A 68,513-nucleotide genomic window follows, 5' to 3' on the forward strand; every position below is an offset into this window, starting at 1 on the left:
GCACTCATTTGTACACAAAAAGTAACCACACACCTGGCCAATCATTGTGTAAAGTAGCCATAAATATTGGTTTTGGGAAGTAGCGAGAAATGTTTGACACAGCCCAACCAATTTTGATGTTGGACAAGTGTGATGAGTGATGCTTTTTCATTACCTGCCCTGCACTTCCTTTGAAGCACGTATGGTTCAAATGTCCATACCATCATCATCAAGTCATATCCTCAACTCTATGTTTGGCTGGTCCAACTATAAACATTTTGTTTATTTTGACATTTCAGTGGTTCTGCTGAGGGTGAGGGAATTTATTTTCAATGTGAGAATAACTACAACACACAGTTAACAGAAGACACTTACATATTGAATGTTACACCACAACAGCAGTATATTACCAGGAGTCACATTGCTAACTAGACATTTCCTCAGCATCTGAGTGAAAAAACCCTGCACTAGGTAGTTATTATCTATTTGCACCATTTTATCACTAGAAGGCTAAAGCTGAGTTGATGAACATAAGTAAAGTAACTTGCAAACTTGTGTAATGAGTAATTGATTGGTGTTTTCAAGTCACTTACTCAACACCGCTTATCAGATGATCTAAAAGTGTCTGAATCTCCCGGCCCCAACATTTATCTGATCACAACAATGTCTGGCAGATGTGCAAGGGTGTAACGTTTTTCATTGTTTGAACATCTCTCAAGCTCTATTTTTTCTTCCTTCACACAACTACTTGCATCACTTGCTGTGTATAAGGGAGTGGAAAACCATGAATGCCTTCATGGAGACTGTCTAAAAGTGTGGGCAATATTCCCATTTGAATGATTATTGCATCCTGTCCCGCTATGACCACAGGCTTTTCAAGTGCAGCTATTCAGAGTAGGCAGAAACACTTCTGCCTTTATTCGTGGTTGGATGACATGTCATACAAACAACTTCATTCCAAACATAAAAGCTTAAGGAATCAGTGATCCAACACATTATAAATATACATCCCCTGAAACAAAATAACAGATTATCACCATCATGGGGTCTTACATTTGCATTCATCTTACATTTACTCACAAGGTAACTGTCAATTATTACCTGTAGCAGAGCTGCAAAATCAGAAACGAAAGACATATTAGGATTCTTGATTGGGTCTTCTTTAATTATTGCTTTTCCTTCCATGCTATATATTATATTATACTTCATTTTCAGTAAAAAGCATCCTACAGTGCATCTAAAATTCATCCTCTCATTTCCAAATGAAAACATTCATTCAGCTATACAGTATATCTGACTTTTGCCCTGTTCATGCATGACAGACTGTTGTGAAATGTTTTATTCTCCTCATTGTTAATTCCATCTTCCCTCCCTCCCTCCCTCCCCTACACCCTCTTCTTTTCCCATCACCCTCAGTGGCAATAGAAGCCCACCATGTTGTTGTGTGGTGGTGTTTACTGCCTGGCAGCAGTGAGTTCCTCCTTTGTCTTTAGTCAGGAAGTAAAGGAGGGCATTGAGCCATGCGTTAAATGATGCTAAAGGCCTTGTAATCTTATAGCACATGGAGACCATGGTCATGGTGTGACAGGGGACTCCCTTGGTCACTTTCAGTAGGAGGAAAATGGTTCTAGTTACATGAAAGGGGAAGAAGCACAGAGCAAACAGAAGGGTGATGGTGATGATGGTCTTGATAGATTTACGTCTGCGGTTGGCATAGGGGGAGTGGCTGCCAAGGAAAATGGAAATCCCTTCATCTCTTCTCCGTGACATTCCGTTGCTTCCTCTTCTTCCTCTTCCAGCTATTGCAGGGCTACTTTCCTGTCTTCCTTCATGTTCCTTTTGCCTCTGCGGGACTCTGCGGGATGAGGGCTGAGAATGCAGACTTCTAAATATGGTCAGAACAACATGAGAGTAACACCAAGCAATGATGGAAAAAGGTACAAAAAAGCCCAGCAAATGGAGTATGATGCCATAGGGTATGTAATCTGGAAACTCTTTATCTATGGCATCATCCCAACAGTTCTGGTACTCCTCACTGACTGCTCCCAAGCTACCATAGCTGGCATTATCATTTATCAATGATGCCTCATGGCTTGGGTTGTCAGTACTTCTTGCAGTGCCACTAAGCCCTGCCAATCTTGTCATGTGACCAGTCTGAGCAAACCGGAAGATTGGGCAGGTTAAAGTAAACACTACAATCCAAACTACAACACAAGTGCACTTGACAGCCTTCTTGGTTTCCAGTGTGATGACTTTCATCGGGTGGCAGATACCGAGGTATCTGTGAACAGAGATACAAGTGAGGAAGAAAATGGAGCAGTAGAGGTTAAAGTAGAAGAGAAAACGGACCAGACGGCACATGAAGTCCCCAAAAATCCAGCGGTCACGCATGATGTAACTAGCCACAAGGAATGGCAGTGACAGGCCGTACATGAAGTCTGTAGAGGCTAGGTTCACCATATAGATCAGCGAAGCATTCCAGCGCTTGGTCCGGCAGAAGGAGCGGTAGAGGATGACAGAGTTAAGGGAAATGCTGAAGATAAATGTGAAAGAGTAACAGATTGGGAGGAAGATGTACTTATAGGACTCATCTATGCTGCAAGATGGAGATGGAGGGGTGGCGGAGGGAGAAGGCAAGTAGGAGTTGGGGAAGTCCTGGAGTACTGAGACACTGATGTTGGAAGATACTCCACCTCTAGATGACATTGTGAGGGATTAAGTGATTTTCATGAGAAAGAGAAATTGGACGAGGCTATGGCTTGTATGTTTGGGATTCTGTCATTCTTCTTCTCTGTCATCCTTGTATTCTGTACCTTTTCATGGTAATTTTGTATGATCCTGTACAGTCGATTCAGATGAGTAGGTCTTTACCTAGAGATAAAAAGACAAATTAGTCATCCGTCAATAAGTCATTTAGGATCTCATCTGACTATATCTCAGTTTAACAGTGTAATTGGTAGTATTTTACTGCCTTTTGTGCCTTTACGCACAAAATTACCATATCCTCCTGACTACCAGGAGTTCAAATTTGTCCTCTGTGGAGGACATTTGTGAACCTGATTATCAATAGAGAACATTTAAGGCTTTTCAATGATACCAAATGTGACGGTTTCTCTTTCTCATTAAGGAAAATGGCGTCCATCAGTGCAAGCACATTTTAATCTGCTTCTACATCAACAGTGGTTGGTGCAGCAACGTGACAGTGATCCAGCAGCACTGTTCTCCTGACCTGGAATCTTTTATCATTAACTAGCCTTTTTATTCACCCCGTGAGTTTGCTTCATTCATTCTGGTCAGCGTTTACATCCTGCCGCAGGCCAATGTGCAGGACGCACAGCACATGTTCGCCAACCAGATACTGTGTGTGGAGTGGACCAACCCGGACTCTTTAGTTATTGTCCTTGGTGACTTTAACAAAGGTAACCTCACTCACAAACTCCCTAAATACAGACAGTTTATTACATGCCCGACCAGAGAGGAGAATATTCTGGATCACTGTTACACCACAGTCAGGGATGCTTATCACGCCGTCCCCCACACTGCACTCGGCCACTCTGACCACCTCATGGTCCACCTGATTCCTACGTACAGGCAGAGACTAATGCTCTGCAAACCCGTAGTGAGGACATCAAGGAAGTGGACCAGTGAGGCTGTGGAGGATCTCCAGGCATGTTTGGACTCTACTGACTGGGATGTGTTCAGGACTGCTACCAACACTCTGGATGAGTACACGGAGGCTGTGACGTCCTACATCAGCTTCTGCAAGGACTGCTGTGTTCTATCACACATCGGGGGGAGTAACAACAATGACAAACCCTGGTTCACAGCCAAACTCAGACAGCTAAGGTTGGCAAAGGAAGAGGCCTTCAGGAGTGGGGACAAAGACAGATTCAAAGAGGCGAAGTACAAGATTAGCAAGGCGGTGAAAGAGGCTAAACGACTGCAGTCTGAGAAGCTCCAACACCAGTTCTCAGCTAACAACTGTCTGGAAGGGGCTCAGGCAGATCACCAACTATAAGCCTAAAGCCCCCCACTCCATCAACGATCGACGCCCAACCAACGACCTGAATGAATTCTACTGCCACTTTGAAAGACAAAGGGACAGTCTAGCAACCATCCCCCACAACACCTCCCAACAGCTGCAGCTCCAGTCACCTCCACCAACGCCCACCTTAAAGGACCTCAAAGACCTCCCTAGGGGTGTATTCTTTCTCCTCTGCTCTTCTCCCTGTATACGAACAGCTGCACCTCCCGTCACCAGTCCATCAAGCTCCTGAAGTTTGCAGATTACACCACCTTCATTGGACTCATCTCTGAAGGCGACGAGTCCGCCTACAGGTGGGAGGTTGACCATCTGGTGACCTGGTGCAACCACAACAACCTAGAGCTCAATGCTCTAAAGACAGTGGAGATGGTTGTGGACTACAGGAAGAACTCAGCCTCACCTGCCCCCATCACCCTCTGTGACTCCACTATTGACACTGTGGAGTCTTTCCACTTCCTGGGAACTATCAAGTGGGAGCCGAACATCAGCTCCCTCATCAAGAAAGCACAGTAGAGGATGTACTTCCTACGGCAACTGAAGAAATTCAATCTGCCAACGACAATGATGGTGCACTTCTACACAGCCATCATTGAGTCCATCCTCACCTCCTCCATCACCATCTGCTACCACCAAGGACAAAGGCAGATTGCAGCGTGTCATTCGGTCTGCAGAGAAGGTGATTGACCACACTCTCCTGTCTCTTCAGGACCTGTACACCTCCAGGACTCTGAGGCACGCAGGAAAGATTGTGGCTGATCCCTCCCACCCTGGACACAAACTCTTTGAGACACTCCCTGTCAGCCTTATCAACAAGGCCCGTAACCCCCCCGACACTCTTCACACTCCACCTCTGCCTCTACATTGCCATAACTCTATGCATTACATTAACGCTCAGCTTAGATTTCTTTCTGAAAAAACTGACTGTGGGTAGTGAGAGGTAGTGTTTCACCTCACCTCTCCCTCCTCTTTAGCTGTTGATTATCCTCCCACTCTTTGACTGTTGACTAGGGCCTTTGCACAATCTGTTTGACCTCCTGTTATATGCTGCTGATTCTTAGTGCTTGTTTGCCTTCCTGTGTACAAGGGTATGCTGCTGATTCAGTTCTTCTTCTCACCCCATTAATTCAGCAATAAGTAACTACATTTCCCTTAGGTGTCTCCATGCACCCCTCTGTACATTGGTCTTGCTCCTACTTGACTGACTATATACTGTAACTTGCTATCATCACAATTCTAAAATGTGGTCTATTTTTATGTCACATATAAGTGGACTACAGCACCATTAAAATCAAGACTTTTCAACCAAACAGGATTCACTCAGGCAATATTCTAGCTCTCAGTTGAAAGCCTCATCATCAGCTGTACCCCTGGATATTAAGGGTACACATCTGCACTGGCAGGTGCAACTGTGTGCTTGTGTAAGTGATTAGTGAGCTATCTGCAGGTTATAACACCATTTCACTGTAGTTCAACTAAATAATGTTTCAGCCAGTAACATTATTAACAGTACACCACAAATGTAAAAGGTCTACACCTTAAACACGATAGTACAACAGTCTCACCAGTGTGCTTTTTAACAATTAGGTCTCAGAGCTAAAACCAAGAATGACATTTTAGAACAGCTTTCTGGTGTCTAAATGATTCAGCTGTTAATGGCTAATGAAAGAGCCCCTGTAATTGAGGTAAACCATTCAGACAATCATTTGCATCAGGTAGTGTAATAACCCTTTAAATGACCAGTATCTTTGCAAGTTTCAACTCTGTAACTAAAAATGTTGACAACCTTTGAATCCATGATACACATTTAAGATTTTTGGATGAAAATCAGCTAGCAGACTCAAGCAGTTGCTTGAGTTCTGTAATCTGTTGCAATAAACAAATCTGCGACAGTTGTTGTAAGTTTTACATTATATGTAGTCAGAATAAAGATTGATTCGAAAAGTCTGCACTGCATTAACTCAGTTAACTGAGTTACTCAGTTAACTTAACAAAAATGAATGTGCAATGACTTAGTGTTCACTGTGATGTATTATACACCTCAAGCAAGTTTCAAGAGTCTCCTTATAGAGTTTAACATTGTAGAGAAATGAATGGAACCCAACAGATGTTTTGCATGTGTGAGCATATAAACTAATAACAACTGAACAATGAACAAAAATTAACGAATGACATATTCATTACATTACAGCTAATAACATATTTAGTGATGGTGCTGTGTTTTAGAAATGTGAACATTTTTTCTTCCATTCCAAGCCTCCAGCTTTCTTTTTATACAATATGACAATATGTTAGGATAGCACAGTGACAGGACAGGTTCTGAAGTGAAAGCACAGTTTTATGATTACAGCATGAATATGTCTGAATTTCACAATTAAATACTCTGCTGTAGAAAACACCTGATTTAGACTGATAGAGACAACTTTAAATTTGACTTTGAATTAAATTATTAATTAACTATTATTATTATTAACACAAATATGCATCACTCTGTGCAACAATTTTGTTTTCACCTTGGAGAAACTACTAATCTACTTTCACAGCGCTATTTTCTGAGTATGAAGTTTAGAAGATGAGAAACATGGTTTCATTTATTCATGTAAAGATTTATCCAGGAGAGATCTTGCTGGGAACTGGATTTCATGTAAACATGATGCTTAAGAAAACATGCTAATGTTCAAATCCAATTCTAACCAAGTTAAGTGTATGTACATGCACTGATTGACGCAAATAACAACAGACTTATTAACACTGTGATAGAACATACACCTCAAGCATGTTTCAAGAGTCTGCTAATAGATATTTATACCATACAGAAATAAATGGAAATCAAAAGCTGCCTCAAATGTTAGGAACACATTTACTACAAATCACATAGTTACATCACAAGTTGTCAGCATGTAAAGTATATTAGTATGTAGTTGTTCTTAAGCATTTAGCTCAATGCTTGACTTCCTCTCTGCAGTTCAGTGTGATAGGTTGGTCAATTGAAGCAAAATGCCCTTTGAGAACAGAAGTGTTTGAGAGTAGGTAAGAGTAGTTAGTGATTTAGGTTCAACATAGAGGTTAGCATGACATTCGCTTGGATTCTATAGGTGATCAAACACTTCTGCTGCTGGGGAAATGCACTAGCTGTGACCAAAAGAAAAAAATAGAAAATTAGATAGAACCTTTTTCTTAAAATTAACTATTCAATTCAAGTTTAAGACATTTTGTGATTTTTCAGGCCTGATATTTGTCAAACTCAAATGAGGACTTTTTGGGGCATACAGACACCCGATTTTCACTACATCAAAGTCACACTTACTGTTTTGTTAAATATCCTGTCACTACATGTGCATATTCTTTTCTGGACTGGATGAAGGCCAAATCAAAACAGATTGTTTTCTGGGACCAGGTAATAGCTTTTGAGAAAATCAAAGATACACAAACTCTGAATTCATATTCAGTCTCATTAAGGAATGTTCCAGGGCAGTTTTTCTAGGTACTTTATGTTAGATACAAAAGGAATTCTTGAATTGATGCTTAAAAATGAATGGTTTGACTACTTCAACAAACAATGTGGACTAAAAATAACCAATGTGAAGTCTAGAGAGATGCATAGGAGTTTAGTGTTTGTGTAGAGAGAACTGCATCAATCTCATAAATACCTCCATCACTACAATCTGCTGTTATACAAAGTGCTTACCTGTACCAGAGATGACTTGTACTCCATATGGCTCCTGTTCTATCTGTTGCCCATGGGATTAATCAAAAGAAAATCTGAAAACTTTAACTTCCATGCAGCTGTATGACAACATCTTGAAAATACAGCTTTCCCTGGTTATTTAAAAAGCTTAGCAAAATCAGCTTTAACCAGTGATCAGTGTGGTAGCAATTTCGGTGACTAATGACCTTGACAGTTGGATGTCTTCTGCTTTCACCTTTTTCTACTGCTTCTCTCAACAGTCTGACCGGTTTCTATGGTAATTCAGTACCTCCCTCTGTCCCTCATTGTGTGTCATCCAATTCTTCTTCCTGTTTTGCCTTTATGCGTGTGTGTGTGTGTGTGTGTGTGTGTGTGTGTGTGTGTGTGTGTGTGTGTGTGTGAGAGAGAGAGAGAGAGAAAGAGAGAGAGAGAGAGACTTGGCATTTATCACGTTGTGGGGACAAAAACTGTTTACACAGTCACATTGTGGGGACTCAACTGCCTAAAATTTTAGGGTGAAGACTGAGGATAGGGTTACGGGTTAGGTAAGGTTAGGTTAGGTACAGGGTTTGGAACAGGCAAATAGTGGTTTTGGTTAGGGTTAGGGTAAGGCTCCACAAGTGATAAAAACACAACATGTGTGTGTGTGTGTGTGTGTGTGTGTGTGTGTGTGTGTGTGTGTGTGTGTGTGTGTGTGTGTGTGAGAGAGAGAGGGAGAGAGACTCCCTCTCTTTTCACCTGCTGAGCTGGATGATGGAGGCTGGTCAGTCTGAGAACAAATGAACTCAGACAAATGAATGGATCTCACCAAAGCATGTACATTTATGTATTTCTGAGGCAGTTTATTGACTATATTCAGTCCCTGTACACTACAGTGATTCTCAATCCCCAACCCTCCAACCAAAACTTATTTGTTGTGAGCAAGTTCATTCTAGCTCTGGAGAAAACTACTAAGTGGTCCTTGAGTAAATATTATTCAAACTACTCGCCCAGGAGTTGTCATGGAGACAAATAAAATGTCATTATCCCAATATAAAGTGTGCACGGTTTTATGTTCTTAATTTTATAGGCTGTTGTTTCTGGCACAAGACACCAGGTTTTAAGCTCTGTCTGTAGCTCTCTTGCTGCCCAAACAAAGCCCCTCTACTGAACAAATACACAGTCGCTGCATCTTTAACTCGGACATTGTCTGTAATCAGGCTGTTTTCCACTTTCAAGCTTTGAGACAAAAGACACAAATTGTGTTTGACCGTAGTTGGCGGAGGCACCTATTAAGTTCTCATCTCAGATGATGTCATACCCTGAAGTGAAATCAGATATATGGCTATCCTTCATACCATACATACATACCAGTTTCCATGCCCAGTACGGTTTGAGACAGCTGTTCCAAAAGATCATACAGTTAACTATCAAAATGTGCATTAATACTTTCTGTAAATTAAAGTTCAGACCTCTGTGATGAGCAGAAGAGAGAGTAAGAAAACTGTGTGCAGCATCAACCCAGTATTACATCAGAATGTGTGATAGCTATGTTGGTCCTTGGTGCATATGTCTTTTTGGCCTATTCTTTCCTGTTGGCCTGTGTCCACATCAAGTGACTGTCAAGTTTCTTTCTGTGAAACAAACAAACAAACAAACAAACAAACAAACAAACAAACAAACAAACAAACAAACAAACAAACAAAGCACACATTCCTGTTACTGACAGTGGAAAATGCAATATTTTCAGATCATTTCTTCATTAAAATGTGTTTTGACAACAAGTATATGCCTTTCATTCGTTATCTCCATTCAGTGAATGTGTATGATCTTTGGTTCGTTATTATGAAGATTCTTTCAGGTCTCACCAGAAAATTGTTGAAATGCAACATTTTTTGTTGTTGCTGTGGTGGTTGATGGAGTCTGCTATCACTAAAACCACGTAGCTTGCATGTTTGAATCATCCTCTTCGTGCAATTAATCTCATGCAAATGTTTGATGATGTTCATTCAGTGAAAAAACATAGATTATTGAGCAACAGATTACATGGACGTGATGCATCCAACTACTGTTATTGATAGTGTGTTGTAGTTGGGCTAATTTCCAATCAAATTGCTGCAACCCTAACCCTTACCTGCCTTTACACATTTGCATCAAATCGTGAACCATGTTACACAAAAGAGATGAAGACAGGATTATCAAACCAGACTTGTATCCCATTTCAAAACAGTTCCATTCTGTAATAGATTTTTAAATTAATATTGACATGAAATTATATCATTGTTATCTTCACCTGATGTTTGGCAATTTTTATGCTGCTGTGTTGAGTTTGTGGGAGCAAATATCGAGACACTTTCTTTGTATGTTTGCAATGACTAATAAAAAATTCTAATTCTGTTTGAATGGGCCATGTCATAGTGACATGAATTGTACTGTCAAAACCAAGAATCATAAAGAACATCTCATTTTCAGTAACCTACAATGTTTGGCCGTCTGTCACCCACCCCTCCAAAAAATGAAATCATGATCAATTTTGTCAAATTGAATGACATAGTTGATGATGATAGGCAGGCTGCAGACCAATGATATAGCTGTCATATCCACTCCACACCTTACCTGCCACCTGCTCTTCCTAGCCAGGCCCTCTTCCCCTCACCTGAGCTGCACACCTATGTCTTGTCACTCATTACTTGAGTATATAAGCTCTGCTGTTTGACTGACTCTTTGCTAGATTGTTTCTCTGTTGTTACACAAGACAAAACTTTCCAGCACTCACTTTTGGACTGATCTCCTGGTTTCAACTTCACCTTTTCCCGACCTGCCCTGCTCTCCGTTTTCCTGCACTCAGACTCCATCTGATTGTTGCAGTCCTGCAGACTCTCTCCAGTCTGTGGGCGCACAGACCAACTCACCTACCAAGGGTAAAAGAGCTAAACTGTTACACAGTGTTTGGTCCGCTTCGATCCAAGCCTTTGGGTGGCTTCGGGTCAAGTGCCAGTACTGAAAGTAAGACAGTCAAGACAGTAAATCTGTCTGGGTTTCAAACTAACTCAGCATGGTTTCCAGTTTCCTATTATAAGAGCGGTTCCTATGTGTTGGCTGTACTGCATTTCGGTTTAATTCCTGCCTTTCTCGATAGCTTATCCAACAATGTCTTATCCTCTCTGTGTTCACTCTCTCAGTGAACTAAACTGTTCAAGATGAAATTGTGCATGTTCAAATAAATTAAGTGGTTGATTAAAATCTCACAATGAATTCTAATCAAATCTAACTCTAAAATATCCAATATCATGCCAATTTGTAAAGTGTGTGTGTGTGTGTGTGTGTGTGTGTGTGTGTATGTGTGTGTGTGTGTGTGTGTGTGTGTGTGTGTGTGTGTGGGTCTGTGTATAGTGTTGCTGACTTACCTCCTGTCAATAATGCAACCAGTCTACACACATACAGCAATGTTTCCCCCCAAGTCAAGTGAATTTACCTTGGCAAGTGTGATATTTTGACAACTTAATTCTCACAAACTCAAGACAGTGGGGAAATTTGATGATGTTGAGATCAGGGTTCTGTGGGGGCCATACCATCACTTCCAGGACTTCTTGTTCTTCTTTACGCTGAAGATAGTATTTAATGACATTGGGTTCGTTGTCCAGTTTCTATGTTTTCATGCATAGTTGAGTCGCTTGGCCTTGTTTCCATGTCAGAGGTATAACTTTTTGGCGGCAACTTTTGCATGATGACCACTTCTGGCCAGACTTCTCCGGACACTAGATGGGTGTACATGGGTCCCACTGGTTTCTGCCAGTTCTGAGCTGATGGCACTACATCTTCTGATTTTGAAGGGAAATAAGCTTGATGTGTTTCTCATCTGCTGCACTAAGTTTCCTTGGCTGACCACTGCGTCTACGATCCTCAACGTTGCTGGTTTCTTTATGCTTCTTCAAAAGAGCTTGAACAGCACATCTTGAAACCCCAGTCTGCTTTGAAATCTTTGTCTGGGAGAGACCTTGTTGATGCAGTATAACTACCTTGTGTCTTGTTGCTTTGCTCAGTCTTGCCATGGTGTATGACCTGTGACATGAAACGGTCTTCAACAACCTCATCTTGGGAGCAGAGTTTTGGCTGTTTCTCACCCAAACTCTACTGCTACCTGCTTCCTTTAGAAAATATTATCAGGAAGGATAAACATTCATTGCTACGCAGATACCTAGCTATATTTACCAATGAAGTCTGATCAAACCACTAAACATAAAGACCTGGATGAACACAAAATGGAAGTTACAGTACTTGGCCCTCAACACCTTAGAAACTAATGACATGGGAGCTATCTTTGATTTCTACAATTATGTGAAGACTTAAAACTTTCCTTTTGGATAAAGCATACAGTAAGGGCTGACTCAGGCTTGCCTTGACCAGTCCCTAGTTATGCTGCTATAAGCATTAGACTGCCTGGGGACTTCCCATAATACGCTGAGCTCCTCTCTGCTTGTCTACCTCTCCCTCTGTACATATTCATGTTCTAACCTTAGATGTTTTTATGCATTTGACTGTCAACTTTACTTGTATCGCATCTTGACATCTTATCTGTAAGTGGACCTTTGGAAATCAGGATTGCTGCCAGGAAGAGGGAAACTCAACACCTCTGATTTTATCTTTGTTAAATCTACTTCATGACACAACCACCCTGTGTGAACTGAAGAATTATAAAACATGAGTATGAGCCACGTTAAAGAAGCATGACCAGTTGTGACCAGCGTCCTCTCATTGAACCAGTGTTTCAGACCACTGCCTGTATAAGATGTAATATTTGTATTCTTTGATTTGTTTGTCCAGTTGACAGTCAGGTGTAAACTGACTGCAGCACATGAGCAACAGAGCCTGATATCAGCACACAGCTGAAGTAAGTAAATAAATAAATAAATAAATAAATAAAAAACCCAGCAAAATTGACTTGCAGCAGAACTTTTATTATAAATTAAATTCTACTGTTTTTTTCTAATGACAAATTTTGTCAACCATCAGAACTGTGTCCCTAATAAATGGGAACACTGCCAATCAAAGTAATCATTGGACAGCAATTTGCCTACATCAGGTCCCAGGATGAGCACCCTGGACAGTGATTAAGATCCTCCTTTAAGATAATATAAGATGAGATAAGTTAAAACTTTTTCAATCCCATGGGGAAATGAAGTTGTCACAGCTAGCAAAGTAGCAGTATTAAAAAAGATAGGCAAAAGTGATGGCATAGAAAATCAAGATAAAGAGGATACAGAATAAAGAATAAAAAAAATCAACCATGTATATGTGCATTATGTGCAAGATGATAAAAATACTGCTGCCATTTTTATGCAAATCTACCATTGCCATATGTTGAATTGCACATGAGAAAAATACTGTTGCATAAAAACATTGAAATGCATATGAGTCAAATATGGATAATAAATACAATGTTTGCACTGTTGCACAATAGGAAAAAATATACAACACAGTAAAAATTACACAAGATATAATGGATGTGGGCATATGTTAGCATAAATAAAAGTAGCACAAAAATGGTAGATTTATGATGTTGAAATGGGTAACAACATGAATACAGTGCTCATTAAATGATGCTGGAGTTAAACAGTCTGTCAGTTGCTGGAATGAAGGACCTGTGACTGAGCGTTCTTTCTTAGACAGTGGAAGTAGCAGTCTGTTACAGAAAAAGCTGCTTAAACACCCACTGTCTCATGCAGGGGGTGGGAGGGGTTGTCCATGGTGTGATGTCAGCATGGCTAACATCCTTCTCTCATCCACCTCCTCGATGCTGTCAAGAGGGTGGTCCAGGACAAACCTCTCCTGACCAGTTTGTTTAGTCTTATTCTGTCCCTCTCTGAGCTCCCATAGCCCCAGCAGACCACTGCATAGAAAATTGCAGATGCCACCACAGAGTTGTAAAAAGTTTTTAACACTGTCCTATATACTCTACTCTACTCTACTCTAAAGGACTTCAGTCTTCTTGGCAGGTGGAAAGGACTTTGGCCCTTCCTGTACAGGACATCTATGTTGTTTGTACAGTCCAGTTTGCGGTTGAGGTGAACACCCAGGTACTCTAACACTGGATGTTCACTGGTGTTATCTGTAGTACATTCCTGTGGAAGTCTATCACCACGTCCTTTGTCTTGCTGGCACTTATGTGCCCACACAAGTAGACAAAGCCCACACAAGTTGACAAAGTTGGTGATAACTGTATTCCAGTTCATTCCCATGACACATATCCAATGATGGCTGTATCATCGGAGAACTTCTGGATGTGACAGCTGTCAGTGTTGTGTCTGAGGTCTGATGTGTAGAGGGTGATGAAGAAAGAAGAGAGGATTGTAACCTGAGGTCCCTCTGTGCTATGAACCACATCAGTTGTGAAACCACATACTGTGTTCTGTTGATGAAGTAGGTAATCGTCCAAATAGCCAGGTGGCAGTCTACTCCAGCTCCTTCCAGCTTCCTCCTAAGCAGTGATACTTGGATTGTGTTGAAAGCACTGGAAAAGTCAAAAAAACATGACCCTCACAGTGCTCCCAGTAATCCCTTCAAAAATGAGTGAATGGACTTTTCTCCGCTCCGAAATCATGGCAAAGAGGGTGAAGAAAAGGAATTTTACAGACACCGAGATAGAAGTACTGGTTGGAGAAGTGGAGGCACATCAGAAAATACTATTTGGATCACTCAATGCAGGTGCTACCAACAAAAGAAAAAAATTTGGCTTGGGAGAAAGTCACGGCTGCAGTTAATGCTGTTGGGTCAGAGGAAAGAGCAGTGTCAGAAATAAAAAAGAAATGGTTTGACATCTTAATGAATACCAAAAAATGTGTCACGGCCAGCAGACACGAATCATTTGCAACTGGAGGAAGACAAGCAGAAACTAGTCTGTCACCCATGGATACCTGTATTGTTGGCATAATCGGGGACACAATACTATGTGGGACTATTCCTGTTGGAGACACAAGCTGCGTTTCCATTACAGTTGTTCGCAGAATAAAAGCGATATTTCTGAAATTTCGACAAAGTTCAAGTGCTACTTGCAGGTGTTTCCATTGAACTGTGTTTTGCGAACTAACCGAAATTCTCGTAAATTCTCGGCTGTCCTGTGAGACTTCACTTTGAGGAAGATGGCCGAAAGCGTTATGCGTCTCGGTACACTGATCTCAGGAGCCGCTACGGCTGTTGCTGTACTTATTATGAACAGAAGGCGGAGGCAACGTATAACTGTTCAAAGGCGAAGCCCTTATGTGTGGCAGCGGCCACGAATAAGGGATTTCTGGGAGAAGATTGTAAATGAGGAATTCACAGACGAACTGTGGATACAACATTTTCGGATGACCCGGGCCACGTTCAACGAGCTTTGCGATGTTCTTGAACCTCTTGTGGCACCAGATGTGTCATGCCCCCGGGAGGCTGTTCCTACTCGGAAGCGAGTGGCTATTGCCCTTTATAAACTGGCAACCTGCTCTGAGTACAGGGTAATAGGGGAAACGTTTGGTGTCAGCAAAACCACCGTACACAGGTGTGTGTATGGGGTTTGCCAAGCTATATGCAGCAAGCTCATGAAGAGAAAAATTCATTTGCCAGACGTGGATGAGGCTCTAGAGATTGCGCAACCTAATTATGAGGCACATAAAATACCCCAGGTCTACGGTGCAATCGTAGACTTGTCCGTTGACCTTGGTGACATGTAAATGCGAAAAAAGTGTTTCCATTACACTTTTGCGATACACTTTTATATCGACACGTCTGAAAAACCACCTCATGAGAGCGTAAAAATGTTTTTGCGATATTTGAGAGGATTTTCGAAATATAGGTGTTTCCATTACCAGTATTTTATTGCGATATTTAGGTTTTGCGTATTTCTAGGGGTAATGGAAACGCAGCTACTGACGCTCTCACGGCTGTACTATCAACCAGTCACACTGCAAGTAAAACAAAAACTGGGCTGAGGTGTTTGACAAACATTTATTTAGTTTAAATTGTGAAGACTGTAGTCATGATGATAATGTGGTGTCTCAAGCCAGTCCCGCTTACACTCAGGAGCCGGAGGCGGCGGAGGAACCGGGGAAGTCGGTGGAACCAAAGCAGCTGGGGCCATCCTAACTCCAATCGGTGCATCCTGGAGGGGCGAGGGTGCTGACGGAGGCAGTGCTGCACAACCAACAAGAAACAACCAGATCTATAAATGAAATAAAGGATCAGCTGACAATCATCGCTAACACTTGACAGAAAATCCACGAGTCACTGGCACAGATTGCTTTGTGCGCAACACAAATGTTAAATAAATAAACTTTAAAATGCTTCATGATATTTGTCACCTTTCATAACCGGCTAACAGGCAGGCTTGCCTATAATCTCTGTATGATCCTCTCTCTTATTTGAATGACAGCGGCATTAGGGGGTGGGACAGGCTTCACTGGGCATTGGCTCATCTGCTCTGGGGGGTTCCAGAGGGACACCTTGTCTGACAGCCAAGTTGTGAAGCACGCAGCAAGTCAAGATTATATTTATTATATTTATATTAATTTATATAAGATTATATCTTTGGCATTAGATCCACACAGGAAGTGTGTTCATAGGACTGAAACGCTCTCCAAAACTGAGGCTCATGTTGAAGATGTGCAGAATGACCCTGCAGAGCTGATCTGTACACTCCCTTAGTGGTCTTGAGCTGATGCCATCAGGGCCTGTAGCCTTCCTCGCCTTCATCTTCCTGAGCTCCTTCCTCACATGATCTGCTGTTTAGAAATGCTGGGAGGTGGACTGGGGGGTGGCTCCTGTTGAATGAGGTGGGGAGAAGGAAATGTCGTTAGTCTGGGCTCTGGTGGGTCAGGGAAGAAACAGGGTAGAATCAAATCTGATGAAAAACAGATTCAGTTGATTTGCCCATTCTGGGTCTCCAGATTCAGGGCCCCTCCCACTGTCACTGCTGTGGCCTGAGGTGGTTTTCAGGCTTCTCCAAACCTCTCTGGCATTGTTCCCCAGCAGGGGCTCATCCAGCTTCCTCCTCTAGCTGTCATTGCCTCTCCTTATCTACCTTTTCAGCTCCCTCTGCACCCTCCTCAGCTCATTTTTGTCCCCTGATCTAAAGACAACCAGGGTTTGTTATTTGGGAAAACATACCTTCCTGATAGGCACAGTGTTTTCCACTCAGAAGTTTATGTAGTCTGTAATGCAGGTTATTCAGTGTCAATGTCTTCCATGTGTGGACTGCGCGACACTTGCCAGTAAGTGGTGTCAAAGGAGTTCCTCAGTGCCATACTGGAATCTTCTGACCACCTTCTCACATACCTTATGGTTGGCGGTTGTTTTTTCATCAAAGGAATATATGCAGAGAGCAGATGAACAAGGTTTTGATCAGAATGGCCCAGCAGGGGGAGGGGTGAAGGACTGTAAGCATCCTTAGTCCTTGCATATAATAAGTCCAGTGGTCTGTCTCAGGTGTGGCATTTAACATACTGGGTGAAGGTGGACAGAGTGGAGAACAGGAAAGTGTGATTGAGGTCTCCATAGATGTGGAGGAGTGTATGGGGGTGCGACATCTGCAGCTGTAAAACCACAGCGTGTAGGACCTTGCATGTAGCATCAGCCAATGGGGGGATGTACACCGTTATTGCAATGGTGTGCGAGAACTCCCTTGGGAGATAATGTGGCTGAATGCAAACAGCAAGCAGCTCTATGTCTCTCATGCAGCGCTGCTCCTTTATACTGATGTGCTCTGGGTTACACCATCTGTTCACAAACATCATTATGCCCTCACCCTTCCTCTGATCGCACTCTGTTGTTCTCCTGTAAGCTCTCAGCAGTTGAAAATTGTGTGTCCTGTGTGAGTTCATTCATGTCTCCATGAAGCACATCATGCTACACTCTCGGTACTCCCTCTGCAGTCTGGTTAGCGCCATTAGCTCGTCTATCTTGTTAGGGAGAGATCTTACATTCCCTATAATAAGAGACGTATGGATAGTTTATTTCTTCTCACAGCACTTTGCTTTAGCTCTGCATCCCCTTCACCTTCTCTTTATTTCCATGGAGACATTTGCCATGCTATTTTATTCACATTATTATGGATTGCACTGCTTTTCTTGCACCGGTCGAGCCTGGTTCTGCCTGAGGTTTCTGCCTGTTAAAAGGAAGTTTTTCCTCACCACTGTCGCCAAGTGCTTGCTCATGAGGGAATTGTTGGGTCTCTGTAGAGACCTACCAGAGTTTGGCCTACCAGCTCTATATGGAAAATGTCCTGAGACAACTTTTGTTGTGATTTGGTGCTATACAAATAAAATTTAATTGAAATTTTCTTGCCAAAATATGCCCTAATGTGCCTCTGATTCACCCTACTCTTACTCTAATTGCCTTACCCTTATATTCTTCCCCTAATTCTAACCAATCTCAGTCCTCATGCCTCACCAACTGAACAATGAAGGCAACCAATCGGAGGGAGGCTGGTCTTGTCAAGAAAAGCAGTGGGATCCATTATAATGCGGTTTTGCCTGGGTTTTGAGAGTGGTGTGGAGCAAAGTGAAAACAAATTATGATGTCAGACAATATTGAGAAGACCTGCTGTCCATGTGTGGTGGGCGGCACAGAGTAGGAAAAAAAGGGGAGCTGCACCAATTATTCAAGTTGTAGATATAGGGCTCCTGCAGGAGGAACGCAGGTTGCAATGGTTGGTTCAGGATGGTGGAGTGAGGCAGGTGCATCCCTCATTCCAAACTGGCGTGCAGGGAAGGTGGGAGTGCAGGAATAATTCATAGGTCTTTTCTGTGTTTAGTGTGTTTATATTGTCTAGTTTGAATATGTGTCACATTTATCATTCTCATGTATTTCAGACCTGTTTTGATCCCTGCTGGGTTGAAGGTGGCTGGTAGTCAGTGCTGAATTAGATTGATGCACCAGGTATTTTAAAGTTTAGTCATGTAGTTTTTCGCATTTGGCTAAATCGGTATGTATTTTAATATTTGTTGACTGTTAATATTTGTTCCGTCTGCAGAGCATGTGAATGTATTTGTAGCTGCAATCAGAGCCAGCTGATTTAATCCATACGTTCATTTGAGTTCATTCAAATTCATTAATAATTTGCAATAAAAAAAAACAAGAATAAGTTAAGGTTAAAAATATTAAAAATGTTTTGTTGTTTGCCATAAATATAATTAAAATATGCAGACGTCTGAAATCCTGCTAAATTGTTCATAGCGGAACAAATGTTAAGGAGCTTCATGGAGGGGCAGGTTATAAATGATTGCAGCACGCTCTGCTACCACGCGCCGGGAAAGCACCTGTAGAAAGAATGCTGATGCTAATTGTTTTGAAGACCCGTAAGATGACGACCTGCAATGACTGAAGTGTACTGTTTTCTCCCCTTGAGTTAATGCGGCCAATGAGGTATGTGCTGTATTGTTTGTTGCCGCGTTATGTTAATTAATGTCGGTGTAATGAATAATTGATTGGTAGCGTCAGTGTACGCAGCCAGGTTACGTTTCGGTTTGTTATTTTTGGTTTAAAGGCATATTTGTTTTGAAGTGTATGAATTATAAAAGCTGTCTTATGTTTGTGAGATTTCTTTTAATATCTGTTCTCCATGAGAATATTATATTATTATATTTGATAACAAACTGACTTTTATGATTTTCTGTATTTTGTTTAGTTCTCACGGCATGCTCGATACGAATAAATGCCTGTTGACAAAGAACACCTTGTGTCCGTGAATTCGACTGAGGGGAAGCTACAGTGAGAACTCAGCCTGCTCAACACGAGGTGTGGAGATGATGACCAGCGCCCGCTGTCGATGGAGCTACAAGCAAGTTTCCCAGAGTTTCATTGTATCCATCTGATAAGACTGTGCATACACTGGTAACCTAAGCAAGTGGCAAAGCGGAGTCCAGGAAGATTGCGTGGTTAAGCCAACAAGAAGCAACACATGTAAAATAAGTTAAATGTTAAGAAGTGGAGTAGCCTCAGCAACTGCTTTAAGGGGACTCTATAAGTGCCAAAAGGGTGAAGTGTTCTGGTGTTATGTACATGTTTGTTATGTCGAATAATAGCAGATTTCATCATAAGTTTCTATTGCTAAGCAACACTTCAAGGGGCACTTTAGGTGGCAAGGGTGCAAAGTGTTTTGATGTCACGTATGCATCTCTAAACTCAAGTTACTGATAATTTCACTATTAATCTCCGCAGCTAAGCTGTTTTTGAAGTGTTAAGTGAGTTTAAAGGTGCTAACACAGTATAATCATTGTCAACGTAACTTCATAAGTTAAGTCTTGTGAGTAAAATAAGTTTCCTTTGTACTCTGAAAGGTTGTTCATGATAAGCTAATTAAGCTCATTGTAATTAGTATTGGTATTACATGTTAAACTATAGGCTGATAAGTAACCTTTAAGTAAAGCCAATTAATCCAACATTTAGAGATACATTTAAGTTTAAGGTGACTAAACCAGGAAGATTTAAGACCTATCCAACATACTGAAAATGGCTGATAATGACTTGGAACCTAATAACCTAGACTTGATGAGTAACAGTGAAGCTGCTGAGTTACAAGGGTCTAAACCCTTTGATAATGAACCTTTTAACCCAAATCCATTTAAAGAGAATGAAGTAAGGGTAGAGACCCAAAGTACTGAGGAAGAAGGGATAAGAAGAAGCCAGAGAACCCGAACACTCACTGAAAAGGGTCAAGAACTCCATGAAGATAAATCAAAAAAGCTTCAGCATCACTTCACAAGTGCTTATGACAAATGGAAAGTTCTTGCTAAAGATGCTAAAAGAGCACTCAACCAAACACTTTCGAGCAATAACTTACAAGACCTCATGACCAAAATCCACTCTGCTTCACCAAATGTAAAACAAGCTTATGAAGACATACGGCAACACAACTCTCCTGATGGAGAGACCCGCCGCCGGGTAGACACTTGTTATGCAGTTTCAAAGCAGACTTTAGACCGTGTATGGAATCTTCTTGAAGTAAGCACAGGTCAAGATTCTAAGAAGGAACAAGTACCCTGGACTAAGACTGGCTCAGTACTGTCATCGGTAACATCCCAGAAGTCCAGTTTAAGTTCTCAAGGTTCAAGGTAGTTCAAACAAAGGATCTACACGTTCAAGCCTGTCTTCCACAAGGAAACAAGAAGCTGCAGCAGAGTTAGCTGCAACCCAAGCCACTTTAAGGGTCTTGGAAGAGATGGAACGTGAGAAACAAGAGCTTGAAAATCTTGAAACTGAGAACAGGAAGAAGCTTGCATTACAAGAGGCAGAAAATGCCGAACGACAAAATGCATTAGAGGAACAGCGGAGGCAGATAGAGGGCTTAGAGACAGTCAAAAGGATGAATGCAGCAAAGGCAAGATTGCAAGTGTATGAGCAAGAAGTGGGCTCAGATGAAGAGATATCAGAACTTCTCCATGAACCTGTTATTAATGCTCATTAATGCTCAAAAGAATAGCACTACAGCACTTGCAGAAGCAATAGCAGAGTCCATCAATGCAAGTCGTCTCCCAGTACCAGAGCCGTTAGTTTTCAATGGAGATCCAATAAGGTACAAGGACTGGAAAATGTCCTTCCAAACACTGATAGGTAGGAAAAACATTCCAGTGAATGAAAAAATCTACTACCTCCGCAAATATGTTGCTGGACCAGCAAAGAAAGCCATTGAAAGTTATTTCCTGTTTCCTGGCACAGATGAAGCCTATAAGTCAGCAGGGGAAGTATTGGATGAAAGATATGGAAGCTCTGTCATTGTTGCTAAAGCGTTCAGGGATAAGCTAACCTCATGGCCAAGAATAGGACCCAAGGACAGTGTCGAGCTAAGAGAGTTTTCTGACTTCCTTCGAGGCTGTCAAGCTGCAATGTCTCAAATCAAGAGCCTTGAAGTTCTGAATAACTGCAGCGAGAACCAAAAAATGCTCGCCAAGCTCCCTGACTGGTTAACAGTCAGATGGAACAGAAAGGTCATTGAAATTCAAGAGGAGACCAAGGCTTTCCCTAGTTTCAGTCAGTTTGTTGAGTTTGTTGCTAAAGAAGCCAGGATAGCTTGTAATCCAATAACTTCTCTTCATAGTCTAAAGTCTGGTGATTGTGAAAAGACAAAGCCAACAAAGACTTGAAATGTAGGTGCAAAGGTATTTGCAAGTGGAACTGAAGAGAAGGCAGATGCTAAAGTGTGCATCTTTTGTGAGAAGTCAAACCATGGCATTCACACATGTCCAAAGTTCACGGAGAAGTCAGTCGCAGAGCGAGTCAAGTATGTGCAAACAAAGAAATTGTGTTTTGGATGTTTGAAGCCAGGACACCATTCAAAAAACTGTGACATATGTAAAGGGAAACACCCAACATGTTTACATGAAGATCGCACCAAAGTGGATGAGAAAAGGGAGCGAAAGATGGATGAAACAAGGGAGAGTCGAAAACGCTTAAAGGAGAAGGAAAGATCAAAGGAATGGACAGAGTCTAAACAGAACATCAAATTAAGTAACATCTAACCAAGTGGTGCAAGACGTGAACAGTACCTACACGTCTACAATTATGCCAGTATGGCTGTCCACGACAAGTAACCCAGAGAATGAAGTTCTTGTATATGCACTTCTGGATAAACAAAGTGACAGCACCTTAGTCTTACAAGAAAAGGCAGAGACTCTTGAAACACAAAAGGACCTTGTGCAATTAAAGCTCTCCACCCTGTCATCCAGAGGTACAGTCATACCAAGTCAGAGGCTAACAGGGCTGCAGGTTAGAGGCTTTTATTCCTCCAAGAAAATATCTCTCCCACTAACATACTCAAGAGAGTTCATTCCTGCTAATCTAAGTCACATTCCTACACCTAAGACAGCAAGAGCCTGGGCTCACCTGGAGCACCTTGCTGAACAAATTGCTCCTTTAATCGATTGTGACATCGGCCTGCTCATAGGTTACAATTGTTCCTAAGCCCTGTTGCCCAGGGAGATCGTGTCAGGCAAGGACGAGGAGCCATTTGCAGTAAGAACAGACTTTGGTTGGAGCATAGTAGGCTGTGTTAATCCCTGTGTTGACTATGGCGATGTAATTGGGAGTACCCATAGGATTTTTGTGAAAGAGGTGACACTGTGTCCTCAGTCACCTGCTGACCTAACAAGTGAAGTTCAGTACATATGTCGAACACAAGTTAAGGAACTAGTGGTTCCTACTGATGTGTTAAAGGTGCTTGAGTCAGACTTTAACGAAAGAAATGTGGAAGATGCTCATTTCTCTCAAGAGGATTTGCGCTTCATATCAATAATGGAGGGAGCCATAAAAATCAATGCAGACGGTCACTGTGAAATGCCACTGCCATTTAAAGAAGACAGGCCAAGTCTGCCCAACAATAGGAAATGTGCAGATCACCGTCTCAAGTGCTTGAAAAGGAGATTTGAGAAGGACAAGCAATACCACAAGGACTACGTAGTCTTCATGAGTGAAACAATAGCTCATGGGGATGCTGAGAAAGTCCCAGAAGTTGAAATTCACAAGAGTCCTGTGTGGTACATCCCTCACCACGGGGTGTACCACCCCCAGAAACAAGGAAAGATCAGAGTGGTTTTTGACTGCTCTGCGAAGTTCCAAGGTGTGTCATTAAACGATCATCTGCTCACTGGTCCAGAAATGACAAATATCCTAATAGGTGTGCTCTGTCGGTTTCGAAAGGGTCCAGTGGCAGTGATGTGCGATATTGAGCGCATGTTTCATCAATTTCATGTAAGAGCAGAAGATCAAGACTACTTGAGATTTCTTTGGTGGGACAATGGGGACTTTGAATCAGAGCCATCAGTCTATCGGATGAAGGTGCACCTATTCGGTGCAGCCTCATCCCCTGCCTGTGCAAACTATGGCCTAAAGCACATAGCTGCCCAAGGACAGGGTAGCTTCAGTGAAGCATCCATTCGCTTCATTGAGAAAAATTTTTATGTGGATGATGGCCTGATAAGCGTGTCTACAGAAGCTGAAGCCATACAGCTAGTCAGTGAAGCCAGGCAGCTCTGTAGCTCTGGTAAGCTGCACATCCACAAGTTCATTTCCAACCGCCAAGAAGTGCTTGCATCCATTCCAGAAGAAGAGCATGCTGAGACTGCACGAAATCCAGACTTAGCCTTGGGTGAACCCCAGATTGAGAGAGCCTAAGGTGTTAAATGGTGTGTTGCCTCAGATCACTTCAGTTTCAGAGTAGTGGTGAATGAACGCCCACTCTCAAGAAGAGGAGTCTTGTTGACAGTAGCCTCCATTTTTGATCCACTTGGCTTTATTGCACCGTTCATTCTGGTCGCCAAGCAAATCCTACAACAAATGTGCCACGATAAGGTTGGATGGGATGAACCACTGCCTGATGCTCTCCGGCCACAATGGGAGTACTGGCTCTTGGACTTGCAGAACTTAACTGATGTCAAGATTCAAAGATGTAACCTCCCAGCAGATTTCAAGGAAGTGCAACTATGCGAACTCCATCATTTCTCTGATGCGAGTGTCACAGGGTACGGACAATGCACTTACCTGAGAGCGATCAATGTGTCAGGACAAGTCCACTGTTCTTTAGTTATGGGTAAGGCCAGAGTGGCCCCCACTAAAGTCACTACAGTGCCAAGGCTCAAACTATCAGCTGCTGTTGTTGCTGTTCGTACAAGTGACCTGCTCAGGAAGGAGTTGGAGATAAAGGATGCTCAGGAAATCTTTTGGATGGACTCAAGGGTTGTCCTGGGATATGTTAATAATGATGCAAGAAGGTTCAACGTATTTGTGGCAAACCGCATACAGCGGATCAAAGACAACACCAGTTCAAATCAGTGGAGATATGTGCACTCTGACGACAATCCCGCCGATCATGCGTCGAGAGGCCTTAAGGCGAAAGAGCTCATTGCTTCCAACTGGTTTACTGGCCCAGAGTTTCTCTGGCATGAAAAACTTCCTAGTGGAGATGTCATGGTGGGAGACATGTCAGTTGAAGACCCTGAAGTTCGCAATGTCTTCGCACACAAGATGTTGACTACAGAAAATTCACTGCTTGATCGTTTTTTAAAGTTCTCCAGCTGGACAAGATTAGTCAAAGCCATTGCTAGACTCATGCGACGTGTCAAGGAGCTTAAGGGTCTCATACCGAGAACCAATGAAGCTACAAGTCTGAAAGAGAGAAAGGATGCAGAAGTTACCATCATAGGTCTTGTCCAAAGTGCAGCCTTCTCTGAAGAATTCCAAAGTCTCCAAGGCAAGAAGGAGATAACTAAAGATAAAACCAGCAGACTGCATAGATTGAATCCTTTTTTGGACGAACATGGAACCCTTAGGGTGGGAGGTCGGCTGAAGCATGCTGATTTGCACCCCCACATCAAACATCCAGCAGTCTTACCAAGGACCAGCCACATATCAAAGCTGCTCATCAAGCACTATCATCATCAAGTGCAACACCAAGGGCGTGGCATAACAATGAATGAGCTATGTGCAAATGGCATTTGGATACTTGGATGTAGTCATGTAGTGTCTTTTGCAGTTTAGAAGATCTACTGAGCTACAAAAAATGGCAGACTTGCCTCGTTAGCGCATGGAAGCAACCCCCCCCCCCCTTTACATATTGTGGGATGGACTGTTTTGGTCCATTTTTAGTCAAAGAAGGAAGGAGAGAGCTAAAACGCTATGGTCTGCTCTTTACCTGCCTGTGCTCTCGTGCCGTTCACATTGAACTGGTTGATGACATGACGGCAGAGTCCTTTATCATTGCTCTTCGTGCCTTCATTGCTCTACGTGGAAGTGTTCGACAACTTTGATCAGACCAGGGCACTAACTTTGTCGGAGCAAGATAAAACTTCTCAAATCTGTAAAGGAGATGAACCAAGAACACCTTGAGCAGTTAGGCTGTGAGTTTGTCATGAACCCGCTATCTGCAAGCCATATGGGCGGAGCCTGGGAAAGGCAAATCAGGACAATAAGGAGTGTGTAGATGTCCATTTTGGATCAGTCGTCACAAAGACTTGATAGCACATCCATACGTACTTACCTGTACGAAGTCATGGTCGATCATCAACAGCAGGCCTTTAACAGCACACTCAATGATCCCACTGGGCCACAGCCACTTACGCCTAATCACATCTTGACAATGAAGTCCTCAATCATTCTGCCACCACCTGGAGAGTTTGTAAAGGAAGACCTGTATCTTCGCAAAAGATGGCGTAAAGTGCAATTCTGGTCCAGATGGAGGAAGGAGTACCCGTTGAGCCTGCAACAGAGACAAAAATGGCACAAGACACAAAGAAATGCAAAACTAAACGACACAGTGATTGTGCAAGACGACACCACATCCAGAACTGAATGGAAGCTCGCTAAGGTCATTAAGGTGTATCCCAGTGAAGATGGATGTGTAAGGAGGCTGCAATTGCTTATCAGTGACCCAGCATCAGATGAGCAAGGAAAGTGACTCCGCCAGCCAGTCTACCTAGAGAGACCCGTCCACAAGATGGTCACCTTGCTTGAAGCTGAGTAATGCAGCCAACACTCTCTACCTTTCTTTATTTAGTCTCATGAAGATGTTCTTATTTGTGACATTTCATAGTTTCTAAAGGGAAATCACAAGTGATTTGGTGGGAGTGTAGCTGCCATCAGAGCCAGCTGATTTAATCCATACGTTCATTTGAGTTCATTCAAATTCATTAATAATTTGCAATTAAAAAAAAACAAGAATAAGTTAAGGTTAAAAATATTAAAAATGTTTTGTTGTTTGCCATAAATATAATTAAAATATGCAGACGTCTGGAATCCTGCTAAATTGTTCATAGCGGAACGAATGTTAAGGAGCTTCATGGAGGGGCAGGTTATAGTTGATTGCAGCACGCTCTGCTACCACGCGTCGGGAAAGCACCTGTAGAATGGAGGAAGTTGTCAAGTTAAGATGCTGATGCTAATTGTTTTGAACATAGATATACATAGAAAGGCTAGCTAGCTTACAGACGCTCTGAGCCAATGAGGGCTGACGTCGCTACGCGGCGGCCATCTTACCTAGGGGCTGCTGGCTCACTGATGACATTAATGCCTATGGAGCATGTACTATTTAATTAACCATAACTTGCTCAATTTTCAACCGATTTTTAAACGGTTTGATTTGTTATAAACGCCAGAGATGTAGTTATGTTATTGCATATTTACAGATAATTATAACCATGGACTTTCATATTAAATTAAAAAAGTAGATAGTAGACCATTACCTGCCATAGCTGCACACATATACAGTGAAATTAAATCGTCAGTGTTTATGTTAAACATTTAATAGTTTGATATTTTATATTTCTAATTAATACATATATTAAATATAAAGGGGTAAGTTGACCCACATGATATTTCAAACAACCTGAATAATGTATGTACATTATATGAATTGTGATTCATATTGGCAATTTACCCCAAGGCTTTTGGTTCATCTTGCCCCATGACCATTTTGATGAAACCTAATTAATTTAATGATTCAGAATGATCTTTTGCTAAATGATTCACATAGTTCTATACATTGAATATCACTAACATGCATAAGGTATAAGTTTAGACCTGGGTCCATTTGCTTTAGCATAAAAAATAATTATACCACAGAAGTCAAAGAATTCCACAGCCTGTTGGAAATGATGTTTGTGTTCTTATTTTAGGGTCTCGTGACAACTCATGTGTATAGTTTTAAAGATCAAGGGGATGGTTTGTTCATCTTACCTGTTCTACCCTACATATATTTTATTATAAATTTTTAAATAAACACATTCAGTAACATGACATCAAGGTTTCTTTTATTAACAGGTGTGCACAATTACAAAACAATTCAAGATTCACTCCAAACCAACAGTAATACTAAACCATGCAACATTCACTCCAAACCAACATGCACCCAAAGTTCCCATTGCCTCCTCTTCTCTGCGTTTTGGGGAAACTTGAGAAGATACCAAGATATATGAATTATTGACAACATTTTACACCCTTCATACCTTTAACATTAATGATAAGGACAAAAATACTGAGCTAAATTATGATATTGTTGGGTTAATTCATGTGGCCTATGCTTGAATGCCATTATGAAAACCTAAATAACAGTAACATGTTAAAAGAAATGTGAAAAAGAAATATTCAATGATTATTGAATATTTGTTGCTAACTTAGTGGATTTGTACTTGTATAATACAAGTTATTTTGACCCTGACGTTTTAGAAATGTTTCTACCATTTGTTTACATAATAATCATTGAATATTTCTTTTTCACATTTCTTTTAACATGTTACTGTTATTTAGGTTTTCATAATGGCATTCAAGCATAGGCCACATGAATTAACCCAACAATATCATAATTTAGCTCAGTATTTTTGTCCTTATCATTAATGTTAAAGGTATGAAGGGTGTAAAATGTTGTCAATAATTCATATATCTTGGTATCTTCTCAAGTTTCCCCAAAACGCAGAGAAGAGGAGGCAATGGGAACTTTGGGTGCATGTTGGTTTGGAGTGAATGTTGCATGGTTTAGTATTACTGTTGGTTTGGAGTGAATCTTGAATTGTTTTGTAATTGTGCACACCTGTTAATAAAAGAAACCTTGATGTCATGTTACTGAATGTGTTTATTTAAAAATTTATAATAAAATATATGTAGGGTAGAACAGGTAAGATGAACAAACCATCCCCTTGATCTTTAAAACTATACACATGAGTTGTCACGAGACCCTAAAATAAGAACACAAACATCATTTCCAACAGGCTGTGGAATTCTTTGACTTCTGTGGTATAATTATTTTTTATGCTAAAGCAAATGGACCCAGGTCTAAACTTATACATTATGCATGTCAGTGATATTCAATGTATAGAACTATGTGAATCATTTAGCAAAAGATCATTCTGAATCATTAAATTAATGATTGGCATCGTTTTATCAAAACGATGGTCATGGGGCAAGATGAACCAAAAGCCTTGGGGTAAATTGCCAATATGAATCACAATTCATATAATGTACATACATGGTACATACAGGTAATGGTCTACTATCTACTTTTTCAATTTAATATGGAAGTCCATGGTTATAATTATCCGTAAATATGCAATAACATAACTACATCTCTGGCGTTTATAACAAATCAAACCGTTTAAAAATCGGTTGAAAATTGAGCAAGTTATGGTTAATTAAATAGTACATGCTCCATAGGCATTAATGTTATCAGTGAGCCAGCAGCCCCTAGGTAAGATGGCCGCCGCGTAGCGACGTCAGCCCTCATTGGCTCAGAGCGTCTGTAAGCTATCTAGCCTTTCTATGTATATCTATGGGCGAAAGTCCCATCAGCCATCTAGCCTTTCTATGTATATCTATGGTTTTGAAGACCCGTAAGATGACGACCTGCAAAGACTGAAGTGTACTGTTTTCTCCCCTTGAGTTAATGCGGCCAATGAGGTATGTGCTTTATTGTTTGTTGCCGCGTTAATTAATGTCGGTGTAATGAATAATTGATTGGTAGCGTCAGTGTGCGCAGCCAGGTTACGTTTCGGTTTGTTATTTTTGGTTTAAAGGCATATTTGTTTTGAAGTGTATGAATTATAAAAGCTGTCTTATGTTTGTGAGATTTCTTTTAATATCTGTTCTCCATGAGAATATTATTTTGATACCAAACTGACTTTTATGATTTTCTGTATTTTGTTTAGTTCTCATGGCATGCTCGATACGAATAAATGCTTGTTGACAAAGAACACCTTGTGTCCGTGAATTCGACTGAGGGGGAGCTACAATATTTACTTTGCGTGCAAGCCGTGTTTACAGAATGAACTGGTGTGTATGTTAATGTAATCCAGCCCCTGCCTTGGTTAGTCCGGCTGGAAGTAAACGGCAAGGAGGTTAAGTGTGACGATGGCTAATATAAATATAATTATTGTCAAGCGCATATTTTTGTAATAAAAAAATATTCCTTTTGTACCCCATGGCTGATAGTCATTCCATTATTACTCGTCCCATAAAAAGTAATAATCAGAAATAATTAATTATGTTATTGCTGCTGTGCTACCATGCATAAAAATGAACATTCTTGATTTGGAGAGGTTTGTATCATTCTTGCTGCGATGTGATGGTCACAGGTATTATATAATTAATTTCCATTAACAGATTATTGGGTGACATGAACATAACTTCTCAAGGCAGTACAGACAGCAAAGTAAAGGAGGCTAACTCAACATACTGCATATGCAGGTATGTCCACCAGAGCTGTTGGCTGTGAACTGATTGTTAATTTAACTACCATAAAGTCTCCTAGTATTTGGCAATAAATCCAGTCGGCCTCACAATTGCAGGCCATGAGTAATCATGCCCTCCCAGGACCTGCATGCAACTTTCTTCACCTGAAAATCATCTGAGACAAGCCACCTGAGCAGTTGATGGTGACAGTTGGTTTTGCGCAACCAAAGAATTTCCACACAAACTGTCAGAAACCATCTCAGGGAAGCTCATATGAGTGCTTAGCGTCCTCACCAGGGTCTTGACCTGACTGCAGTCCTTCTCACCTTCAATGGTGTTTGGCACCTTGCAGAAGTGCTCTCTCCACAGATGAATCCTGGTTTACACTGTACTGGGTTGATGGTAGACAGCATGTATGGCATCATGTGGGCAAGCACTTCGCTAACATCAAATTTACGTTCCATTTTATGATGGGGGGCTGGCGCAGCAGGTAGTGCGCGTGCCACACAGCAAGAAGGTCGCAGGTTCGATTCCCGGGTCGGGCCTTTCTGTGTGAAGTTTGCATGTTCTTCCCGTGCATGCATGCGGGTTCTCTCCGGGCACTCCGGCTTCCTCCCACAGACCAAAAACATGCTCATTAGGTTGATTGGTGACTCTAAATTGCCTCTAGGTGTGAGTTTGAGTGTGAATGGTTGTGTGCAGCTCATGTTGCAGCATGATAATGCGTGGTTCCATGTTGTTAGATATTCATTACTTGGAAGCTAAAAACATCCAAGTCCATGCATGGACTGCTTACTCACTATATATGCCTCAGCAACTCTATGCAAAGCAGTTGTGTCACACTGCACGAGGCCAATGGTAGTCACACTGGTTTTCTGATCAAACTAACAATTTAACTACTGGTTGAGCCAGCAGTATAAATAAAATGTAAGATTTGGTGGAATTTTAAGGACACACCTATAAAAACAAAAGTGTTGGGGCCTTTACAAACATCAACATTCTCAGCAAGTTTCACAGCCTGTTGCATTTTAATATTCTAAATCTTGACTGTGACTGTAACATTAAATAGAAGAATCATCCTCTATCAGTATCATGAATTATGGCCAGCAATTGTTAATTTACTCTGGGTCAAGCTGTTGAGTAGACTGTCTTAAATCTTTAGATCTTAAATCTTTTTTAAATTCTGCATTAAGTTACTATGAATGAAAGTCAACAATTCCTGAAGTTGATTTACACGAACAGCTTACCAGGAATGAGCTCTTGGAAGTCTTTTAATGATGGTAGCAGCGAACACAAAAAATGTCAAAGTTGAATGTAGTTACTTTGTGAATGGGAGCAGTATTTTGTTAAAAAGAGAAAGTGACAGCAGTGGAGTGGTGAGGATGACATGACTGACATACTGTAAACTGTGGAAATGTATATTACACTGAAGTTATAAGGATAACATAAACACTCTTTTTGTATACTGTAGTATGATATAAATTAAAAACTTATGCCAAGACAAAAAAAAGAAAAGAAAAAAGAATGATGAATAAACACATAAAAAAGTATCTTCCCTTACATAGCCAAAAAAGGCAGGTGAAGAAAAGTCAAAATGTGCTTGATTTGTTGTACATAACATCAAATTTAGTTCTTTACTGACTCCACCTAAGAAGCCTACACAAGCAGGAATACATAACACTGAAACATTTTCTGAAAAGATCTGAGAACATAACTACACTTAATAAAATAGAAAACAAAGAGAGATGGTTCAATTGGCAGAAGTAATAGCTCCTTAACAGGAATCCCTTTTACACTGCAGTTTAAGCATTTAGAAAGGACGTTAAACAAAACAAAATATATGGTAACATAAGTATTGCTTCAGTCTTGATGAAGGACATCCTTAAATGTACAGATTGGCATCTGTGGTATGATATTGATGCTGTTCCAACTTTTTAAAGGCTAAATACTGTCCTGCTGTTTTTGTACATGTTCAAAACAGTGTCACACGCTGTTTAGAGGCTCCAGCAAAGTTGTAACTGTGAAAGACTCTGACACTATTTTCAGGGAGACCACTGAACAACAGGAAGTAACCAAGCAGAATAACATAACTGGATAGAAAATGTCAAATAAAAATGTATCACTATACATGCACAATTCTACTTTATCACTGAGACTAGAGAGACACTGCCTGTTGTGGCAAGTCAACAATAAAAGCCAGTCAAGACAGACATACACTGTACCAACTAGAAAAGCTCATTTTAAAAATTGCTAAATTTAAGTAAAGTTAGGAATGTCAAATAGCGAAAAATGCAAGAGCTATTTACATAAGAAAGATATATTTGACAACGCAAAACAGCAATTTTGGTTTGATTACTAGTTCATTTTTAAACAGAGACCAGTTGATCATCTTTGCTGCATTGCGCTACTTGTGGTCAAAGCATCCACAGGGTACCTTTAAGGGAGAAAAGCTGAAACAAAGCTAACTTTCACCAACACTGGACGAAACCATTCAATGAACATTCTGATGTTTGGGAAAATATGATAGTTTGCCATCAAACCCTCAGCTGAGGTCAGTATCAGTATCCTTTCTATGTGCCCAAAACAACAAAAACATTCTGATCCAACCTCAAACTCCACACCCCCCCATCCAGATTGGCTGAACCAAAATTTTATTTTTCTTTTGTTAAGAACCACGGAAAGCAAAATATCTTAATTGCTGAAGCTGAGAGACCAATTGCTTCTGAACAACTGAGTCTTTCGGGGTCCCCCTTTCCTACCCAATCATGACACTGCGGAATAACAGGTGTTTTCAGAGCATTGCACAACTTTCCCAATCTTTTGCTGCTCCTATCCCAACTTGATTGAAACATGTTGCTGGTATCAAATTCAGAATAAGCATGTAGAAAAATTGTGATGGTTGGTGCTAAAATTGGATTCAGCGTGACCCAGACTTTTATATGATGTGGGCATAGTGGACATGAACTTTGTACTGGTCATCTAATCTGACTCAGAGTATGACAGCAAAAGACCATATTTCCAGAAAAAAGTAGTTGATGGTACCATATGGCTCTGACACTGTGACTGCACCTGGCAAGACAAAGCTGGTTCTGTCACATGCAAGATTAAAAGCACTGCTGGTGGAAACTCTTGATTCAGTGAGACAAAGTTTCCCTTATAAATATAAAATGCAGACAAAGAATACCCCAAAATACTATGCAACTGATATTCAAGTCTTTTCAGGGAGTGACACTCTTCACAGTGACTGGCTGGTCAGACCAACAGCAGGAGGGATTGACAGAGATGTTTGTGGAGGCCACTGTGGTGCTGTCTGACTCACAAAAAAGTTCATACAGTATGACACTTGTTCAAATGTTTGTGTGACATAATCCCTGGTGACTTCACAGGTGAACTTCAGCCAGGAGCGACTGGCAGGTTCATAGCGACGTCAGATCCTGGACTTCCAGCAGCATGGCGTCTTGCTCTGTCCTCAGCTGGTCTCGGACCTGGAGACTACCTACCAGCTCCGAGCTCAGGTCTGATGTGGACAGATGAAAAATAAGTTCAACATGCTTATGCAGCACTTAAGAGGCCAGAAAAGAGTCTGCAAACAGGCAGAGCGAAAGTGGCGAAAAAACAAACTCCAGGTTCATTATGAGATTTACAAAAACAGTCTCCACACCTATAACCATGAACTAAAGAAGGCAAGGCAAGCATTCTTCTCAGAGATTATCAACAGAAACTGAAATAATGCCCGCACTTAATTTTCTGTTGTGGATAGACTGACAAACCCCACAGCATCAGTCCCTCCTGAACTGCTATCCAACAAGTCATGCAATGATTTTGCAGTCTTTTTTACAGATTAAATTTCAAGGATAAGACAAACAGTGTGCAGCTCCAACCCAGGCAAAATGGTAAGTCCATCTGTGCCTTCTTTTTCTCCAGTTAATCTAGCACATTTTAACCTTCTAGATCATACAAGGCTGACAGAAACTGTATCACAGTATCACAACATGCTGCCTTGATACTCTGCCAACAAACTTTTTTTTAAATGTTTTTCATTGCATAGCTCCAGATGTGTTGCAGATAATAAATCAAGTTTCCCCGGGCCTTGAAAACTGCAGTAATAAAAACTCTCCTAAAAAAAACTAATCTGGATGCTTCAGTAATAAGTAACTACAGGCCAATATCAAATCTTCCCTTTCTGGGAAAAATTACTGAAAAGGGGTTGTTTTTCAACAAACCCATGCTTTCATGATGCAGAACAATCTTTTTAATGCATTTCAGTCTGGATTTCGTCCACACCACAGCACTGAGACTGTACTTATCAAAGTTTTAAATAACCATATATAAAAGAGAAGTGGGAGAAGCAGAGTAACATCATGATGCGGATGGAAACATGGTAAAAAATTATTTTAGAACAGTGGAAAAGTACATCTGCTCTGTCCTGGAGAGAATTTGGGTGGACAAGTATAGTTAGGTTTTTTAGAGTTCCAGCTCAAAGGACTTCTCTGGGAGGAAATACATCTTGCTGGAGATCCTGTGGTGAGAGCAAGGCAACACATTTTCATGTGTTTTGGGATTGCCCGGTCATTTCAAAATGTCGGGAAAAAATTTAATTGAACCTGGAGAAAATCATGAAAATCGTGATTCCATCAGGGTTTGAGACCTTATGTCTGGGCCTAAGACCGGACACTGTGAAGGGACCAGAAGACAAATGTATGTATAACATTTTACTATTGGCGAGTAAGAAAGCAATCACAAGAAAATGGTTGGCAAAAGATTCTCCTACAGTCGAGGATTGAAAGTGGTTCAGGATATTTTTATAATGGAGAAGCTAACATTCATTCTCAGGCTTGAACAAGATAAGTTTTTAAGTTACTGTAAAATCTGGATAAACTAGCAACTTATAGGAAGCTGGATAAAGTGATAAAACCCCCCTAGTTTCTGACTCCACTCATTTGGTTCTGTTCAGCAATTACACTATTAATAGTCAGTGTTATACATGTATGCAGCAATCTATTTTTATTTAATTAATTATTGCTATCATTTGTGTTGCTGTTGTTCTTGTCATCGCTGTTATTACCCCACGCTAAGATACTGTTCACATGAGAAATCATGGACTAAAGGAAGGTCCATATGGGTCAGATAAACTCTTCATTATTATGGCTGTTATTGTTATTTTCTAGTTATCATTATAATTTCACATTTTTCGGTTACTGAAGTTACCCATCAATTCAGGTACAAGTTTACCTGTATAGGAGTACAGTTATAGAGAGTGTAGGTGCTTTTGTAATTATGTGATTTTTTTTCTTTACTTTTATTCTTTTATTTATTTTTATTATATATATACACACTTTTTTTTTTTTCCCCCTTATCTCTTTTGATGATAAGACTTGATATGTACACAAAATCAAGAGCAACATGTATGGGCTGTTTCTTCTTCAAATAAAAAGTTTAATAACAAAAAAAAAAAAAGTTTTAAATGACATGAAAAAATCTGAATAATGATGCCTCCAAAACTTCAGTCTTAGTATTATTAGATCTCAGTGCTGCCTTTGATACAGTTGATCATGACATACTTCTTGACAGACTGGAAAAGTGGATGGGACTTACTAGCACTGTACTACACTGGTTCAAATCATATTACAAGATAGAGACTACTTTGTGTTAATTGGTGAGCATGTGTCTGATCGAAAAAAGATGATGTGTGGGGTGCCACAAGGGTCCATTCTTGGACCACTTCTTTTCATTATCTACATGTTGCCGCTAGGTCAGATTATGGATAATCATAATATTTCTTACAATACTTACGCACATGATACACAACCTTACATTTCTGTGTCATCACATGACTACAGTCCCTTAGTCCCTGTGCCAGAATTTTCTTCAGCTTAATGCAGATAAGACAGAAGTGATTGGTGTATTTGGCCCCAAAAATGAAAGGTCAAAGATCAGAGTTCACCTTAACTCCATGTCACTGACAACAACAGATAAAGCCAGAAATTTAACAACCATTTAAAGCTCATTATCAAATCAGCCTACTACCACCTGAAAAATATAACCACAATTAAGGGATGTCTGTCCAAAGTAGACATGGAAAAACTTGTTCATGGATTCATTTTCAGTAGGTTGGACTATTGCAATAGAGTCTTTACTGGCCTAAACAAAAAAAAACAATTAGGCAACTACAGCTGATCCAAATGCTGCTGCACGAGTCCTTACAAACACCAGAAAAATGGACCATATCACACCAGTCCTCAGATCACTACATTGGCTTCCTGTGAGTGAAAGAATAGACTTTAAAATCTTACTGTTGGTCTACAAAGCATTAAATGGTCTAGGACCAAAATATATTCTAGATTTATTAACCCCATATGAAGTATCCAGACTTCTCAGGTCATCAGGGACTATTCTATTGTGGTCTATTGTGTGTTCCCAGAATCAGAAACAAACAAAGTGATGTAGCTTTCAGTTATTATGCTCCTCACCTGTGGAACATTCTCCCTGCACACCTGAGGTCTGCACCAACTGTCAGCTCATTTAAATCAGGGTTGGAAACATTGTAATTTTATTATTACTGCTTTTACTTAAAATATATCTGCTCAATGATTTTAATCATTCTAAATGCTAAATTATTGTCTTTTACTGGCTACTGGTTTTAATTTAATTTTCTATTCTCTTCTAATTTCTTTCTTTCTTTCTTTCTTTCTTTCTTTGAAATGTATGATTTTAATGTATGCTTATGCTTCTGTAAAGCACTTTGAATTGCCTGGTGTATGAATTGTGCGACAATTGTGCAAATAAATTTGTTTTGCCTTGCCTTAAGAGGTGTGGTGCATCTGAGAAAGGAAGACAGTCGTGTTTTCTTTTTAAACTATAATTAGGGTTCAAGTTAAGAAAGTTGTAGAGGCAAAAGATGCAGTGTTATTACTGTGTGTAGGTGGTTACCTTGTATGGTCTTGCTGAGAGACATAGAAAGAGCATTCAGCTCCTTAATACTGAGGTTTTGTAAATCACTGTGCTCCAAATGTCTTCTCTGGACTGCAAGATCACTACAAGCTGCAGTCTGAAGGGAGAGGAGAGAAAGGAGGAGGATGAGATGAGAGGAGGACAAGAGGAAAGGAGAGGGGAGAGAAAGAGAAGTGTGACAAACTATATCTTGGAGTAAAAGATTCTGCAATACAACATGTTTAACTCTCACCAAAGTTTTGTGGTCTGTTCTCAGTCTGTCTCGTAGGTTCCTCAGAGTGTTCCTGAAGCCTCTGGATTTTGGTTTATCTGGCTTGGTGGGAGGCTGAGGATTCTTGTGGACATGACCAGTCCCTTTCTTCATTAGCTAGGATGGACAACGGTGTGGGAAGAACATGGAGAAAATATACATGAACTGGCAAGAGGAGGGTGTGGTTCTGTTGATACCTCTTTTACTCTTCTTTATTTCTTTTTCATTGTTTGTTGCTGTAATCACCTAGTTGCACCACATATAGATAACTTATTTCCAGCTAATCTAATATAAACTGTAGTAGGGTTTGGCGGTAGGATGGTATATATCGTGCAACAGTAGAAATGTGTCCACCAGTCGATATTCTGCAATCCTGTTTCCACTGCAGGACCTATCCCTAGAGTCCTATTTACACAATGTAATTTACAGTGTATGCACTGCTGCCCTGCTACACAGTGAGTAAGTGGGTGTGCTCATGACATTGCATGTGTCATGCAATGCAGTGAAGCTGCTACATACTCTGTTCTGGTTTGCCTGTATAGTGCTTTCCACTCGTTTGCTGATTTTGCAAAAACCTCCATTTACATGTGGTATTGATATCAACACAAGAACGTCTTTATATGGATAAGTCCTCCACCTGCACACTACCCAGGTGCCAACCCTTACTTAGACCAAACGGAGTATTTCCAATAAGTGAGAACTTGTCTGACAAGGACAAATGTGTTACATGTGTGAAACTCTCGGACCAAGTCCAGACCTGATTCTGCAGACATTGTCTGGAGTTTATTTGACAGTTTTAGAATCTCTGCTATATATTTGGGGTGGGTACTGCAATATAGCAATACAGGTACCTTGCATGGTCACATGATTTTGGCAGCAGGATTGATTTTGACGTTCTCATATGACCAAAGAGCAAGTTGGTGATGATAATGCACCTTTATTACATTACATTACTGCTCTTTTGAGTCTTTTGTTTTAAGTATTGTCTGACTTGTCTGAAGAAAATAGTCAAAAGTGCTGAAGCATAGTACAGTACGGTAATTTTACACCATTTCTTAATTGAATGAACAGAACAATTAGTCTATTTTGATGTGATGTACCATTACCATCATATAAAATTACATACACAACAGAAAATTTGGGCTGTATTGCCCATCCCTAAACTGTAGTACTCCATTGTCAGAAATTTGTGTTAGAGGCACTTACTTGTGTGTTGCTGCGTTCCTCCTTGCTGATTTCTTCTTCCTTATCCATCGCCTCCTCCTCACTTTCACTGTTGTTGATGAAGCAGAGTTGAAGATTCATCTGTGTCTGCAGGCTGGAGGATACACAAGAGTCAAACAGACTTGATTTGGTAGATTTATACTGGTGGTCATTTAGGGACAATAATAATAATAATAATAAATAATAATAATAATAAATCTTATTTGTAGCGCACCTTATATCCAGGCAATCTCAAGGTGCTACAGAATAAAATTTAGCATGTTTAAAATCAAGGTAGGAAGTAGGTAGTAGGTAGTAGGTAAAAGTAGGTAAAAAAAATAAATAAATAAATAAAAAACAAAAAAAATTAGTAAAACACTTTTTTAAAAAGATATGTTTTAAGATTTTGCTTAAAAACATCATTAGACTGTGGGGCCCTCAGATGGTCAGGGAGGGTGTTCCACAGCCTCGGTGAGGAGTTTCGGGGGGTGAGGAGTTCCTATAGGTAAAGGGGGTCATGACCGTAGAAGCACTGGTGGGTGAGGAGGGAGACCTTGTATTCAATTCTGAGTGGGACAGGGAGTCAGTGAAGAGATTTCAGGATGGGGGTGATGTGATCATACTTGTGCACCCTCATCAGGATCCTGGCAGTGGATGTTTTGCAGTCTTTGGATGCTCTTGCCAGAGATCCCGATGAGGAGTGCATTACAGTAGTCCAGCCTGGAGGAGATAGAGGCGTGGACGAGCTTCTCTGCATCTGCCAGGGTGAGTGTTGGACAGAGTTTGGCAATGTTCTTTAGGTGGTAGAATGAAGTCTTACAAAGGTGATTGATGTGGGTGTCGAATGTGAGGTGGCGGCCCATTTTTACACCCAAGTTGGTGACAGATGTTGAGAGGGACATGTTTTGGCCAGAATAGTTGATACTGGTGATGTATCAAAAGCGGAGCTGATGTGGTGTGCCAACCAGGATGGCTTCCACACTGTTTAGTTTTAAGAAGTTGAGCTTCATCCATGCCTCTATCTCCTCCAGGCAGGTGTGTAGTGTGTGTGTGGGGAAGGGAGCATAAGATGAGGAAGTTCTCAGATTAAGTTGTGTGTCATCAGCATGACAATGGAAAGAGAAACCATGGTTGTTAATGACTTTGCCAAGGGGGAGCATGCAGATAGAGAAAAGGGTGGGGTCCAGCACAGAGCCCTCAGGGACACCGCAGGTGACGTTGTGGGTTTCAGATTGTGCTTTACCCAGGGCAACGTATTCAGTTCTGCCGGTCAGGTAGGAGATAAACCATTTGTGAGTGTTTGCTGAAAGTCCATTGGTGTATTGCAGGCGGTGGAGGAGGATGTTCAATTCAATTCAATTCAATTCAATTTTATTTGTATAGCGCCAAATCACAACAGAAGTTGTCTCAGGACACTTTCCATATAGAGCTGGTACAGACCAAGCTCTTTTATCTACAAAGAAACCAACAATTCCCCCATGAGCAAGCACTTGGCGACAGTGGCGAGGAAAAACTTCCTTTTAACAGGCAGAAACCTCGAGCAGAACCAGACTCTGGGTGGGCGGCCATCTGCCTCGACCGGTTGGGTGAGAGAGGAAGAGCAAGAGAGGGAGAGTGAGACAGACAGACAGAAATGCAGTCAGAGAGAGAGAGAGAGAGAGAGAGAGAGAGAGAGAGAGAGAGAGAGAGAGAGAGAGAGACAGAGAGAGACAGAGACAGAGAGACAGACATGCAGTCACAGTAACAGTGACAGTGGATGTAATAACAGCAGTAGCAGTTGTTGTGGTCAGCTGTATCAAAGGCAGCTGTTAGGTCCAGTAGGATGAGTAGGGATGGGGAGCCAGTATCTGCTGCCATCAGGAGGTTATTGGTAGGGATGGTCCGATCCAATCCACTGGATCGGTATCGGGTCCAATCCAGGCCAAAATGACTCGATCAGATATCGGATTTTTGTTTTTTAAACCCGTCCAATCCAATACATAAACTCAAAACATCTCATATTCCTCAACTTCACTTTGCGTGACATGCCGTAAACACAGAGGAGCTGTTGCCGCAGTGTGCCAGTGTTTTGACCACGTGACCAGAGCATGACCAGGAAAGCTGCAGAGACATGTCTGCTGTGTGGAGTCATTTCACATTGGAGGAGGAGAAAAGCAAAATAGCAGAGTGTAGCATTTGTGAAACGAGTGTCTCAAGGGGTGGCAGCAAAACCGGAAATTTCAACACGACAAACTTGATAAAACATTTGCAGAAACATCACACAAAGGAGTACGGAGACATTTTACAGGCCACTGCAAAGAAAAGTGAACTGCGACAACCATCGTTGCAGGAAACACTACAGAAGAGTGTAAAACTCGCTCCAGAGAGCACCAAGGTCAAAATGATAACAGAGAAAGTTGTCGAGTTCATTTTACTGGATGACCAGCCGCTTTGTGTAGTGGAAAATGTGGGTTTTAGAGCTTTGTTACAACATTTGGAGCTGCACTACCAGCTACCAAACCAACACTGCATCTCTGATACACGAATCCCACTAGAGTACAAACAGGTGAGCAAGTTCATCTCTAAATGTTTGGAAAATGCAGTCGTGGTTAGTTTAACAACTGACATTTGGAGTTCGGACGTGTGTCCAATGTCCTTACTCAGTGTGACAGCACAGTGGATAGACTCGAGTTTTACCTTGCAGAAAGCTGTGCTGCAGGCAAAACAGTTTCGTGGCTCACACACAGGAGATGCAATCGCTACAGAAACAGATGAGATACTGGATGCATGGAAAATTGAGAAGAGCAGAGTCCATGTAATCTTACGGCACAATGCGAGTAATATGATAAAAGCTATGGATTATCTTGGAGTGTCTAGTTTGGGATGCTTCGCACACACACTGCAACTAGTCGTGAATGAGGGGCTACTGTCGCAGCATAGTGTGAGTGACGTGGAGGCTGTCGGCAGAAAAATCGTGGGTCATTATAAACACTCACCACTTGCATACTCACGCTTGGAAGACATTCAGCTGCAGTTGAATAAGCCACCCAAACATCTGCAGCAAGACGTACGGACTAGGTGGAACAGTACGGATTACATGATCCAGAGCTTCATTGCACAGAAACGAGCCGTGTGTGCATACACAGTAGAGTACGACCTGCCAGCCATACTGAGTGCCAGCCAGTGGGGGCTATTAGAAAAGACAGTACAAGTTTTAGCCCCTTTTGAGGAGTTGACAAGGGAGGTGAGCGCCTCATCCTCTTCTACAGCTGATGTCATCCCCATTGTCCAAGTCCTGAGCCGCTTTCTCAGTTAACAAGATGAGGCCGACAAGGGAATAAGGACAATGACAGGCACCCTCTCGGAGGCTGTGAGGAGACGTTTCACACACCTGGAATCGAAGCCAATATACTCTGTTGCAACGCTTCTCAATCCCAGATATAAGGACAGGTATGTGTGGTTTCTTTACTTTATTTAGAATGAGTGAGTGGGTGAATGAGAGAGAAATTCACATTCACACATCTACTGAATAATCACACACCTATCGGTGTGTATGGATTTTTTTTACTTTTGCACTTTAATCACTTGATATTATGGCAGGTAAACTTTAAACTATGCATATGTTTTTTAATATCATTCCAGGTACTTCTCAAGTGCAGAAGCCTCAAGACCTCAAGACTGGGAAAGGATATGCTAATGGCAGAGGTAATGAGGATGGAAGAGAGGAGGACCAGAGCAGGAGCCTCAGAGCCAGCAGAGAGGACCTCATCCACCTCAGAGCCAGCAGAGAAGACTGCATGGGTGGAACCTGCAAACAAGACCAACCTTGGAAGCATTTTTGATGAAATCATGGAGGAAAGTGCACCTTGTCCTGAGCCAGCCACCACCAGTGTACGTGTTGAAGTGCAGACCTACTTTGAGCGAGCCAACTATTCTGCGTTCGGACAATCCACTGCTGTATTGGAAGGTTAACCAACCTAGACTGCCCTCCCTGGCAGTCACAGCTGCTAAATTTCTTTGCACACCTTCAACAAGTGTGGAGAGCGAGAGGCTCTTCGGCACAGCCTCTAACATTATTGATGAAAAGAGGAGCAGACTGACAGCTGAGAAGGCTGAAATGTTAATCTTTCTGAAGGAAAATCTGCCCCTCATGTTGCAAGGCAAGGAAAGCCAAGTTTAAAACTTACAGGACCCCTAAAATGAAAAGGTCCTACATTGCAGTAACTATGTCACAGTCATAGGGAGTATTTTCAGTTCAAGGTCAGACAGTTACCATGTTTTGTTTTCAGTAAACGGGAATTGAGTAAATATTGGAATAATGTTCATTTCAGTATTTAATTTTATGAGTGTTTTACATACTGTTCAACATCAGAAGTTACATGCAAAAGAAGACAGACACTAGTTTGCATTATCTGTTTACCTTTGCTTTTCTGTATTTGTTTTGGTGCAGCAAATCAGGTGCATAGCAGCCTAGAGTTTTGGTTTTGATTGTCTTAAGAAGCCATGTATAACTGACTGAGTTCTACCATACAATATTCTAGGGGAGATGCTATTATGTTAATTCATAAGATTATTTTTTTCCAGCTATGCAATGTCATTGATGTATGATCAATGTGACTTTTCTGTTTATACACTGGAATTATTTAAATATTTGCACCAAGTTGCACTTTTACACTTCTTTATTTTGCACTTCTTAAGTTTACAACTGCTGTGTGCAAAGCTATGTGAGCTTTAAGTTTGAATAAAGCCACATCAGTTACATATAACTTAAGTTGTTACACATTTTCCTTCTTTCTTTAGAGGAGCAGAATAGTTGTTGCACAGTGAACTAGGGCTGGGCGATATGGCTGAAAACTATTACGATATAAGTGTTTTATATTGGTCGATATTGATAATTATTGATATTTTTTATGACCTATTTAAAATAAGGACCAGGAGAAAAATACATTCAATTTTATTTTAAATTGAACTGTCCTCTGATTATAATCCCCTCAGCTATCAAGGAAGAAAGGAAAGGAAATGTCAACACAACCATGGAAAACACTCAAATAATAAATGTAAAAAAAGTGTAAAAATGTAAACAGAGAAACCTGAGAACTTTTTTTCTGCAGGTTTAGGGCAGGAAGTTCACATGCTGAGTCACCTTCTGGTGAATAAAATGTTTTCAAATATGTGCAGTGTTTTGGCGAATACGGCTGCGCTCCAAAGAGTGAGCGTGGCTAAGGTGGTTAAACAAGTTTGTGGTATTACCGGTCTTGGTGGGGACGACAGTCTTGCATAAGTTACAGACCACATTGGTCTGACTACGGTCTGACTTATAAAATCCAAAAAACTCCATACTGGTGAGCTGACTTTCCCTGTTTTATCGACAATTTCTTTGCTCACTGCAGGACTCACTTTCTATTTCTCATCTCACTCCTCACGAAGCATCACACACGAGACAACGAGATGGAGCAACCGAACTGATACTGTTACATGATTGGTGTGTTAGCGTGTCTCTCTCACTGATTAGTGATTACTCCCTACGTTGCTCAGTTACCTGAGAGTGAGTGCCTTTGTTCATGCAACCAACCTCGCTTAGCAACTTCAGGTTTCTTCCAACGACGAAAAAAAAAAAGATTGAATCAGAAAAAAAAAAAAAAATCAGAAAAAGCTTTATTGCCAAGTACGATTTTACACATGCGAGGAATTTGCTTTGGTGAGGTTGGTGCATGACACATCTATCAAGAAGAAGCAATTAAAAAGTTAAAAATATGACAGTAAGTAAATAATATAAAAATAAGAAAATAAGTAAAAAATACAACAATAGAAGAACTATAGCAGTAGTAAAATAAAAAAAATCTCACAATATAAATATATGTACACAAATCTTTTTTTTTTTTTTTTTAACAGAGGCACAGACTGTTTTTTCAATGGAGTCCAAGTAGAGCATTAATGTAATGCATATGGTTGTGGCAATGTCACTGACAAGTAGAGTCAGAGGTGAAGTGTGAAGTGTCAGGGGGGGTTCCGGGCCTTGTTAATAAGGCTGACAGCAGATGGGAAAAAACTGTTCTTGTGGCGTGAGGTTTTGGTCCTGATGGACCGCAGCCTCCTGCCAGAGGGGAGTGTCTCAAAGAGTTTATGTCCAGGGTGGGAGGGATCAGCCACAATCTTTCCTGCACGCCTCAGCGTCCTGGAGGTGTACAGGTCCTGGAGAGATGGGAGATTGCAGCCAATCACCTTCTCTGCAGACCGAATGACACGCTGCAGTCTGCCCCTGTCCTTGGCAGTAGCAGCAGCGTACCAGATGGTGATGGAGGAGCTGAGGATGGACTCAATGATGGCTGTGTAGAAGTGCACCATCATTGTCTTTGGCAGACTGAATTTCTTCAGTTGCTGTAGGAAGTACATCCTCTGCTGTGCTTTCTTGATGAGGGAGCTGATGTTCGGCTCCCACTTGAGGTCCTGGGAGATGATAGTTCCCAGGAACCGGAAGGACTCCACAGTGTCAATAGTAGAGTCACAGAGGGTGATGGGGGCAGGTGATGCTGAGTTTTTCCTTGAGGTTGACCATCTGGTTCTGGTTGCACCAGGTCACCAGATGGTCAACCTCCCACCTGTAGGCAGACTCGTCGCCATCAGAGATGAGTCCGGTGAGAGTGGTGTCGTTCGCAAACTTCAGCAGCTTGACAGACTGATGACTGGAGGTGCAGCTGTTCGTGTACAGGGAGAAGAGCAGAGGAGAAAAAACGCAGCCCTGAGGGGATCCGGTGCTGATGGTCTTTGAGTCGGAGAAGTGTTTCCCCAGCTTCACACACTGTTTCCTGTCAGACAGGAAGTCTGTAATCCATCTGCAGGTGGAGTCAGGCACGCTCAGCTGGGAGAGCTTCTCCTGGAGCAGGGTTGGAATGATGGTGTTAAAGGCAGAGCTGAAATCCACAAACAGGATCCTGGCGTAGGTTCCTGCGGGGTCCAGGTGCTGGAGGATGAGGTGGAGGGCCAGGTTGACCGCGTCGTCTACAGACCTGTTGGCTCTGTAGGCAAACTGCAGGGGGTCCAGGAGAGGGTCGGTGATGTCTCTGATGTGTGAGAGCACAAGGCGCTCAAAGGACTTCATGACCACAGAGGTCAGGGCAACGGGTCTGAAGTCATTAAGTCCTGTAGTCCTTGGCTTCTTGGGAACTGGGATGATGGTTGAGGACTTGAAGCAGGCTGGCACGTGACATGTCTCCAGTGAGGTGTTAAAAATGTCTGTGAACACTGGAGACAGCTGATCAGCACAGTGCTTCAAGGCGGATGGGGAGACAGAATCTGGTCCAGCTGCTTTATGGGGGTTCTGTCTCCTGAAGAGTTTGTTGACATCTCTCATGAATGGAAAGAGTCGTCACTGAAGTGGGTGGGGAGGGGTCCTTTAAGGTGGGAATTGGTGGAGGTGACTGGAGCTGGAGCTGTCGGGAGGTGTCGTGGGGGATGGTTGCTGGACTGTTCCTTTGCCTTTCAAAGCGGCAGTAGAACTCATTCAGGTCGTTGGCTAGGCGTCGATCGTTGATGGCCTGGGGGGCTTTAGGCTTGTGGTTGGTGATTTGCCCAAGAAGTGGTGTTGGAGCTTCTCAGAGTACAGTCGTTTAGCCTCTTTCACCGCCTTGCTAAACCTGTACTTCGCCTCTCTGAATCTGTCTTTGTCCCCACTCCTGAAGGCCTCTTCCTTTGCCAACCTTAGCTGTCTGAGTTTGGCTGTGAACCAGGGTTTGTCATTGTTGTAACTCACCCTGGTGCGTGATGGGACACAGCAGTCCTCACAGAAGCTGATGTAGGCCGTCACAGCCTCCGTGTACTCATCCAGACTGTTGGTAGCAGTCCTGAACACATCCCAGTCAGTAGAGTCCAAACACGCCTGGAGATCCTCCACAGCCTAACTGGTCCACTTCCTTGATGTCCTCACTACGGGTTTGCAGAGCTTTAGTTTCTGCCTGTACGTAGGAATCAGGTGGACCATGACGTGGTCGGAGTGGCCGAGTGCGGCGCGGGTGACGGCGTGATAAGCATCCCTGACAGTGGTGTAACAGTGATCCAGAATATTCTCCTCTCTGGTCAGGCATTTAATAAACTGTCTGTATTTGGGGAGTTCGTGAGTGAGGTTACCTTTGTTAAAGTCGCCAAGGACAATAACTAAAGAGTCCGGATTGGTCCGCTCCACACACAGTATCTGGTCTGCGAGCGCGCGCTGTGCGTCCTGCACGTTGGCCTGCGGCGGGATGCCGACCAGAATGAATGAGGCGAACTCACGGGGTGAATAAAAGGGCTTACAGTTTATGAGAAAAGATTCCAGGTCAGGAGAACAGTGCTGCTGGATCACTGTCACGTCGTTGCACCAACCACTGTTGATGTAGAAACAGATTCCTCCACCTTTAGTTTTGCCGGAAAGTTCCGAGTCTCTGTCCGCGCGGAAGAGCTGGAAGCTAGCCAGCTGCAGCGCAGAGTCCGGGATTAGTCCGTAGGTCCACGTTTCGATGAAGCACAAAACCGCAGATGAGGAAAAGTCTCTGTTTTTACCCGACAGCAGTTGTAATCCCTCCATTTTATTGGGCAGTGAACGCACGTTAGAAAGAAATATTCCAGGTAACGCTGTGCATAGTCCACGCTGGCGGAGACGTACGAGCGCACCGGCCCGTTTACCTCTCCTCCGGCGTTTCACTGCGTGAGCAAAGGTGAGCGCACCTTTGACCAGAATGACCAAAATTTCCACTGCTGGGAGCAGAAAATTAGGAAATAGATCCACTGGTGTTGTAGCCCTGATGTTCATGAGCTCATCTCTGGTGAAAGAGCTCCGGGTACGGTTGCAAAAAACAGAATTAACACACAAAACAAAACAAAACAGCGCGCACCAACACATCGCGGCAGCCGTCCGTGGCGCCATCTTTGAATGAATGTTTTATTGAACGCATTTTTTATTGATATTGATGACGTGCCTATCGCGAGACATAGCGCTATCGTTTTTATCACCCAGCCCTACAGTGAACATGGTGTTTTTAGATGTCAGTACTAAGTAAATTACATCCATAAATGTATTACTAACAACTTTTAGAGTGACAAACAGAAGGTATCCGTATCGGATTGGTATTGGCCGATCCACAAGGCTACAGTATCCGTATCGGATGTGAAAAAGTGGTATCAAGCCATCCCTAGTTATTGGTGACCCTGACCAAGGCTGTTTCTGTGCTATGGTCAGGGTGGAATCCAGACAGAAACTTTTTAAACAGGCTGTTGTATTTGAGGTGTTTTTAAAGTTGCGCTGCAACTGTTTTTTCCAGAACCTTTGATAGGAAAGAAAGATTGGAAATGGGCCTGTAGTTCCTGAGAACTTCTGAATCCAGGGTGGGTTTTTTCAGTAGTGGTCTGATGACAGCAGTTTTTAACGCAGATGGGATATGGCCGGCCAGGAGGGACTGGTTTATGATATTGGTGATGAATGGCAGAATGACAGACAGCAGAGATGTTGGCCTCCAGTAGAGCTGAAGGCAGAGCTGAAGGGAAAGGGTCCAGGGCACTGGTGGACTTGTGTTCCCTGTATGCCTGTTTGTGAACAGTCAGTCCAGAGGCCTTGAGCTGCCACTCAAGGACACGCCCAGCTGTCTTCATTTTTCACAGCTCACAGGTGTACCAGGGTGCTGAGTGCGACAATGAGACTGACCTAGATGTTAAGGGGGCGTGGAGGTCCAGGAGACTGCTCAGGGACTTGTTGTTAAAGTCAACAGAGTCAGCAACAGAGAGGAGGTCAGTGGGGCCACAGGAGAGAAGTTGAAGATCCAGGGCCAGGGCATCAGGATTGATGTTTTTCAGATTTCTGAAGTGGATCTGTCGCTTTGGTTTGGTGTGGTGGGAAGGAAAAGGCAGCTCCATTGACACTACCTTGTGATCTGAAACACCAAGATCGTAGACCTGAAGGTTGCTGATGGGGGTGGAGTTAGAGATGACGAGAGCGTGTGTCCCCTAGAGTATGTGGGGACATCAACATGTGGTTGTAGGTTGAGGAAGTCTAGCAACTGAAGGAACTTGGAAGCATGATGGCAAGAGGGGGTGTCGACATGGATATTTATATCTCCCAAGATAATGATGCTGGCAGAGGTAGTACAGAGTGTTGTGAGGAGATCAGACATTTCTGGGTCTTTTTACCAAAAAGTAATCAGTTCTGCAGTACAAGCTGAAAAAGAGGTGAAAGACTGAATGAATGGACATATTAATGAGGTCTAATAGTGATCTGATGGTGGGATAATGCCATTAAGGAGGAAGAAATGGACTATACAGTAATGAATTGCAGTTTAGTTAATGAAGTATTCGTTGAAGGAATATTCTTTGAGAAATTATTTATGTATCTAAGGTTACTTGTTCATTAACATTTTATTTCATTTCTTGGCCAATTAACACGGGCTTTTGAGTTATTTATTTATTTGTTTGTTTATTTATGGTTTACATTTTTTGTTTAATGTTATTAATTACTCATGTAAGTACAAAATTTGATTAATTAAAGATATGGCCTCAGTGAAATGTAACCTAGATCCAGTTCTAATAGTGATTATTATTTGATTATGTGAGGGAGCTACAAGCATGCTCTCTTCATTAAGTGTAGTGAGTAGGAAGCATGTGTGGTAATTTGTGGGTGTTAAAGTGTGGGGTTGTGTATGTGATAGTGTGTGTGTTGAATGGGGTGAATGTATGTTTATCTTTGGCTCTCAAATTGAAAGGAAGGGAAAAGGAGAGAATTTAAAACACTGTATTGATCTTGACACAGTTGCCAAGGAAAGGGTTAAAATTGGCACATAAATATTTGTAGTTTAAGAAATAAAATGACTGAGACAACAGAAATATTAGCATGTGGTATTCACTTGTTTGCAATGTCTGAAACTGACTTAGATGACACATTTAATGACTCTGCTTTTGATACTCAGGGATATAGTATATATAGGAGAGACAGGAATGATTATGGAGGTGGTGTAGCGGTATTTATTCAAAATCAAATACCAGCAAAAGTAAGATTTGATTTAATGCCTGCTGATACTGAAGTTATTTGGTTGCAAATTAATTTGCCACATTTGAAACCTCTGCTGGTAGGATGTTGCTACAAACAAATGCAAAGTTAATTATTTGGATAAATTGTGTGATATGTTGGATCCAATGTGTGATCTTGATAATGAGATTTATTTCTGGGGAGATTTAAATATTGACTGGAATATGTTGCACTGTGCACTTAGAGGGAAGCTGCAAGTAATAACTAGTGCTGGGATGTAGTGATCACAATTTAGTAGTGCTTGTAAGAAAGATAAAAGTTCCAAAGGTGGGACCTAGAGTAGTATTCAGAAGATCAATGAAAACATTTTGTGAAGAGTCATTTATACAGGATAACAATATATGTTGGGATTATGTATTAGAGAAGGATAACCCAGATGATGCCCTTGAGGTCTTTAATGTGTTATTTATGCAAGGGATTGAGAAACACACACCACTTAGAAAGCAGACAGTCAGGAATTTGAGATCACCATGGATAGACAAGGAACTAAGGGAACAAATGAAACGAAGAGATGATGCAAAAAATAAAGCCATTGAATCAAATTATGAGTCAGATTGGCTAATTTATAAGAGGTTAAGGAATTATGTAACAGCATCAAACAAAAAAGAAGAAGCAATTGTATCATGGAAATGAAATTAAGGATGTAAAAAACAATAAGAAAAAGTTGTGGAGTTAAGTAAACAGCATGATGGGACGTAGGCCCAAATCCTGCTTGTTGAGGGAGACTGAGGGAAACTTCTTGACAAAACCAGCACTAATTGCTAATTATTTCACTGATTGTTTTCATGATATGGTAAACAATTTGAGGAGAAATATGCAACAAATAAGTAATCATACCTCCACAACACTAATTAGTGATTTTATAATGGAGAATAAGAAGTGCAAATTTAAAATGGAAAAAGTTACCATTTCTGATGTTGAGTGTCTGCTAAATAAATGTAAGGACAGGCCATCAGATAATTTAGATGTAACATTTCTTAAAATTGTTGCCAATTTAATTGCTGTTCCTGTCTGTCATATTATTAATTTGAGCATTGAAAAATGTATTTGCCCACAGGCATGGAAGATAGCAAAAATCATTCCACTTTCAAAGAATCCAGCGGCACCATTTTCTGGTACAAATAGCTGTCCTATTAGTTTGTTACCAGCTTTAGGAAAGATTATGGAAAGAATTATTTTTTAACAAATAAAAACTTTGACGTAAGACCTCAAACAACAGATTATCAACATGCTTTTAGGCCTGGTCATTCCACTTCCAAGTGAGTAAGATAAGAAGAATTTAGTGGGCGTAGTGTTACTTGATTTCAGTTCGGCTTTTGATGTGATAGATCATTCTTTGTTGTTTGAGAAGTTAAAATATTATGGCTTTGATTTTGCTGCATTAAGATGGATGGAGAGCTACCTGACAAATAGGAGGCAGACAGTATTCTTTAATGGTAGCTTGTCAAAGGTCAGACAGGTTGACTGTGGAGTACCTCAAGGTGGCTGCTTGGGGCCATTATTGTTTTCTGTTTTTGTAAATGATCTGCCATTAGCTCTTGAAAAGGCTCACATTGTGATGTACGCAGATGACTCGACAATATATACAGCCGGGCCATCAATTGAAGAGCTGAATACAATTTTAGATATGGAGTTGAAGTCAGTGGTAGAATGGGTAATGAGCAACAAATTGGTGCTTAATGTTGGTAAAACAAAGTCTATAATAATAGGATCTAGGTATCAGTCAATAGCAGAACCACTATTGAAATTAAATATAAACAATATACAGGTTGAGCAAGTATGAGAGACAAAACTTCTGGGTATAATCTTGGATCATAACCTATCATGGTCTAAACAAATTGATCACATTGTGGGCAAGATGGGTAGGGGTGTTTCAGTTGTAAGGAGAGTATTAAAAGTCATGCCACCAGATGTCATCAAACATGTTCTGAATGCTTTAGTTCTGTCACAGTTTGATTACTGTTTTATGATTTGGTCCAGTGCAACAATGAAAGAGTTAAAAAAATTACAAATAGCTCAAAATAAAGCAGCACGGTGTGCTTTACTGTGTTCTTACAGAACTAATGTATTAGACATGCATGACAGTCTGGCTTGGCTAACTATGTCAGAGATCCATCTATGTTTTGTTAAATTTTGTCAGAAATGTACTGTTGACACGATCACCAAAGATATTATATGAAAGGTTATTCACTCAGTTTGTTCAACACAGTTATCAAACACGATATGTAACAGAACAAAGGTTCATTCTACCAAAGGCAAAGACAAGTATGATGCAGTAAACAGTCATGTACAGAGCCATGGTTAGGTGGAATTCATTTCCACTGCATATTGTTCAAGAGGAGAAGACTGGTACAAAATTTTGTTAAAACAGTATCTGCAACTATTTAAGGAAGCATAGATGAGGAAAATGGTGTAAGTAACAGAATGGAAACTTGGTGAAAGCAAAGAATGCCCTTTTTTTCTTGGAATTTAATGTGTGAAGGCACAGAATGATAAATACATAATTTAAGAAGGTCCTTGTGATCATGATTTATGGTTATTATGAATGACTATGCATGCATGGACATATGATGAAATGATAAAGGTACTATGATTTCTGGAGGAATTGTGATTGATTTTTTAACTCTGTGTTTGATTTAATGTGTGTTGTAACGGATGACCATTTGTTTCTCTACCTTATTACTTAATTGTAAATTTATGAGAGGAGCTGTTATGTTTGTTGTGTTTATATGGTTGTAGCGTGTATGATTGTATGTGTGTGGACCCCAGGAAGAATAGCCAATGCTTATGCTGGTGCTAATGGGGATCCAAATAAAAGACATAAAGACATCTTAGACATCTGTTTGAAAATCAGGTCATCTTTGACTTGCTTAGCTTTTCACGCTAACAGAAATTTTGACCAGGGGTGGCCAAACTTTTACTTACCACTGTACTTGGCCAATAAAGCAGGTTGTGATTCTATTTGCATTCCACCCATTAATTGCATATCATAATGTGGGGCTTCATGGAAACTGCAACTCATACAGCCTGCATGCAATCTTAAACAACGGGACTATCAACAGACTGTTAGTTCTGTGTTTCTACAACTGGAATCAATCAATAAATCTACATTTAGATTTGGCATTTCTTGGTGTGTGTGTGTGTGTGTGTGTGTGTGTATACTTACCGAGAGGTAAGTGCTAGCACATGGCTGTTACAGGCGTCATCTCTATCCTCCCAGCTCTCTGCTCTCTTTCCTCTGTCCTCTGTCCAGCTCACTGGAGTTTTGCCTTGCTCCAGAGAAGAAATTGCACTCTAAAAACACACCAGACATGTGTTACACAGGTAAAACACAAAATAAGCAAATTGGGACAGTACTATAAATTGATTTTTCATTGGTGTGGTTGCTATTTCCTTCTCTAATTTCTGATGACTGTCATATTTGAATTTGAAGCATTTTCTGGCACATTTTGTAATTCTATTTTATATGTACATGTAGAAATACACTTCTGACACATTATGCACGGCCCTAATAAAAAGACTAAAACCACTCTCAATCTAGAGGAAAATTTATGGAAAATCAAAATTTCTGAAAATCTGAAACTAAAACAGCAAATGCACTCTGAAAACTAATTAAACTGAACTAACATGAAAATATAAAATTCAAACCTAAAATAAAAAGTGGAAATTCAAAACTATTAGAACCTTGTCTGAGAGCAAAATTACAGATAAAAATACACAGGCTTTACTGATTTGGGTGGCTTCAACAAACTGTGTAATCTTTATCCACTAGGGGTCTCTCAATCAAAAATACATAACCAGAAAGACAAAGTTTGATGACCTTAATAGTAGTATGGGATCTTGGGAGTTATTGTCTTCCTTGTTAAACAACCACCAGTGCAATCTAATTTTTAGGTTAGTGTGCATTATTCAAGAACAATGTAACAATTCAACAACAAGTAACGAGTTGCAGTGTTAAATTCGTGTTTGATGTTACACGGTTATAATTATGGTTGTATTCGTGTAGACTGAAAAAGTATCTGAAAATTAAACAAATAAAATCTCAAATCTGAAAAATGTATTTACAAAACACACCTAGGGCTGCTCCCTAAATGTTGATGAGTCAAATCATCAGTGGGCGACCCCTAGGAGACTATGATTATTGAAGTTGAGCTGTCTTTTTTCCCCCTTTGTGTCAGTCAGTGTGCATTACAATACAATAGAAAATGGAAGTTTGCACTACTTTGACATGTATGGTTGTAGTTAATAATGATCAGTGAGAAACATGCCGTCATCACTTAGAGATGATTTTCCAGAGGATCACAAAGGACTGATGGAGAGCTTCATCACATGGTGCAGTGACAATCAATATCATCATTAGCTCTATATCAGCAGCACCAATGAACTTGTGGTGGACTGCAATGCTTCAAATATGGATGTTGCTGTAAAGAAACTACACATTGTAAAGTGAGGATGCCTCATACACATCTTCAACCCGGCAGCATTAAAAATCTATATAACCGCCACAGTTTCAAGGTGGACACCTATTCATTATCTGACTGAATGTGAAATAATGTCGCAATCTTCCCTTCTTTTCCTGAGTTATGGTGTTGAATAATGGCCAGAAAAGTGTTTTTGCAGGACTTTATGATGTCACAGTGAAGTTGACCTTTTGGATAGGAAATGTTATCCTGTCATCATTTTATTCCATCAGACTATGCATGAAATTGTAACTGTATGGTCAAAAAGTGTGTCATCACAGTGGCCTTTGATATTGAGATATTGCCTTTGACTAGACTAAGACGGGTGTGAGGTCATAGTGATCTTGATCTTTGACCTCTGAGCACCAAAATCAAATCAATTCATCCTTGAGTCCCAGTAGACATTTATGCCAAATTTGAAGAAATTCCTGCAAGGTGTTTCTGGCCACAGCTATCACCTCTGTTTCTGTCATCGAAAACAGAGATTTTGACTAAACCTGCTTTCTGGAACACAATCATGTACTCTAAACTCTACCAAAGACTGTGAAAGTACTGTGACCTTTTCCTGTGAGGACTCTCTCACTGAGACATTAAACAGAGTGTCCCAGCCCAGGACTAAACATCATACTCCCTTCTCCAAGACTATGACATCTGACCTTTGCCCTCTTGTCCTTCTTTTCCTCTTCTTGCTTCTCTAGCTCAGCAATGCGCAGGCTCAGCGCCTCCCAGTGCATGATGGGAAGGCCCAGATTGTCCTCACCGTAGCTTTCCTGCCACACCAGTGCTGCACCCTCTGAACCTTCATCCTCCTCCTCATCATTGTCAGTGTCGTTATTACTCCTCCTTTCGTCTTCTGCCTCGTTACTCTCCTTCTCCTCTCGCTGCTGCCTCTGTCTCTCTTTCTCTCCCTCCATCTCTACAGGAGTGGAAGGGGAAGGATACAGATTCAAATATTCTGCAAGTGACAGACAGAGCGCTCTATGAGTACAATGCTGTGCAATGCTTGGAGTGTAAACTAATGTAAGACTATAATGATGTCAAAATAGGAGCTAAAAATAAACTAGATGTCAGCTGGCTGTCTAAACTGAGTACTGAAGCGACTGTGAAAGAAACTGAGCTCATGACCTCAGAATCTTTGGTGGGAATGTGGGGTTTTCAGTATCCTAGGTTGAGTTGAGATTCTACATTTTATCAACTGTACACACTGTACACACATGTGGTTAATTGTAGGAATAAAAAAAAAATACACAAAGGATTCAGTATTCCTCCACCAGAGTCTTATTATGCAGGTGTTAAGAGGGCTCTGAATGTCTGAGAGCCTGCAGCCACAACGTGTTTTCATTTTGTTTTACAAAATTAGGAAAGCAATGCTTCAAGTGTCCAAACAGTGAGGCATGAAATGGCCCACTTGAACTGAGAATGTGTAACACTTTCCAGCCATAAACAGTTCAAACTAAATTATGAGTGGGATTAAGAGAGAGCAAGAGAGTGATTTTGTTGTTTCCTGTGATGGTGCTGTGTTCTCAGGAGTTTTGAATCTTCGCTCCAGCCCTGCCTACACTCAAAGTTAGACCAGCGAGCATGTATTTTAAAGATTTGGACTGGAAATCTTTTGTGGAGACGTCTAACCACATAAACAATGTATCACATCAAACTGGCATTAGTAGTTAAAAAAGTGACTTACCTTTCCGAAATATAAGCTCTACTACAGCGACAGCTCTACTAGTGTCGTTGTGGGATAAGTAGATGAGAGCTTTGCCACATAGCTCCTCAGCTCCTCCTCGTTGTCTTCCCCCTTCCCTTCCCTTCCATCAGGAGTTTCACTCACCGTCTCCTTACTCAACCAGCCAAAAAAAAAAAAGCGGAAATATGTCCACAAGACCCGTTCAAATCTCATTCGTCTCAGTTGACCCTCTTACTTAAATAGCGTATTGGCAGTTCAATCTTTTTGGATACAATCATGCCAGAAACCTACCCACTTTTGTTCCAAACATGCGAACAATGACTCCAACTTACACAATTTCACGTACAGCAACAAGCTGGCAAGTGAAAATTCAACCCAGGCACTTCCTGTCTCTGCCTTCAAAATAAGTGCCTCCGTGATTAAACGGGGTAAAACAACGATAAATTTCAATAAAAAAGACGTTCCTGTATCCTACCTTAGCTACACTGTGGCAAAATACATCGTAGAATACAATCTTACATACTATTACAATGTAACAAAGCTGAATTCACTATAATATGGAGGGTGACAATGCTATAACTGGTACTATTTAATACTTGACTCTGAATGTATACATTTTGCTGATGTATGTGATATAGTAATAAGCCTACTCTGACTAAAGAAAAAATCATATTGTTATTTATATATGTATGTGAAAAATTGGCAGCCTATATTTGGAAAAAACTAGACATATACCAATTCATATTTGATTGCTTAAGGTGGACTTCACCATACTGAACCATGGAAATAAAAGACTTCTAATGAATTACAGTAACATTTGCTAAACCTTTTGTATGGAAGCAAAATCACATACACATACACATATACATATACAATTAGTATAATTACCTGGTAGGTGACTGGATGAACCATCTGTCTATCATTGGCTAACTTCCCATCAGATCAACAAACTGTACCACCGAGTACCTGGGTGTTAATGCACCCATGATAATCAGAAGCAAATTCCACGTTTGAGGTTGTTCATGATACGTTTTGCAACGTTTGTAACAAAGGGAAAAACATGGACTTGTTTGAGACCCCTGCTGTAAGCAAATCAACAATAGCTATGAGAGAATACACCTCAAAGCCCAATCCATAATCACAATGAAAACAAATGGGTATCTTCATATGAACAATGTCAGTGGAGCGAAGGCTTCATTCTCTAGTTGGTTGACTGAGGTCGGTACAGTAGAACAGAAAATCTGAGTTTTAATTGTATTCGGTATCTAGCATTGGGTATCTGAAACTACGATCATGACTCACTTGAGTATTAATGGTACTTTTTGTTGTGATTGCCTTATAGAGGATATACCCAGAGAAGCTGAGGAACTATAAAGAGTGTGTGAACAAATCCTCTGTCACACACAGACATCAAAGCAGTGCCACAACTGTCCAAACCAAACAGCCTGGTGAGCACAGACTCTGCCAAGTGTCACAGGTAGGGTGACCAGATGTGGGACAAAGACTACGTTTGTGTGGAGCAATGTGGGATACCAATGCATTAAGGTAGTCTAAAATAACTTGGAAAAAAAAACAACAAACATTTCTATTGTGCCCCTTAGCTTATAACATTGCAATGCTTCACCATCTGGTAGATTCAGTACCACATTACAGACTGCAAACGAAAACTTAACAAATATATCTTATTAAATGCAACTTTCCCTCCTTTTGAGCAACACGTTTTTAGAGTCTTGCACTGTCTGTGTCGTTTAACGTCATATTCTCTTACATGTGAAATGTGTGAAAACTTCACGCAAAACTTTACCAGACTCGCTTGCACTGGCTTCACCGGGGGATAGATTGTTTCCCAGTCTTTGTTGTAGCTGCATTTCCTTTTCTTAGCTGTATGAGTCATGCTTTCCTCCCTTTCCTCCACGTCTCGTGCTGCATGCCGATGCCGTTAAACCCAGCCCTCTCATATTCTTAAAATCTAAAGGAGTAAGGGATGGGCAAGGAACAAATTCGGACTTCAGAGAAGCATTGAGTGGAGGAACTTGTATTGGTCTTGAAACCACCTGAGCACAAGGGGGAGTTGGTCAGACAGTACCTGATTGGGATGACAACAGTGGTGCGGAGAGGAGGTCGGACGGTGGTTGGTGACCGGTAATGACCTGTGATGAGCACACCTGGTCATTTGAGGAGGTGGCAGGCCACAGTCAAACTGTGGGCATTTAAAAAACTGGAGCATTTAAAACGGAGTAAAATATGTTCCATCACTCCAGTAAAAGGAAGAACGATTCCAAAAGAGGTTAAAATTGTCAATAAAAACCATCCTGTGTGCTGCACTGGCAGACTGGAGCCATGTGTGAAGGCTAAGGATCCTGCCGAAACGGCCGATGCGTTGGCCCAGTGGGGGTAGAGGTCCGGAAATTAAAACATGCTTTCCACAGTCTTTCAGCGCGCAAAGGAGCGAAAATCCGGTTTTAAAATTTCAGAAGTCTGGTTGGAGACATTGTTGTATCCAACATGGATAACAACATTCCTGGCGCTGGGATACTTCGCCAGGAGGCCGGGAATTTTCGCCTGGATGTCAGCCACTTTAATAACAGGAAAAAACAATGTCTCAGCCGATCGTTTCCTGACGTGCCTCATAAAGGAGTCGCCGATAAGGTGACAGGAGACGTAGTTTGCGGCGGAGGATGAGACTGTGCACCCGGCATGGGAGCGGATGATGGAGGACAGCCAGAACAAAAAACCCTGTGGAGCCGGGGTAAAATTCTGAAGTTCACGGCGAGGTGCGGGGCGGGTGGTTCGCCCGGGTCTGATGTCCGGGACAACCGGGAGCGGTGGAGATCTGCTGCATTCATTAAAAATCCTGGGAGGTGAAGAAGAGGAGGAAGAAGAAGAAGGCCCCAGGTTCCCAGCCAGCAGAGGAAATTCGTGTGAGTCCAGTGTAGCAGAACTGGCCTCCAATTGACCCCTTCTTTCCCTCCTTTTCTGGCAATACTCAAAGGAAATGGAGGCGTAAACCCGCCAACTGATTGAATTATAGACCATCTGGTTTACCTACAATGCAATCTGATTTCAAAGAGAGACAGGATGTCTGGCTCAGTAAACTACTCTTCTCACATGTTGAAAAAAAGAGAGCCAAAAGGTCAACGCCTATCTCCTATCCAGGATGTCCCACTCAATGCTGATTACTCCCCCAATAGCCCTAAGGACTCAATACAGTAAAGCCGGCTGGGAAGAACAAAGGACAGGTTTCAACTGAATCCACAAACCGAGTCTGCTGATGGGTTGCAAATTAGCCAACCTTGAAATGAACTGTTTGTGAGCCGGAGGACTTTGTTTCTTGGTATACCTGACAATTGCATCTCTGTATGACTCAACGCTGGATATATTCACATGACTAAACCCATGATCTGTATGATGTCCATGTTCTCATGTCCCATGACAAAGCTGTGAATCTAACCTTGTTTTAAGATTTTCCTGAGGCTCTGCCATGGAGCCTTCCTACCATCTAAGGGTTCTAGGGTTTGAAGTTGATTGTGCTTTATGAGACTTTTATTAAGGAATAATCATAAGGATGGTAATCATTTTGGCAAATATAGTCTGCCTTTCTTTATTTCTTTATCTTTATTTTTGTATGAGTTATACATTGAGTCATTATACATGTTAGGATGAAATTGTTACCATGATTATCTTTAATGTTGTCATACAATCATAGGAATTGCTTAATGCATGTTGTGAACAACGTTGAAATGTCATTGAAAATCGCCCATTCAAAATATATGTGATTGACCATAGTGAGAAGCAGATGAGCCCCTCGTATGAATCATTGATTAATTCCAGCTCCATGAGGCCAGATTACATTGTGCGTCACAAACCGTCTCACGTGTTCGACGGCCTGCCCATTAGACACGCCCCAGAGAGAGATTTAAATGTCTGCAGCCGCAGCATGAGTTCAGTGCACGTTACTCAGTCTTGTCTTAATTTATGTTTAGTTTGTTTTAGTTTTGTTTGTTACTTCTTAGTTGTCTTAGTCTTGTACAGTCGTTTTTGCTCTTTAAGTTTTTCCCGTCTTCGAGCTACGCAAAAGCCAACCGAGTAGCGTGATTTAATTTTCCGAAGACGTGTTTCTATAGTTTGCCGTAAAGCTTCCTTTTTCTAAGCCACGCGTTTTTGTTTTAGTCTGTAAATTTTAGTCAAATAATAATAATTTTGTAGACCCTTTTCGATCGGCCATCGAAGAGACTGTCAATTTTGTTACTATCCATCTAAAATAATCCTTCACGGACTCAACCAAACCAAAACCCTGCAGCCAGCTGTTGATCCTTGGTCTGGGTTAACAACCATCCGGAGCCGTCCCTTATCTGTAACCGACACTGTAGAACCCAGTTCGAGAGACATCGCCATCCAACATCAGCTCTTCACCTTGGTGTGCCTGGGCCTTCCACCGGACCACCGAGCAGATCGAGCCACGGACGAGCACCTGGGCATCTTCGAGTTAGTTCGGAGCAGAATTTACCGGGACACCAGCAATCCAGTAGGCATGCTCAGCGGGTTTGAATAAGAGTTGGTCCGTGAGGTTAAGATACTGCTAATTTATCCAAATTCTCTCAACTGCTCGTTTAATCCCTTAACTTTACGTTCGCGTCCCTATTATCCCCTTTACAACAACTTCTCACTATCGACAAACTTGTTTTACCATTGTGTTGCCATAAGTTTCTTTTGTGTTCTGTCATATCACCTCATATCTTCTGTCGTACCATTCATGATATATCATTCATTATCCTTAATGCTGCTTAATAAATGAGATTTTGATATAAGTCCTGGTTAGACGGTGTCCTTTTGAGCTGAATATATACGATCCCTGTATCCAGAGTTTACACTTCAGATTATCAGACTGGTTTATCATTAGTTCATTCGTTAGTATTTTATCAGCGTTATAGCAGTTAATTTCTGCAGTCCTTCTTAGCTGAGGAAGGTGGTGCCATAGTGATTTTGTAGCTGGATGTCACAGGTTGTAGGAGTGCGAAGTGACAGCCTCTCCCTCCTTTTGTGATTGCCGACAACCACCCAGGTGTCCGGGTGCGAAGGAGTGGAGCTGACTGGGGCCTTGCCACCGAAGGCATGGTGGAGGACACACCCCCGGCACTCACAGCGGGAATCAAACCCGGGACCTTCACCGAGCCACCATGCCACCCTAAAGGAAGCATATATAAGTTGAATAGAATTGGTCCAAGCACAGAACCCTGCAGAAATCCATAGCTGACTTTAGCGAGCCCAGAGGAGTCGTCATTAACGTGTACAAACTGAGAGTGATCTGAAAAGTAGGTTTTAAAGCAGCCTAGCACAGTTCTGTTCATGCCAATGAAGTGTTCCAGTCTCTGCAATAGGATACCATGGTCAATGGTGTCAATGAATGTCTAATAATACTAGTACAGAGGCAAAACCTTTATCAGATGCAATTCGAAGGTCATTTGTAACTTTAACCCTAACCCTAAATCCTGACTGGAAATCCTCAAATAAACTATTATTGTGTAGAAAGTTGCACATCTGATTAGCAACTGCTTCTAAAACCCCTGGATCAAGAGTCGGCTTTTTAAGTAGAGGTTTTATTACAGCTACTTTAAAGGACTGTGGTACGTAGCCTGTTTCTAAAGACATATTGATTATGTCTGACAAGCAAGAGCCAATTAAAGGTAAAACTAGAAATTAGTTGGTGAAGTTCAACAGGTGAAAAACAGTACAATTTCTACGGTTTCTGTATTTGAAGACAAAACAGTACCTGTTGACAGCAGAAGCTGATGAATTCTGTCTCTAATAGTAAGAATTTTATCATTAAAGAAGCTCATGAAATCATTACTGTTCAGAGCTAAAGGAATACATGGTTCAACAGAATTATGGTTCTCTGTCAGCCTGGCTACAGTGCTGAAGAGTTACCTGCGATTGTTCTTATTTTCCTCTATTAGCGTAGAGTAATAGGCTGCCCTAGCACTGTGGAGGGCTTTCCTGTATATTTTAAGACTCTCTTGCCAGGCAAACTGAAATTCTTCCAAATTGGTAGAATGCCATTTCCTTTTGCTAACCTCCTCTGTTTTATTATCTTCTTTTTAAGGGGGCGCAATGAACCTGTAGTACTTTCAACCAGGTAGTCAATTTGGGAGGGACTAAGGTTAGCGTAGGAGTCCTCTGTTGTATTTAGACATGGCATTGAATTAAATGCTGATGGGATCATATCCCTAAATTTAGCTACAGCACAGACATTCATTCTGTGTTGTTGTTTCTCAGATTATTTACCAGTTTTTCTTCACTGCTTTGGATGAATGAAATTTTGACTGGCAATGCCACACAATTGACTGCCGTCCTCAAATTTTAGTGCAACTGTCATGTGGTCAAATTTTGTTTGCTTACTTCTACAATTTTAAGTGTTTCAGTGTTTGGAGTTACTATACCACCCCCAATTGGTTGTACAAGCAAGTTAGGCAGCCCATTTTATCAACACATATTTTAACTTGTTATATTAGGAAAAACGTGTGTTACTAATAACATTACCAATGGCAAGTACTACATCTGCAAGAGAACAACAACAAGTAGCTGCTCGTCTTGGACCAAAAAGCAATGCAGAGGGTGCTGAAAATTATGGTGGCCCTGAGGGTCAAAACACTGCGACATTTGACAAAGTAATATTTCACAAAACGTTCACAAATGTTTCAATGCTAAGCAAAGATATAAATGCCATAAGTATAGGTTGATACCCATTTTTCTTGAAATGTAATGTAACACTGCTGCGATTACTTTTCATTGAAATGCTGTGTAGCAGAACCGGCCTTTAACTGACCCCTTTTTTCCCTCCTTTTCTGGTGATACTCAAGGGAAATGGAGGTGTAAACCCGCCAACCGATTGAATTACAGACCGCCTGGTTTACCTATAATGCAATCTGATTTCGAAGAGAGACAGGAAGTCTGGTTCAGTAAACTACTTTACTCACACACTGAAGAAAGAAAGCCAAAAGGTCAACGCCTATCTCTAAATCAGGATGTCCCACGCTATGCTAATTACTTCCCCAATAGCCCGAGGACTCCATACAACAAGACTGCCTGAAGAGACAAGTAGCAGGCCTCAGAGGAATCCACAGACATCAGCAAATGCTGATGGTTGTAAACCGGACATCCCTTGAAGCAACTAGTGACTCACGTTTGTGTGTTTTCCTCAACACTCCAAGATAACCAGATTTTATGTCAAACTTAACTTTTCATGTTTTCAACCTACAGGACTCGGGGTACGCATAACATTGATGCTTTTCCCGTATCTCTGACCCAAAGTATGACTAAGTTGTGATTTTAACGGTTTTATAAAAGTTGTATGAACTGTCACCACAAACTATACTACCATCCAGAGTTTCCTAACCGTCAGATTGAATATGCTTGACTTGGTACATTTATCGATAAGTATCCGTAATCGTGATAATCATTTTTTTGACAAATATAATCTGCCTCTCTTTATTCCTACCTTTATTTTTGTATTAGTTATTCATTGAGTTATTATACCTGTTGGGATAAAACTGTACCATGATTATCATTTAATGTTTTCACCCAACCATAGAAAGTGTCTAATGCATGCTGTAAACAATGTTGAAGTGCCATTGAAAATTGGTCATTGAAATTATATGTGATTGACCATAGTGAGAAGCAGATGAGCCCCTCGTATGATTCTTTGATTAGTTCAGCTCCATGAGGCAAGATTACACCGCGCGTCACAAAGAGTCTCACATGATTCGATGGCCTGCCTTTCGACACGCCCCGGAGCGACCTTTAAAAACTGCGTGTAGAGCGCGTTTCAGTAGTAGATTTATAGTAGATTTATAGTAGATTAGTAGATTAGTAGATTAGTAGCCTTTTAGTTTTTTTTTGTTTTTGTTCCGTCTAAGTTTTGTTAGTTAAGTTTTTCTTTTCACGTCTAGTTACTCTCAGCTGAGTTATTTTCTTTGCTTTTGTCTTAAGTTTTGCACAGTCGTTTTGCTCCTTAAGTTTTCGTCTTCGAGCTACTCCAAGCCATTCCGAGTAGCGTAAATAATTTTCAGAAGACGTATTCTTATAATTTGCCGTAAACTTCAAAGTTAACTTCCTCTTTAGCCCAACGTTTTGTTTTGTTTTCATTAGTGAATTTAGGCAAGTAATACTAATTTTGTAGCCTTCTTCGACCGGCCATCGAAGAGACTCTTAATTTGTACTATCAGTCTAAAATAATCCGTCACGGACTCAACCGAACCAAACCCTGCGGCCAGCTGTTGATCCTTGGTCCGGTTCATAACCATCCGGAGCAGTCCATCATCTGTAACCGACCGCCGAACCAGTTCCAGAGATGCCCCGTTCCGCACCAGTTTGTCATCTTGGAGGTCTGGGCCTTCCACTAGACCACCAAGTAGATCGAGCCGCGGACGAACATCTGGAACGTCTTCGAGTCAGTTCGGAGCAGAGCACAACGGGACGCCAGCAACCAAGTAGGCACGCTAAGTGGGTTTGAATAAGAGTTGGTCCGTGAGGTTAAGAGTAGGTCAATTCGTCCAAATTCTCTCCATTAATCGTTCTTTCCCTTAACTCCGCGTTCGCGTCCCCATTATTCCTTTTAGACTGCCTCTCACTATCGCCAACTTATTTACCCTTGTGTTGCCATAAGTCTCTTGTGTGTTCTGTCATATCACCTCCCGTCTTCTGTCTTATTGTTCATGGTACATTACCCATTATCCACAATTCTGCTTAATAAATGATATTTTGATTTAAGTCCTGGTTAGACGGTGTCCTTTTGAACTGAATATTTACGATCCCTGTATCCAGAATTTACACTTCAGGTTATCAGACTGGTTTACGGTTAGTTCATTCGTTAGTATTTATCAGCGTTATAGCAGTTAATCTCTGCAGTCCTTCTTAGCTGAGGAAGGTGGTGCCCCGACATTTTAGCAACGAATGCAACATCAAATTAAGGTAGTACACACTACAGCTGTTACTTCTCAGAGTTTAAAGCACAATCACATTAGAGTATAAATATTAATGCTGCGCCCTTCAGTGTTTCAGTCCTCACACTTTTCTTTGTTTTTGACCGTGCACAACACCAGCAGGTCCAGGGCCACAACCTGCAGTACCATCTATGGGTTCATTAGTTGCACAGTGTAAAAATGACAGGGCATGAGGGGCTTAAGGTCTACCAGCTATTCCAGAAATTTGCAAAGAATTTCAGTAAGGCTGTAGAACACACCACAGCACTGTAACTGCTCTGACAAAAATAATTAGTGATCTCAGATTGGATTCTGATGAAAATAAGGTCTCAGTTCTTGTCCTCTTAAACCAAAGTGCAACATTTCATACAATTGACCATGATATCTCAATCGTTTGTTTTGAACAATTGGTTAGTCTTTCTGACTGTGTGTTAAACTGGGTTAAAATATACCTCAAAGGGAGAAAGTTTTACGTCACATATGGAGATCATTTGTCTGAGAAACATGACATCTGTTTTTGGGTTGCATAAGGCAGCTGCCAGGCACTTAGGCTGAACATTATTAATCCCAATTTGGGAAATTCTTTTCTTGCAGCAGGTTGAAGTTTAATGAGGATGAGGTCAAAATCCTACTATATGGCCGTAAAACCAAAAGAGAAATGCTGTTTATCATCTGGGGAAATTAATTGACTGGATTAAATCTGAGGTTACAAGTCGTTGTGTTATCCTAGACTCAGGTCTAAGTCCCACATCAACATGCTGAAAAACTGATTCATGACGTTATTTCAAGCTGACTTGAATACTGTAATGCGTTATATACTGGCCTCCTGAAAAACAAACAAACAAAAAAACAGAGGCACTTCAGTTCATTCAAAATGCTGCAGCTCAGCTATTAACTAGAACCAAGAGGAGAGAGCACATTTCTCAAGACCCTATCATTGAGGTTGTCCAGCTCAAGCGGCATCTGTGGAGGGCATGCAAAAGGGGATGCTATACAGTAGTGGTGGTTTGCCATTATCCATATTATTTACTCTGCTTTCCAAAACCCTTAAACCTGCTAAGGCTGGCCTGCAAAATTAATGTTCCAGTTTTATACTAGATACTATGAAAACAGTATGCAGCACATATTATACACTGCATTCATTCGTAGTTTGTAGTAGGTGGTTCTGAATCTAGCCATATCTGTCCTCACTGGCTGCTGGCTCACACTTACTCACCACTGCTCCACAACTGCATTGTTAGAGCTATTTCAATGGTGGTCATTGGGTGGCAATGTTGGTTGCCTTGGTAGTCCACAACCCCAATTCCTAAAAGGTGGGATGCTGTGAAAACGTCAATAAAACAAAATATGATAAATTGCTAATTCTTTTTAACATACACTCAATTGGAAACAGTACAAGACAATAGTATTTAATGATTTTTTGAGAATATATGCTTACATTGAATTTGCAACATGCTTCAGAGAAGTTAGGACAGAGGAAACACTCAAGACTCACACACAAGACTGGGAAATCTGGCTCAGGAACACATCATAATTCCATTCATGGTAAACAGTTTGTTTGCAAATGACTGCATTTTTTGATTTCCATTTTACACAGCATCCCACCTTTTTTTTTTGTTTAATCAGTGTTTGTATTTAGTTGTGGGACCAATTGATACAGATGTGGTGCACAGCAAGGACTATGTTTTTTGACCATGAGGCAAAGATGATGTGTCTGTATTGAGAGATGTTTTTTTGGTTGACAACCTAAGAACCCTCAACATGACAACATTTTAGAGACACAAACTTGAGTGTGCAAAGTTGGTAGTCCTGCAAATTAACTACTAAGCTGTAGCTTGGCTGTATACAGAGGAGCAGAGGAGTTGAAGGCAGCATTGACAAGGCAAACGAAATGAATTTGTTTTTTAATAGATTCGACACTTCAGGCCTGGCTCATCCTCCCTCTGACTCCTCTGCTGTCTGTCCTGGACGACCATCATCATCCACTCCCTCTCCCCCCCTCCTTCTCCTTCTCCCCCTCCTCTTTCTCACCCCCCCCCCCCATCTTCCTGTGTGAGCCCTCTTCACTCCTGCTCAGACTGCCAGACTATCTTCACTCACAAACCAGAGGATTACACCACACCTCCCCCACCTGTCACCTCCACACTGTGCTTCACTGCTGACCAGGTGAGAAGACAGCTCATGAGACTCCACTCTAACAACGCTCCAGGCCCTGATGAGGTCAGCCCCAGGGTGCTCAAAGCCTGTGCCCCCCAGCTGCGTGGAGTTATTCAACATGTCTTCAACATGACACTAAGTCTCCAGAGGGTCCCCATGCTGTGGAAGACATTGTGCCTCATTCCTGTGCCAAAGACATCACGGCCCAGGGCCTCAAAGGACTACAGACCTGTGGCACTGACCTCCCACATTATGAAAACTCTGGAGAGACTCGTCCTGGAGCAGCTCCGGCCCATGGTCACGCCACTGTTGGACCCCCTCCAGTTCGCCTATCAGCCCCGACTTGGAGTTGAGGACGCCATCATCTACCTGCTCAACCGTGTCTACGCCCACCTGGACAAGCTGGCGAGCACTGTGAGGGTCATGTTTTTTGACTTCTCCAGTGCATTCAACACCATTCATCCAGCTCTACTGGGTGACAAGCTGACAGCGATGCAGGTGGATGCCCCCCTAGTGTCCTGGATTGTGGACTACCTGACTTCTCGTTCTTTCTTTCTGGTTTTATTCTAATCTATAATTCTATTTTGTATGGAGCACTGCTACAAAAAACAATTTCAATTCAATTTTTTTCAATTCAATTCAATTCAATTCTGATTCTGATTCTGATTCTGATATACCAGCTCAACGCAGCTGACCCAAATACACCTGCAATGCAGGTTTGGACACAGTGGTTGACCTGGAAATATATTCCCACATAAACAACCTGACAGATGCTTGGAGACTAGACCCTGCTCTTAAGTGAGGGAGGGAGCAGTGCATGATGGAGAGCCCACTGAGCCAGATCTAGACTCCCTTGAGCAGCGAGTGATTGCTTTCTTTGACAGCAAGGAAATACATGTTGGCAGCAATGATATTGAGGCATGTCAACCTCTTCACCCAGCAAAAAAAAAAAAGAATGAGACACCTGCGATCCACGATGTTGCATTACTGACATCTTCTGGTTTTGTGTGTGTCCTCCACCATGCTTTCGGTGCCTGTTACTCGAGGAAAGCGGCCTTTCTGTGTGGAGTTTACATGTTCTCCTCGTGTTCACCTGGGGTATCCTCCATAAAATCCCCCCACTAAAAACATGCAAGAAGATCACCACCTGACCAATGGTGACGAAAGGAACTGGGTCCCCGGGCGCCGCTGCATTGTTGTGCGTGATAATAAAAGTACTTCTCTTCTCTTCTCTTCTCTTCTCTTCTCTTCTCTTCTCTTCTCTTCTCTTCTCTTCTCTTCTCTTCTCAGGTGAGATACTGTAACATCTCCCTAGAACTGTCTGTCCAGTCCAGCTGTTCTTAGATAATGGAAAATCCATTTCCTCCCTTGCTCATTGTCCCATTCTAATATATTTTTTATTGTTGTCCTCTACCTGCCCTATTTTCTGTAGCTGTGTCATCATAACTCGTCACTCGTGTGTAAATTTCCTGCATGACATGAAAATATGCTCTGCAGTCTCAGCCTCATGACACTGAATGCAAAGGCCTTTTGGATGTTTTCCCACGATGAAAAGTGTGCTGTTAATGTTGTTATGGCCAATTCTCAGTCTGCTGAGTATGTTCCTTCCTCCGTGTCCCTACTTCTTGTAATACCCACTGTTCTGTATTGCATGTAGATGTCTCCCTTGTGCTGCATTGTCCAAATGCTGTTGCCACTGTTGTGTCGTCTTTCTGCACACTAAGCCTTTCCCATCTAGTTCTAAAAATTTAATACCGACTTCAACCATTTCTTTTTTGACTGCTTCTTTTGCTAGTTTGTCTGCTCTCTCATTTCCTAGGACACCTCAGTGAGCTGGAACCCACATGAATGTTATATTTATGCCTTTTCTCACTATTCGTGAGTTGGCACTCAAGACTTCTTAGAGCAGACACTCATGACTTCTGGCTGTTCCTGATGTA

General features: G+C 41.4%; 2 protein-coding genes across 2 annotated transcripts; both read right to left on the minus strand.

The window, feature by feature from the left end:
- Positions 1-1,332: 1,332 nt before the first annotated feature.
- On the minus strand, positions 1,333-2,685 carry LOC139351651 (P2Y purinoceptor 3). The gene has a single exon (XM_070993635.1). It carries the CDS (start codon positions 2,683-2,685, stop codon positions 1,333-1,335), a length of 1,353 nt encoding a protein of 450 aa, XP_070849736.1.
- Positions 2,686-31,117: 28,432 nt separating this feature from the next.
- On the minus strand, positions 31,118-55,780 carry LOC139351510 (schwannomin-interacting protein 1). The gene is made up of 7 exons (XM_070993446.1): positions 55,439-55,780; positions 54,411-54,670; positions 52,461-52,588; positions 38,272-38,383; positions 37,048-37,182; positions 36,795-36,912; positions 31,118-33,381 (listed from the first exon to the last, which is right to left on the minus strand). The coding sequence occupies exons 2-7, from the start codon at positions 54,666-54,668 to the stop codon at positions 33,281-33,283; spliced, it is 852 nt and encodes a 283-aa protein (XP_070849547.1). The 5' UTR covers positions 54,669-54,670; positions 55,439-55,780; the 3' UTR covers positions 31,118-33,280.
- Positions 55,781-68,513: the final 12,733 nt, after the last annotated feature.

Source organism: Chaetodon trifascialis, chromosome 23 (genome assembly GCF_039877785.1).
Source record: "Chaetodon trifascialis isolate fChaTrf1 chromosome 23, fChaTrf1.hap1, whole genome shotgun sequence".
NCBI classification, from domain to species: domain Eukaryota; kingdom Metazoa; phylum Chordata; class Actinopteri; order Chaetodontiformes; family Chaetodontidae; genus Chaetodon; species Chaetodon trifascialis.

Bases quoted from the DNA above. Each gene is read 5' to 3' on its own strand.
- LOC139351651 (XM_070993635.1), bottom strand. From the start codon at position 2,685: ATGTCATCTAGAGGTGGAGTATCTTCCAACATCAGTGTCTCAGTACTC.
- LOC139351510 (XM_070993446.1), bottom strand. From the start codon at position 54,668: ATGGAGGGAGAGAAAGAGAGACAGAGGCAGCAGCGAGAGGAGAAGGAG. The intron at 52,589-54,410 runs GTCAGATGTCAT...GTGTGTTTTTAG, and splicing joins AGAAGGACAAGAGGGCAAAG to AGTGCAATTTCTTCTCTGGA. The intron at 36,913-37,047 runs GTGAGAGTTAAA...CTCTCCCTTCAG, and splicing joins GAACAGACCACAAAACTTTG to ACTGCAGCTTGTAGTGATCT.